Below are 65,430 nucleotides of genomic sequence, written 5' to 3' on the forward strand. Positions count from 1 at the left end.
GCACGTTGGATGGTGAGGGGGGTGCAAGAAGGAGTGAAGAGTCTGCCAAGCGCTGGGCTTGATGAACACGCCGACGAGTTTATTCCACTCGTATCCAGAACCGCTGGTTTGGTGTGAACTCCCCAATCTTTCGGATAAGGAGGAAACTGCATGTTGCCCTCGTGGTACCACTTATTTTGGCTGGTATAAGTCCAGTTATAATTTGTTCTTCGCACATCACGACTTGCCCCGGTGTCTAAGTTGTTACGGCGTTGTGCTGCTGAGCCCGTGGGTGTGGGTTTGATCTCGGCAGCGGTGGCTGCCTTTCCAATGGAGGCGAAATGCGAAAATTCCCGTGTGGGAAGTTGTTGGCGCATGTTATAGATCATTATTATCCGATTATTGCTGCCGAGGACCAGCATCAATAATCGGAGAAGGCTGTCGGAGACCCGCCTGCGACACGTAGGACTGCCATTGTCTCTTCCAGGGCTTTCGTTGTCTTTTGAGGGTACAAAGAAGCTGGGCCACTGTCATAAGGGTGTGTTTCACAAGGCCCACTCATTCGTCCCCTCATACTCCTTTATATTTTTCACTCTCTTGAGCTTACTGACTGAATCATTTCGCATGCTTCCCTATTCTGTCTTGCCTAATTGGATTGCACGACTAAACCAAGTTCTTCTTCGCCAATCCCCCTACGTGGGTATGCGTCATTTCACTTGTGTGACGCTTAACAATATTGGACGGATGACATCCCGGGCCACTAAAGTGCACCGCACTTAAGCATACCCTAAATCCCCGCAACTTAAGAATCCCGCAATTAGTTTATTTCGTTTAAAGACCATGCAAAACGATGCTCTGACCGAACGCTAAGAATACCAGTGGAAAAGGTACAACGGTACATGTAGACGCGGCGTTACGGGATCACTTTACATGTGCTCAATGACACTACAAGGTAACTCGTTATGTACAGCATGAGACGTTAACAGCATTTTTTTCTTTCTTTTCGCTTAAAACTGCCATGAAGATGAGCTCGTGTCCCCCTAGAAAAACTCTGAAAATGTGTTAGCCCCTGCACTTTCACTGGTAAAAAAGGCGTTCGACTGCGACTTTCGCGCCGTCCAGTCAGAGTCGCCCTTTTCCAAATTTTCTTTGGCGCCCAATGCCTTTACACTGAACGGTGTTGGTTTTTCGTCACTCATGACTGTGTCCCCGAAGGCACGGTCCACCGTCTGGCGATGAGGGAAGTCGGACGACTCGGCTTCCGAGAAGGAGTCGAGCAAGCCACGGTGCATCTCACCCAATGAGTCGGACCCGGAAGACGCCTCGGTACCACCGCTCGAGCAGACGTCGTTCCACGAAGACTGCACAGATGTCCTCTGCTCGGGCACGGTGAGATCCCGGATGGCGTCCCGGTTGGTGTCCGGCTGTGGTGGCTGGTGCAGTTCACGACTCTGCGGTGCCAGGGACGTGGACTGCGTGGCGGGCGTTTTGCTCTTTTTGCTCCGTGTCTTGTGGTTCTGAGCAGACATGCACTCCGTGAACTCCTTGTTGATGGCGCTCAGAGTGCGCGAGCAAGCGCGCCGCAGGCTGCTGAAGACCGGGCCTAGCGAGAACTTGTTTTTGTCTGGGCAAGGCGCCTGCGAAGACGGTACTTTCGGCTTCGAGGTACGGTTCTGGTGGTCGTTAGCCTTGCCAGTCGCCTTGTGGAAAGCAGACTTTAGGTTCCAGGAGCCAGAACCCGAGCCAGTCCCCGACTTGGAGGGTCCGCTGCTAGACTTGCTTGATTCATCGAAGCCGTTTACGTCGTCGTCGTCACTCGAATCGTCCAGCTCGTCCAGGGATACGGCCGACGACGAGCTGGACCTGTTGAGCCTGCAGGCGTACTGGTCTTCAACGACAGCGCTGATGCTGCAAGGAACACGTTTTGTTGCTGGCTGGACTTGCGGTCGGATCGGCAGGGACGCCAAGCTCTCCGTCTCCGTCACAACACCGCCGGGTGATTCTGGGTGGGAGCTACTGCTGTAACCTTCCGAAGTGCTCGCACTAACGGTTGGCGCAACGGAGGCCCCGTCGCTAGTGTTGACCTCAGCAACTTCCGGAGGCTCACTTTGTTCTTGGCTTGACTCCGGCCCCTCCTCCTCTGCTTCCTCCTCCACCTCGTCACCCTGTTGAGATGGCTGCGGTTCGGGCGCGGAAGCAATCTTGGACATCACCGTTACGCGGATGGTTCGCAACGCGAGCGGAAGTGTCGCGGGGCCTCTTTCCTTCATGTCGTTATACCAAGACTTCCAGTGCACGGTGATGCGGCGGAAGAGTTCTTTCACGAACATCCCTAAGGCGACAAGCATGAGAAACACACAGTGACACATTACGCAGTAAAACTGCGCCACAGCAGTGATGACTTGGATCCATGAGATGCTTTGCGAACGTGGCGCGATCAGAGAGGGAGGCCATGGGTCCCCAGCGCTGTCGAGTGAAACGTCGCCGCTCATCGTGGGTTTACCTGAAACACGTGCGCCAGCAGATTGTACCACGTTAGAACCTTATAGCTCACACAAAAATGGTGAGAAAATACTGTCACAGCTTGGTTAAAAATTGACAAGTACTTGGGATGTTGCTTCCTGCGAGTTGAGGCGATTTCATGTCTGCACTCCAAGGCAAAAGGGAGCAAAATAGGGATTAGCTGTTAGTCTTCGCGGGCAACCGTTCATCTTCAAGGGAAGTAACTGTGGCAGAGTGCGTGCCGTGTGCACAAATGTGGACTAAATGTTCGTCCCCGCCGATTCATAAGCAGTAACGGGAAGCCGAAACGCATGCATTTAGTCTGTTTGCTCAGTCATTAATCCCCTTTAATAGCGCCGTCGTTGAAATTTCGCGCATATGTCTGTGGGCAGTTTTAGATTTCCGAAACAGAAGTCATTTCAGTCAGTGGGTCCGTTACATAGTGCCACGGGAAAAAATATGAACTATCGACTCGCTCGTGATTGTTGCACAAACCGTCAAACACATCCCAGTGAATCGGACTTGCTAAAACACAGAATTTCAGATAAATTCGATGTCGGCAAACAGATTGGTAACCGTCATGGCCCAATGTGATCGCAACTCCTCTCCTCACGAGTTTGAACCTTTCGAAGCCGGAGGCTGCAGCAGTGGTCCTTATGACATCTACGTTACAGTGTCATGCATAAGTGAATTGTTTATTTTTTGCATTTCAAGTGTGATCCCGAAACGGCTCTGTAGATTTTCATATATATCCGTACATTTTATCCAAGGTAGCCCGGGTGTCGATAAATTAAATTACAATCATGCGCCCCTGCTTGATAAGGTGTAGCGTCTCTGATGCGTCTCTGCCAGCTGCTCGGGGCTCACGCACGGTAACTGCCTCAGCAATAACAAAAAACACGGGGTGACCGCACTGTCGGCCTTCAGGCTTTTGTTGCAGGACTGTTGGTTATTCATGAGGATGCTCGCCTGCCGGTACAAAAAAGCGACGCTCCTTTTTGAAACGAATATATACTCACTCGCTGTGAACCTAGCTCATGGCGGGAGCCCGTCTCTGAGTGCCCCGACGTTCATGCCTCCCGCCGTTGTGTGAACGAATCCCGACTCGCTGGGACATCGCAGAGGTGGTATGGCGCCCTCTGGACGAGCACTGGACTCGGGTTTCGCGACCTCCGCCCCAACCAGGGGCCTCCGAAAAATCTTGGCAGCTGGTCAAAGACGGCAGCACGCGGCTGCCGCTGCTGCTGATGATAGTGGTGATGGTGGTGCCAGTCAGATGGCTCTTACCCACTTACGGGGACTGGTAGGAAATGGGTGCTTTACCCGAGAGAAACTATGTCAGTTTTAGGGGGAAATAAATATAAATATTTGGGTATTAGTTTAAGTATAACGGAGAGAGAATGGGGTACAGACGAAGCAGTGAGTATGATTGATGATCTGTCCATCTTGCCCCGCATCCTGAGCATGATGATGATGATGATGACGGGCAACTTGGTCGTGCCCTTAACGACCAGTTGAGGCCGTGGCTAGTGGCTATCACCCTCAAAATTCATTTGTCCATCACAAATAATTTTTGCATGAGCATGGTTGGAGAGTGGCGTTCCCACTTTGCTGCTGAAAGGAGCCATGAAAACAAAATACAAGTTTGTTTTATTCGAAACATTTCGTGTTTTATAGTGCCCCCAGCGCTTGTGCGGATACAAACGAAGCTTTATTCACTGAGAAATCAATCGATTTAGGTTAAAATTTCGATTTTCCAGCTAAATCTTGCGTTTTCGTGGTATGCAATGACATCACAGGAACCGACCGCTCTGCGGCCTAGAGTACCTTCATGCACGCGTCCGCCGTACAGGGTGGAGACATCGTATGCGCTGGCGCCGCCATTTTGGGTCACACGCTCGCCGCCGAAGCAAGTCATTGCATCAAAATCGCGCTAAAATTACCGCCGCAACGCGGTTTACTGGCGAAGTTTGAATCATCTTATCTGCTTCGCGTTGCTGGGTCTCGAGGGAAACGAAACGAACAATGCGTTGAGCACGTTGACCCAATTGCGGCGGCACGGGATCGTTCAAAGGGTACCTCCACCCTGTACGGCGACGCTACCATCGAGGTATCCTACGGCGAGTTCACGCGTTTGTTTACCTTACTGAACCTAGATGGCACCACCATACCGTGGAAAGCCGTTTTCTTCCTTTGGTTTGTTTTTGACAGTATTTAAACCTGGCTTGTTTTTGTTCTGGGAGAAAATAATCGTTTTGTGAAACATAGTGTTCGCTCGACTAATATGGTCACGTCAGACACCGTTGCTTGCTTCAATCGGCATTGTCGTCTGAGACAACCCCGAAGGCCCGCAGTGCTGTGCAGCTAAACCAAGCATAGTGCGCGCAGCACCAACAGCAGTACGCATCAGCACTTCTATGTTTCCATGTGCTTTTGTAACTTCTACTGTTTGTCCCACCATTCTTATTCCTTTAAAAAGAATGAGCCCTAAATTTAAGCACAAATAGCTCGTTCTGCAAGCTTATAGGCTCAGCCTAATTCGGGTTCGCTTTTGCCGGATTCCGCCAATCGCAGAGCAGGCTGGTATGATATCATAGGTTCTGTTGCGCGAAATAAGCAAGTGGGACGCATGGCCATTGGCTTTTTTCCTAACTATGTAGCTTATTTGAGCGAAGTTTACGTTAAAACTGGTGTCAGTATGATTCTAACGAGGCCGTCTTTCGAATGAACCAAACTTGTGTTTTGTCTTCATGGCTCCTTTAAGGTTTAGCTCCAGCCCGTCTCTTTTTGTTTATTTAGTGGATGTTTTGCTTCCGCGGAAAGATATGTTGATGGATCTTTCCTTCTTTGCGAACACGTTTTAGGCCATGCTACAATTACTGCCTGGCGCGCGCGCCACCTGCAGGTTGCTTACTGCGTTGCAAGATCACGTCAATGCGGCATCTTTGTGAAAGTGCACAAGAAACCTGGGGCGGTATTCTCGTGTTTTGACCGTTTTCTGTACGTTTCAAAAGTGTCCGTTTTGAGCAAGCCCTGATTGGCTGAAAGCGAACACCCGGATGTGACGCCATGCACGCACGGCGGAGCTATGAGCCGCGGCTTCTAAGAGCAGACCATTTGGAGCAGAGGATTTTTTGTCGCTTTGTTGTTGGTTTGCCGGCGGAACAATGAACACATAAAAATATAGTTTGCAATACGCTTACAAGAACAGTTCCACAAAAGTCAACCCAAAGCCCCCCTACAACTGGAAGTACGTCACAATAAAGCGGACGCCAAATGGACGTCTTCGAAACGGACAAACACGAAAATACCGCCCCTGGTGCACTGTTCAAGATCCGGTGGTATCAATGACGGCAATGTCACGAGAGCTGACGTCTTCCTTTGCCTTCTTTTCACTAAGGTATATGTGTTTTGGTCGGTAAGCGAGGTAGTTTTGACCTGTCGTCTTCGGCTGAGCCCATGGCATGGGGCTTGCCAGGCTCCGGCTCGACTCCGTCACGTATTGTATACCTCACTGCAACCAGCTGTTGTCACAGAATTGTCTTGAATACGCTTTCCGCGTATATACTGTACATTGCCGAAAGCACGATTTCTTACCCTTGATGAACACTTATTTTTCATGGGACCAGTGACCAGCTCTAAGGCTAGGTACAGAGAGGCTCTCCCTTAAGACTCCCAGATGTCACCTGAAGATCACCGGCGAACACAACATCTCCCACTACAGTTGCTGATGCAGGAACAAAGAGCACCTAGACGTAGGCGAACTCTCGTGGGAAAATCAAGTTTATTCTCTTCCTGGCGGACGTACGGGCCGGCCAGCAGGTGTTGCTCGCGCAAGGCAAGAACTTAAAACAGTCAAAGTCTACTGCCTTTCTTGCACTCAAATTAAAGTTTTGCTTCTCGGAATACATTATGTTTTTATTCCTCGCAGTTGTGGCGCAATTAAAGCTCAACTGCTCTAGTTTTTCTTGTCTGGACGCTTATATCGGAATACCGCTTATAACAAGATTTTTCCCCGTCCAGCTGGCTTCGTTATAACGAGGAACTACTATATATATATATATATATATATATATATATATATATATATATATATATATATATATATATATATATATATATATATATAGAGAGAGAGAGAGAGAGAGAGAGAGAGAGAGAGAGAGAGGCATGGATGTAGGAGGAGACAATTGGGCATAAGAAACACTATTAACCCACTTGGATGGCCACCCTATCTTTCCCATTCAATTGACCCCTTTTATAACAGACAAAGGATTTAGAAGATAGTTCGTTATAAAAGACAAGTTAGCCCTACATTTTGGTCAACAATCTCGCTTCTAATAGGCATTTTTACTTTTGATGTGGTGCCACCAATCACTAACCGCAGTTGTGTCAGTTGTGGCATCAAAGGGGACGACAGACGCGCGCAGTCGCTATTTATTATAACTTCAGCAAACACACAGTAATTCAGTCAGCTATGACACGACGATGAAAAGCCCTGCCAATGAAAATGCAACGTACAGAAGTGGTTAAAGCTTACCGACATGTGAACGGGCGTGACCGCACATGCGGGCTTCTGAGCAATCCAAGAATGCTGAGAGTGTGCAGTGGGCTCTCCCAATCAAGAAGCATCGCAGATGTTGAGTCCTGCAAGCCCGATGAATAGCCAGAGTACACCACGGAAGAAGCTATGCCCTCTGGCTATTCACCAGGCTTGTGAGCTCTACATTTAGGATTCATCTTCCGCAAACAGTGAAAGAAGAGAAAGCTTTAGAAGCTGTTGTAAAAACTGTGAATACAGTCATGAAGCAAACTAATATTCAGAACTATGTCACAAATTCTGGCGAAGAACACAAATTAGAATAATCCTTCTGCAACATGCTGTAGCGTTCTTTTAAGTTTGTTTTAGTCGTACGGTTGTGCCGTGGATCTGCTGTTTGGTGGAATATTCTTCACATTGGGATTTTGTGTGCAGTACCACATTGTGTGAAGTAAATTTGCCGTGTGATCGCAGTGCGGTCATTCTGGAGTGTTGTAGGTATCCGAGTAACACATCTCTAGTGTTGCGGGAACCGGAAGCGTGTTCCTGCGGAGCTGTCGGTGGAACACCGGCCCCATTCTTGTGAGCGAATGGCCGGAAACTTCTTCCTGACAAGCCTCTGCTCGAGCGGTATCTCTCTGCGCGCAACGAAGGGGGTAAAGGCTATCGGCTGGTTCCCGTGCTCGGGGAGTTAAAAGCGGATGTAGACGACCGGTATAAAGAATCGCGGGCAAAGGCGTGCTCGGCGACGTTCCCCCCGGTCTGACCATGATGACCCGGTAACGATACGATCTGTGCCCTTTCAGGTGGATGATTCGCAATTACGTGAAGAGCCTGGCTCCATACCCTGCTTCTGTTAAAATTTCGGCAAGCCTATTTGGAATCGGTCATTATTATCGCGCAAGGATGGGCAGAAATGGCCAGGACGATGGCCAGGACGATGGCCACCTCTACCGCGCGAGTGGGACCAGTGGTTTTGATGGATTCCATTACTATTGAGTTACCGCTGGACGAGCAGGCTGCTGCTGTGGTTGCACTATTGTTGATTGTACCAGGGTGGGAGCCCCACGTTTTGGACAGGTATTGGGCTCGAAGTGTTCTGCGTACTTGACGGCATTCCGTATGCTTGAGTTTGTGGAGGAGACGGACGTAAATGCGTTCTCTTATTTCCTGGGGGACGTCGAACCGACCTGGTACCGCGGTCGGGGGCGTTCGGTCCAGTCTCCGTACAGGATAGAAAGAGGTGTGTCTTCTCATCTCTCTGTCGCCGTCGCGACAGAGGGTTCGCTGTAGTGCGTCAGGTTTTGAAAACCGCTGTATACGGTGACGAAAATGAACTAGCTGCGGGTGCATTGCCGCTTTGAGACTACTAAAGTGCTGGATCATGGATTAAACTCTCGGAAAGGACAAGGTATCAGACGAAAATCGCATCTTCATGACTGCCTGAAAACTTTCCTAAGTTTGACTAAAAACCCCGCCGCGTCAAGTGGAAGACGTCAGGAATACTATTGGCAAAATATGTGTTGCCGCCCCTTCCGGCATATACCGTTAACAAGAAGCAGCAACAATTGCAATTATTAGTATCATCATCATCGTCACAGCCACCACCATCATCATGTTTAACAGCCACTCCATTACGCTGTCCGAATACGTGTTTTGCCACCAAATTTTCTCGCGCCTCCAACTATACGAACATTTGGTCGCTCGACGCCTTACAGAACTCCTAGAAGATACTCGCCGCTTTCCCCACACCATGTTCGGCTTCCGGGCACATCTGTCTGTACAAGACGTACACCTACAATTTAAAGAAACAATCATTGACCACCTCAGCAAAACGAACCCAAGCTGAATCGTAGCCCTGGACATACAAGGGGCTTTCGACAACGTAACCCACACCGCCATCCTACAACAACTCCAAACCACGGGATGTGGAAAGGCAACTTACAACTTTGTCCGCGCCTTTCTCACAAACCGGACGGCTACCTTACACCTCGGACCATACAAGACAGACAAATTCCACATCCCCGCCCGAGGAACGCCCCAAGGATCAGTAATCTCCCCTTTGCTATTCAACATCTCCTTATTAGGCCTTCCGGAACAACTTGTACAGATACCTGACCTACATCACGCTCTATATGCTAATGATCTCATGCTCTGGACTAACACAGGCTCCGCAGGTTACCAGCAAGACAATTTACAGCAAGCAGTCGACGTCATCTCGCATTACCTCCGTACGTGCGGTCTCTCATGTGCCCCATCTAAATCTGCCCTCCTCGTTCTCAGAAACAGGACCCGAGAACGACCACCGAACCCGACACCCGACCCCACAATATACATCGGCAGCCAACTGATCCCCACTGTCAAGAACCTGCGCATTCTGGGGGTTCACTACCACCGCGACGGCTCCGGAGCTGCATTAGAGCACTGCACGGGCCCGGGCCGGCCCGAAAGGCCGGGCCGCCCCAAGTCGATTTTCGGCGGGCCCGGCCCGGGCCCGGGCTCGATGCCGTGGGCCTGCGCCGGGCTCGGGCTCGACGCCATGGGCCCGGGCCGGGCTCGGGCTTGAATTCATAGGCACGGCCGTTAATAGGTCCGACGTGAAGTGTAGCAAAGAGCATCAAAATGAATATTCTTGGTTTATTTTTGCGCGCTTCTTGTTGTTAGTTGTACTCATTGTTTTAAAAACGTGTTTTGCTAGGTCTGATGGCCACTATACTGCAATTTTAATGACATTTCTTGTACTGCATCAAGATTTTATATTTTTGTGTATAACATACCAAAGATACCGTTTACAAGGAATGCCCAAGAGGGGAAGGAATTAATTCAGATATCCTGGAGCTGTGCACCTATGTCTATGTATGTACACGTGTGTTTTAGATGTCGCACCAATCAAAATGCGGTTGCCGTGGCCGGGAATCAAACACGCATGCCAGAGAAACACCAACGCTTAACGACCACTGCAGGTGAAGTATTTCAACGCGCGTACATACTCGTTGATTCAAATGCGGATAAAAACATTTCACCAATACCAACTTCTGGCCGATACAACCACGTGAAGTTGCCAAGAGTCTGGTAATCAAAGGTGATGGTGTCTCTCGTCTAAGAATGCGATCTATTATTACGCCGATGTGGCGTGAACTGCAGACAGTGAAAGCTAAACTACGTGCACTTTTAAACAGTTATTTTTTGCGTTCAGTTCATGACGTGCTTGTACAGACTAGATTCTTCGTCTGATGGCCGAGAATATAATAAACAAACTTACTTCAGCGTCAGAGACCGGGCCTGGTCTCCCACGCGCGGGCCCCCGCAAGGCCAAAAAATAAATCACCGGGCCGGGCCGGGTCGGGCCTGGGCTTGAGATGGCGGGCCCGGGCCGGGCTCGGGCCAGGCTCACTTATGAATGCCCGGGCCCAGACCGGGCTCGGGCTAGGTGTTACGGGCCCGGGTCGGGCTCGGGCTTCGCGAAGCGGGCTCGGGCCGGGCTCGGGCCTTAAAATCAGGCCCGTGCAGTGCTCTAAGCTGCATATCTCCCCAGACTACAAGCTACTGTGTCACAACTAACGCACCTGATTCGACGAACCTGTTCGAGAAGACACGGTCTCAGAGAAGCCGACACCTGCCGCATTCTCCAAGCAATCCTAACCAGTCGGATCACATACGGAGCTCCATACCTTCTCCTCAAACAGCGAGAAAAGGCCAAAATTGACATTCTAATTCGGAAATCCTACAAGACGGCGCTTGGCTTGCCCGTGTACACATCGACCGAACGGCTACTGCAACTCGGTCTCCATAATACTCTCACCGAATTGATGGAGGCCCATATAAACAACCAGTTGCAACGACTGCAGCTCACCCCAACGGGCCGACACCTGCTGCATAAGCTCGGTCGACATGTAGAGCAGACTCCCGATACCCCCCAGCGAATACCCACTGCTCAACGCGTGAACATACAGGTGCTCCCCATCCTACGCCATATGCACCCCACGTACAACATTGGACGACGACAGCATCGGACCCGCCTCCTTCTTCGAAAGTACGGCACTGATTCAACTGCCTTTTACACCGACGCCACTCCCTACCCCCGACAACGAGCACACGTAGCTGCCGTAGTGCGCTCCGACGCCACCACCCTCGTTGCTTCCAGCCTGCATACAGCATCAGCGAGCACGGCAGAAGAAGCCGCTATAGCCCTCGCCATCGCTCACGCTACGACTCCATCTGTCACGGTGCTCACGGACTCTCAAGCTGCCTGCCGCCGCTACGCTCAAGGCAGAGTTTCCACCCTGGCACTCCACATCCTGTCCCAACGCCGCACTCTACCGTTAACCCGCATCGTGTGGACACCGAGCCACACATTCCTCCCTGGGAACGAAGTGTCTCACGCCACGGCCCGCGATCTTCTTACCCTGGCCCTCCCAGACGAGGCCGGCCGCCCCAACCTAGACCATGGTCTCCCTGCTCTGACCCCTCTCCAACAAACCTACACCGACATCCTGTACCACTAAAGGGCCTCCCGACGCACTTATCCCCCTCCTCATCCTTCGCTCTCCGTTCCCGACGCCCGCATCTGGCGAAGACTTCAAACCACGTCGCCTTCCACCGCATCTCCCCCACCTGCTATGCACCCAACTGCTCACGCTGCGACACTCCCAACACGACCCTGCACCTTGTCTGAATGTGCCCACTGAACCCCCAACCACCCGATCCCCCTTCTGTAGAGCGATGGGAGAGCGCGTTGCGCAGTTGCCAGCTCGAGGACCAGGAAGCCCTGATCTCTCGGGCGAAGGCGGCGGCGACCCTGCGCGGCCTACCGGAATAGGATGGCCACCCATCGCTCCTAACTATTTCTCTCCCCCTCCTCTCTCCCTTTTTCTGAATAAACGTTTTCCTCCTCCTCCTCCTCCATCAAGATATCGGTCTTCTAATTCTTGTCCCGTTGGGGGTGGCGCTTACTCCTGCCCGCACGAGTGGATGGGAAGGAGACTACCGGTACACGTGACATGTCCAACCTGCTCTTATGAAACTGCTCCGGCAGACCTTCACAATCTGTTATATACATGCCCTGGAACCACGGACATTCTAAGGAAAATGCCTGATGGAAGCAGGTCTATATTTCCGCCAAGACACGCATCAGCATCGGAGGCTCCATAGTCTTACCTACCGTTCCTTACTAAGCTATATTCGGGAGGGTAGCCTCGCTTCCTAGACCTCGATATAGATCGGACTCGCTTAATATCTACTAAGCCTTGAGGCTATTGACTAAACGAAAGCAACACTCTCACCAGTCGCGCCTATGGGCGTGGGCAGGATTTTGTATTGAGGGGAAAGAGGGAGAAGGAGAGGGGGTGGGGCTATTGTCCTGGGGTGGCTTGGTTGGTGGGGGGGTCAAGTTAAGTTTCTCTTTTGCACCCCCCTGCAGACGCCCATGGCCGCGCTGCTACCCTCGTGGTTCACCAGCCATCAGTTCTTCGCCTGAACATTGCATTACGATACCTTTAGGGCATCCTAACATGACCTATACATTTGGTTTTCGTCGAAGAAAAGACCGAATGTTGCATCCTTTTCCTTTTTTATTGAAGCTGCAAGCGGTTTTGATGCATGGGAGTATGTAATTGCCGACAGCCCTCGGTGAACCGCAACCCGCACGCTCCAAAGACAAAGAATTCTGCGATTGAAGAAAATACGGACTGTCGCAGCGTGCGCCGATCCTTCCTCGAAGGGTTACACTCAATTTTAGCCATGCATGGTCACTATGCAATACGCAATTTCGCAGGCCAGCATCCAGAACCTCACAGTCTGCTCTATGTTTTGAGGTATATAGGACACCCATTACCAACACAAAGACAATTCAGTTAATAGTTTATTAAAGGTCGCAACCATGGGTGGCTACCAGCACCCTTGCACGTCAACATGCTTTTCACACTGCCAAACTGCGGTGGCCATGTTGTCGAACGACTTTTTCAAAGGTTCAAAGCCTCCGACAGGTTGACTTTGAAGCGCCGCTGGGCTTCCATGGCAGCAGCACGACGCATCAAGTCGAGCTACATCGCTCAGCACACGCTGAAGGATAGGACTCCTGGTCGATTGTTAGCACAAGAGGCGCCGTATTTCGGCTAGTCCCGTATACGCACACTTTAATTCAAAAAGAAAATGGGAAAAATAGCAGCAGAAAGGAACCACAGGAGACAAGTTGATGTTACTCCATGTCTGCGTTTCCCCGTCGGTTGGGGAACTTGATATCCCTTCCGATGTCGCCCTGCGCAAAAGATGTTTACGGCCTCTCAATACCTGCCGGTAAAAATTGACCCAGTACGCTGGATATGTCAAGCCTATTGAACTGGAATACACTATCGCAAAGCACCCACACAGAACACCCACGTGAAATGTCCGTTCGCGCAAATCAGAAGGGTAATTTAACGTGGCCATTGGCTGCGCCCCAAACCTAAAGCGGTCTAAAACATACCAAATCCCTATTATAAAAAAAAAAAAAAAACGCGTAGACGTGAGTGTAAAAAAAAATGAAATTTAGAAAAATAGTAACGAAAAAAAAATCACGCCATATCCACGGAATGAATGATGACAAGTGGGGCGAAGCTCGAGAGGGGGAGATCATCGGTAACCGTAACTCTCCCGTGAAAGTTCGCCCATTACATCATTAAGAAAGACGTAAGACTGTGTGCGTACATTGTACAAATCAACTTTTATTTTCGGAGTCAATGCTCCCAGGCCCAGACCTGGTGAAAGACCCCGCGCCATCGAGGACTACCCCGCACCTCCACCACAATTTGTCACGTAGGATGGGACACAACGGTAAAGAAAGAACTTTTATTTATGGCGAACTTGTGCCCGAACAAGACGAGAGGAAACGAGCAAAGGTCCTTGCGTCTCGTTCGATCTCCGAGAACGACTGCCTGCGTTCGTGGCGTGATCTCTTGCGATCTCCCCCTCGCAGTGCACGTGCGCTCGCGCCTCCGTTGGCGAACACAGACAAGCTCGCGCTCCCGGTGCCGAGTTTGCGCTGCCGGTTGCAGCCGGTTCTTGCGCGTGCAACGCGGCCCACTTTGCGACATCTCCGAAAGCATGCGGCGGTCACGTACCACGAGACACAAGGGATGGACAGACCCATGGCTTTAGGAGCTTCGCCCCTAAAAAGAACTATACCTGCTGGGGCTCGAACCCAAGCAGTCAGCGCCAGTACTCAGTACCCTACATCAAGGCCACAAGCCCGAACGGTGGGCTCGTGTTCGCAGGCGCTCAAAAGGATATCGCGCGCAGGGACATCACACATGTCACGTGGGTACTCCGTGCAGCGAAGCGTTTGGAAACACGCTGCCCGGTACGCTGGAATCGTTACTGCTCTTGCGCAAAAAAAGGAAAAAAACGACAACCTGCTTGCGTCACAGCCTGCCGCACGTCAGGATAAACGGCGCAAGGGCAACAAGAGGAATCAGGTAGCAAATGTATCAGAGAGACAATGGGCCGCCGTTTCAGGTGCAGTCGATTGGTTGGAGTTCGTATGGGCTAAATCTCTGGTACGTCACTAATCTTAACAAAGTGTACTGTTGGGCGAGTTGGTAGTTCATTTTCAAAAATAGCTATGGTGCGAATAGAAACAAGGACACAGAAAGGCGACGGGACGAGAGCTGACTTCCAACTGAATTTAATAAGAGAAATCTTGCACCTTTTATACGCCCATTTCGTGTGAACACCAGTAAAATATAAAAAATAACAACAACAACAGAAAATACACAATCTCTGATAGCACACCATCATATCAACGCGCGTTCACACACTTGGCACAAGGCTTTGCCTCGGCGCAATTTGGTGTCTGTATAGATTATACGTGTATTTTCAGTTGTTCTTGTTCTATTTTTTTTATATTTTACTGGTGCTAACATGAAGGGTGCATATCAAAGGTACAAGGTTTCTCTTATTAAATTCAGTTGGAAATCAGCGCTCGTCCCATTGTCTTTCTGTGTCATTGTTTCTTCTCGCGCTGCATCTATTTTTGAAAACGTCACTGATGTCGTTGGTGACTTCGCACGAGTTCATGGTATTGAACATTTCACGTGAATTAAAACCGCTGCCTTCGTAAATTCGACTATTGAGGTATTTAGAACTAAAGCTGAAGCTCTATATCTCTAAAAAGTTAAAAACATTAACATTCCCCCATATTTAAAGGAGCCATGAAGACAAAATACAAGTTGGGTCTATTAGAAACACTGCTTAGTCCCGATAACAATGATACCAATATCATCACAATCTTCGAACAAATAACGGAGATATTAAAGAAAACGTGTGAAGCCGTGGCGACCCCCTAGCCAATTTCCCGCAACTTTTCTATGACGTCACGGAACCTTGTTTGTGCGATTGACGGCCGCCTAACTGACCTGTCGCGACGACACATGACTGTACGTCTGTAATGGGGCCTCTAGTTCCATTTGACCGCATCACTTGAATGCTAACGTGCAGTTAACGCACTGAAAATTATGTTTTATTGTTGGCCCGTATGACGTCATTCTTGCTCCTAACACGTCACTGCGGCGCTAAATTTGAAAGTTTTTAAATACTTCTTGCTTTTTTTCGGTATAAAACCATCTTTTGAGGCTCTAATGGAGCTGAGTGAGATACTGAATCCTAGTTCTTTTAAATTAAGCGAAGTTGTATTTTCTCTTCATGGCTCCTTTAAAGCGATCTATTCGAAAATAGATTTGAATTGAAGCATCACCTCGTTTTACGTGTGGGCTTCTACCCCTGTTATTTTACTCCTTAGCCAAGGATATATTCAAGGAGCGCTGGCCAATAAAATGACGAAGATTTATTGGTCGCTCTATGCATAGCCATCTCTCAATGCCTGTCTATCGAGATATTGCCCCGCGACAGTCTCTTTCTCGCAGTCATGATTCATTGAAGGAACACTGGTGCTGAGAGCCTGATAAAGAACTGCTTGAACTCGACACGAGCAAACGTCACGTCCGTGGTCTCTATATCGCCAAACATGATTGCAGAATCTTAATAATTCAATACTGATTTGCGTAGAGTACAGATATAATTGGTTCTACCCCGGATGCTCAAACGATTGCCTTATTGTTTCCGCCTCGATTACATCCGTAAGCTGCATACCTCGTAGTGCGGTTATTTTCTCTTTGAAATTAACGGGAAGAAGTTACAAAAGTAGTCAATTCGCACCGAAGTATAGTTGCTTCCCTCTGGGGTCGTGGTAAATGTCTTACCGATTTAAAAGCTCCCGTGGCCACACAGAGTAGTACCACTGAAACTAAACACCGACCAAAATTCTGGTGTAACGCCGTTGTCGTACGTTACATTTCACCGCCAATCATATGTCATACGGGCTCACACAGACTAGTCAAGCTTTGTGGAGACATCATGAATGCGCTACGTATAGAATAGTTCATTTCCCAAGTTTCGTGTACTAAAGTGAATGCTACATTGTACATTGCTCTCAACAATCCGCCCACTGAGCACTCTAACACAGCGTGACATTTTTCGGTAGTCGTCTGAACAGAAGCGACAATGGGCGTTGAGGCTTTGAAAATGCATTAGCGTTCCCCCGCTGGGAAGGTTCGCTGAAGTTCGCTTAATTCGTTCTCCATTTCGAGAGAGGCATGAGAGAGAGTGCACGTCGCGCACGGTCGGCATCCTTACCCGGCGACTGGCCTCCATTTCGGCGAGTCGCTCCTCCTCCGTCGGGACCCGGCGGAGCCAGTCGAATTCGAGGGGCAATTTGTAGTGCTTGTTCGAAATTATTACTATCACCGGCCGCGGCCTCGATTGGAAATCGCCCTACGAAAGAGAGAAAAAAAAGAATCGAACCGCTGTTTCGCAAGTCACGACGTAAACGTATTTATCGCACACGCCGGATGCTTACAGGTGCCGTCATAATTAAATGGAACAAGGGTTTGTGAATATTACAAAATAGTTCTCTTACTGGCCTAACGATAGCCATTAACAGTTTACAGAACGCTTTTTCTATTACCGAGGACTGCTTCAAACGCACAACAATGCAGCCAGGCTGTTTCCGGAAGAATAAATTTATCTAAATTTACGAGATAATGTTTCAATTACTTCTGACGGCCCTTGTACATCTGTTTTCCTCTAGACGTTGCCCAAATACCGTAATAATCATGACCTGTTCCTTTCTCTGGGACCCTTCCTAATGTAAGGTGCGGGGTGATGAGGAAGAGCGTGATCCCTCTCCCATACCGTGAGAGACAGAGCCCTATGAGTAGCAATGTGAAATCACCCGACAATATCTCTTGGAGGATGGATCTACCTCTTGGTAGACGGCGATACGTCAGGCATAGCCTTCTCCGTAGTGAAGAGAAAAAATGTAGTGGGACGTTCTGCTCACGCTGGTGAGGACAGAGCTGAGGACTATAGCCCGTGTGTGCCTCGTGTGCATCAATCATCTTATTCGCCGACATTCCGAGGGGGAATTAACAATGAATTCTGTTTTTGAAATTGCCGCGCTGAAAGCTGCACTGAGATCATTTAGATTCTTAGAACGTCGTGTAGCTAGACATTTTCGTAATAACGTGGCGCATAATTGGAGCCAAATGAACTGACAGAGTAGTTTACATGCCTTCGTAGTGTAGCAGTGGCCCGGTAAATTCTGACAACGCGTACTACCCGATAATGCCCTTAGTTTCATATTGCCTTATCAGTGAAAAGCGAGTGGGCTAAATTTCAGGCCTAAAATGCTTAGATATGATCAAAGTGCATTACCGGCGTTGTTTTGGTTCGGACCCGGTACTACTTCCATGATTAAGAGCTGAAGAATAAATAAATAGCGTTATCCTTTGTTTGACGTTTACATTTAAGTCTAAATGCATCGCCTAAATTTTCCTGGGCAACACTGGGCGGCTTGAAGCACGCCACGCCCACTTTAAGGAGCTTGAAAGCCTAAAGGACGTATGGTATAGGCAACACTGTGGATACTGCAGTGATTTCCTCAACACTGATCCATACTATGCATACTCGACATTAAGGCTCCGGGGAATTCCTTAACGAACTTGCAAAAAAATTGCTTCAAAAAGTCAATATTTCTCTTACCTTGAATGCTAAATTAATGAACATAAAAACCCTTAAAACTCTCAATCACTTTTGTCGACTCGCCATCAAACTTTCTTGCCCGTAGAGTTCCACACGAAAGCTTCTATTCATCTGGAGCCTGGTACGAAAATATCAAATGTTGCACTGAAAATCAAGGAAGGTTTTACTTCAACTCGAGATAATGCTAGAGCATTCAGTGGTGATAGCAAACCCTTCCCCAGAATATTCCGCAAAGACCACCCAGCAGTTTCTCAAGCACTTCACTAGTGCCCAAAAAAATCACGTTTACTTACGGGGAAGATGAACCTCTTGATGTGACGCGGAATGTAGTAGGGCGCGACGTAGAGCACCCCGGAGTTCACGTCAAGCAGTGTTCCCTGGACGAGCAGTACGTCCTCGATGTCCGGACTCACCAGGAAATCGTGAGCGCTCGCTAGGTCCGGCAGCAGGAACGAACTGAGGCGCAGCTTTATCTTCTCCACTGGCCAAGTCTGCGACGTGAGCGAGTCGCGTGGCGTGAAGCAGTTGAAGTTACAGGCCCTGGTAAACTGTTGCGGGGTGAACTGAACGCGTGGTAAGAGGTATAACAAAACTACGCCAGTTCACGAAATAAATTAGCTTTGTTACTGACAACATAAGTTGTGTTTAATAAACGAGATTTTTGAAAGAAAAAAAATCTTTAGAAATCCACATGGATTATCGTGGCTGTTACGCAGATTTGAGGACAAGTCCTTTATGTACTGAATATTCAATACTTCGAGCTGACCAAATCTATTACATGAAGGTTCTGCACACCATTTATAAGCAAAAGACCCACAATCAAGTTAACAATAAATCTTCTGGCTACCATCTCAGGCATACAATACGGCACACTCCAAAAGTAAGAACGAACTATGGTGAGCAATCTTTCCTGTACCAGTCAACTGAAATATTAAATAAATTAGGATAAAAATTAAACTTCGACGCCAGTGAACCTACCTTCTAAAAACCGGTCAAAGAAGTGTTACTTAAGCAAAACGCTCGCAATACTGATATATAATTAAGGGTTCGAAGTATATGTCTGCATGTTCCCCTAAAGGTAGAAATTAGAAACAATACAAACAAAAATATATTAATACGTAATTGGGACATAGTACTGTAACAGATGAAAGTTCATGCGTACGAATTACTGCGTTTATGTGTACATTGTGATCCCTTTGTGAATTTGAGACCTATGCTTTGTATAATAGATAAGTGTAGTAATGGCTTTGCTTTGTGCTATTTCTCTATTACGATTGTGCTATCATGCTTAAATTTGTGAACAGACGTGTTGTTATGTACGCTGTAAATCGGGTGGCTGAGGCCTCTGTCCGGCCACCTTCGCCTTCAGTCTCAGCCTCCCCTTGGTTTTTGCCAAGAAATAAAAATCAAACCAAAAATCAAATCTTTGGTATACCAGACACGCTATTCAAGCAAGGAAACCGGCAGCAGGAAACCGAAGCACAGAAACTAAAAGGTTTACCGCCATGCCGGAGAAAACCTGAGGGACAACTAGGTATAACAGAACTTCATTCGCCTATTTAATAGTTAATGACGTCTTCTGCCAGCACCGTTAGGAATTCTGGCTGCGGCTATTTCACGATACACCAGTGCCTTCGCTTTATATGGAAGAAAGCCTCACCGGGTACGAATATAGCGTATACAGCATACAGCTCACGACAGATGGTTCGTGAAACCTTCGCCCCCTTTTTGTTGTGCGCGGTTTGGAGTTTGGCTCGGTTAACCCACACAAAAAAAAATTGCCCTATTTTTGTTAAACGCTATATATATATATATGTATGTATACACATCATTCCACCGGCCGGTTGTGAACTTCGCAATTTAGGGTAGAAATAAGTATTTCGACCGCACAAAATCAATGCTCTCAAAATATTGATTACCACTTTTTTCCAAATGTCAGGCACTAATGATCCTCAGGAGAAAAGTGCCTTATGTTTTAATTACAGAAAAAGACGATAAAAAAGTGGGTTGTCCCGTACTCTCAGCAATGTGATAACACGGCGAGATGAAATGTACAAATTTCTTCGTAGTGTTGAGACGGTCAGACAGAGCGGGCATGGCAGCAGCGCGTATAGTGTTTCCTTGCAGGATACCCGCGACTTCAAAGCTCACCTGGTATTTGGGTTGAGTCTGCAAAATGAGGATGCCGAAAATGTTGGCGATGTAGTACCATATCTGGTACAGGAAACTGGGAGGCCTGGTGAAAATCAGTATGGCCTCCGTGACTCGCTCCCGGGGGATCACGTACGCCTGGGGCAACCGCAGCCGCCGGAATGGTTGATCAGGCCATTAAGACAAAATACGTTTAGTTCTAATTAAGAAGACTTCTTCGTCGTAATAGCAAGAATACCAATTTTATCACAAACTTCAAACAAATAATGGAGATATTAAAACGCCATATCAAGCTGGCGACTCCCCAACCACTTTCCAGCCTTTTTATATGACATCCCAAGAATTCTGTACCAAGGCCGCCGCCAAGAGCCATGACAGGAAAATTTTAGTGGGTCGTCAAGTTCCGCTTCATCGTATCACTTGAGTGCGGACGTGCCGTTAAAACATTGATAAAAATAATTTATTGCTGGCCCATATTACGTCATTTCCGCCACATCACTTACGGTATCGCGAAATTTGAGAGGATTGCAATATTTCTTGCATTTTTGTGTTCTTCCAGCAAAATTGTTGTAAACCACTCCAAATGGTGACGGAGGAAGGTGTGAAATTCTTCTCGTCGTCTCGGCGGGCTTATCGCTTGCGCTCGGCTAGCATAAGATAAAGGTACAGCGTATCGGCACTCTTTTCTCTTATTGTTCCGTGCCGCCGCCATGATCATTGGTCAGTTCGCATTACGTGACATTTGTTTACACTGCGCCTCATGGGCGCCGCCGTTTTGTTGTGTATGCGTTTTAGTCCGTCAGCTCTGGTAGGCTTAGCTTGTCCTCCTTGCTTTGCGGCTGCGCGCGACTGATGTCGTTCCGAATGCGAATCAAGGATAACTCGTGCAAAAGCTAAAATATTTCAGCCGCAGAAGTTGATTCAAAGATGCCGTTTTGCCGCATCTTCGGTAGTCTTCTTAACAAACGACTCGGTCAAAGTTAACGGCGAGGCCGTAGATGCGGCAATCTCGCAACACTGATAAACGCCCAAATGCCCGCTGTTGCTGACTTGCGTACTTCAGTGGCGGTACTCTAACACCTTATCTACGGAAAGTACGCTCGGCTTCTCCGGCGGCAAATGCTGAGTGCTGCCTAGCGCATGCGCTCGGCGTCTTGGGCAAGCACTCCTCTATGTAGTGACACTAGGCCTACCTAACCGTCAAAGATAATCTGCAAACATAATCTTTACCAGGAACACATTGGGGGAAGAAGGGGGGGGGGGGCAGAGATAGACAGCTTTGCTGTGAAACGTATTTTCTGACTGCAATAGAGCTAAGCTATCAAAGGCTAGTTCTCTCAATATGAACAAAGTTGTATTCTGTCTTTGTAAAGGGCCTCAGGAATGCTTCCAGAAATGACAGAAACACATTAGTGTTTCCTCTCATACGTTTCGCAATCAAACGATGTTTTGAATCCTAAATACTCGGTACTAGCCCAGCGCCTTCGCCTAGACGTTCCGTCCGGCTTACATTAACGGCCGTCACGGCGGTGACCCTCGTGACAGTGGGCTCGTCGGTGATGAGTCCAAGTGCGCCCAACGTGACGGGCGCGCCCAGGTAGTCCTCGAAGCGCTCATCGCCGAAGAAAAACAGGGACGACGAAGAGTTGGGAAGTGCGCCGTCCTCGCGGTAGTCCACGGCGCCCTCGATCTACGCCGCGCGTAGCGAGGGAAAAAAATATAAAGACGATGGTCTTTCTTGGGCAACTTAAACCCAGAAATTTTGGTCTGTCTGTCTGCCTGTGACTCGATTCAGCCACCTGGCCCAAAGTAAAATGAATACTGCGCAATAGTCATATATTCACAACCAAATGTAAATGTCTAAGCCCGGTTTATATATGTTCATACTTGTCGACTTAGTTGAACAAGAACAAGACATTACGCAAATATAAGACAGGAAATTAGTACACAAGGGATATTTACAGTGTTCCTTTATTAAAACATTCATGGATGCTTGGTGTTTAGACAGCAAATGTGTTATACATCTACTGCAAAAAACCGCCGCCTGCTGTTGCCCGCGCCACCTCCTGGCGGCATATGAGAAATCACGCGGCAACAGCAATGAAAGGTTCCACTAGCTATGTCTCACGTTTTGCTTGGAACGCACGTGGGGCACAGCAACGCGGTTCTATAAACCTTGAAGTCGGCCACCTCGATTCACGCGTGTCTCCGCCGTACTACAGCGCTGGCATAGAGGAACCCGGCCTGTAGCAGTGGAACGCGGTAAATTCAAATCGCCTTGAGCAAACCTTTAGTGGGTTTAACTTGGGATGAGCGCGACGGAACATGGAACAGCATGAGAGGTGAGCGGGAAAGCAAAGGTGGGCATTTCCTTGGGACTATCGTCCTTTGACGACATTTGCAACGAAAGGAGCAGAGACGCGGCCAATTTTTTACAGGGAACATTCAGTTCTGCAAGGGCATGAAGAACCAACAGTGTTTCGGTAGGACTTCGGGCTCAGGCTCTATAGCCCCAATAACCGAGCACGTGAAATTCCAGCCAGCTTAGACGGCGGCAAGTTCTACCACGCCGTTTTTTTTTTCGTCGTTATTCTATGCTCCTGCAGAATACACTGCAGGTTTCCCCATAAGCTTCCCATCATTCCTATCGAACGATGTACGAACTCGACTTTACCACTAAATTTTCTTATCGGTAGATCGCCTCAACCGACTTCCCCTACTTCTAATTTCGCCTTCAGGTATTCATTCTGTTATTCTTGTGGTTCACTAGTTGTCATTTCTCCCTATTACACGCCCGGCCCTGTATGTAAAATAAGTTCGAGATATTGAGTCATGGCGTGTTTAGGCCTGAGCCGCGTTTTAGTTCATTCGTTTCTATCACTTGACGTCCTGAAAGAATTCAGGAGAAGCTGTTTTGGTAAAGCGACATCACACCAGTTGGGTAGTAACAACTAACATATTTCAACAATGTGACCTTCGTGCGCTGCCGCAATTTTGTCCTATATACACCAACACGATTACTGACGAACAGTGAGCACAGGTTACCGTCAGTGCAGTGTTTACTAACGGTAGCTGCGCATCACGAGTGCGCTCTTCACATGTCACAGAAGCAAACAGCCGCAAAAATTTGATCCTACTTAGGTAACAATAAGTGTGAGGGACAAGTCAACGTCGAATTCTCGCAAACGCTTGAGTTGTTAGATAACCGCGTGTGAACAATAAATAACAGTTCATGTACACAGCATGACGGGGGAGTACAAAGGTCACCTGCACAGCGCTGTGCCGAAAAAATAATCGCAATACATCGGCCACTGAACATTCGGTAAAATTCACGCTAATCTCAACAGTTATTTTACTACCCACCTACCCACCTATTTATCCACCTACGCAGAAAGCGCAGCTCTGCAGAAAGCGTCTCCGGAGAGCTGGCCACCACCGTCGTTCGACCCCTGCCGGCCGGAAGGCAAGCAAAAACTGATGGAGGCAATCGACATCGTTAACTAGAGGGGCAGTGCTAACCTTTCGGTTCTCTCTCATTAGGTGGCTAAGTCCGCCGGCGCAGCGGCCAGACGTGTACGCGCTCACGGATATCACGACGCGTCCGGACATCACGACGCCCGGAAACTGGACCAAGGATAGCGTGAGTCCCGGAAGCTCACCGAAGCCCACCGGCCCCTTCGAGATGGCAGTGGAAGGCCACGTTCCCTTCACCACAACGTGTGACTCCGACTACCGCAATGAGCTCTTCTTGTCCTTACCGGAACGCGATAAGGCTGTCGGGTCCAGTGCTTCCAACTACTCACCCGCCAACGTCTGTCAAGTATCTGCTAAAGAATAAGCCATCGTCTAAGCTCAACCTGATGGAGCTGAACGCAAAGGCATGCCAGGGAAAGTCAACAACCAGTTAGCGTCAAACGTCCAGACGACGGAAGATCTAAAGAACACAAGGATGCTCGTGTCGCTGAGAAGAATGTTTCAGCGACTGTGGTCGAAGAAGAACGACAAGGTCAACCAATGCGAAAAGACCGGTATAACGACAACCGACAGCAAAGACAGCATCCCGCTCGTCTTCGGTGCGCAAGACAACCTTTCCTGAAGTGGCCATGATTATCTTGTCAACAGAACGCGTGGTCCTGGCGCAAACCAGAAATTAGTATTTGTACAGAGCCACGGTAAATGCCCACTGCCAGAAAATTTACAACTGGTTCTACAGCTGTTCGTGGGCCAACCAACAAGCCAGAGCCAGGGGCCCACCACGCAAACAGCTCGGTGGCGCGCCTTTTCGCAATGTGGCCGAGTGTAAAGGCGTGCAACATTGCGAAGCAAAAACTGAGAGCAAGGTCACCGGTCAATCCACAACCAAACCGACGGCCGCAGACTGGAAGCGAAGGAAGAAGAAGAGCGGAAATATTAAATAGGCCGTCTACTTTCAACACTGGTAGAGGGGTAGTCCACTGGCCGAGGCACTACATCGATGTTTTTTTTTTTTTTAACATGCAATACACGCTATTTTTTTGTGGTATCGCGAGTTGGCTTTCTTTTAAAATTACACATGCATGAAATAGACCGGAAAATTGTATACGCCGAAGCGTTGCAAGCTGCGTGAGTTAGGATGACATTACTCAGCGGAACCAGCGCTTCAACTCAGTAACTTGTATGCCTAATTCGGGAATATACAAATTAAGATAAAGAAACGTGATTTCCGCTATACTATAAGGGGGGCCATTGGTACTTAACAAACCGCAAGACAGGCAGCGTAAGCGGTTAACTCACCTTCACAATGCCCGAGTACGTAATTATAACAGGGCTTTCAAAGCCTCGTTCGACGATGGTATCGCCGGCCGCAAAAGCCATGGGCCTGAGTTGCATCTGGATCGAGAAAGAGACAGTTGGTCAGTTTATTCTTTCATCACATTTCAAAAATCCTGCAAAAATCCCAAGTGGGATTGCAAGTATGTTAAAATAAATAATAAATAAAATGTCACCCAATGATTCTTTACCGAAATTTCGACAAGCTTGTACCTTACATGGTACTTTGTACTTTTTAATGTATTTCAGTGCAATATAAAGGCACCTGCCGCCAACAGCGCCGCCGTCAGGATATCCTTTCAACAGTGCCCATCAACCCGAACCCAGTGCCTTCTGGGCTTCCCCGCGCAGCACATGTCTTCCTTAACCGTGCGCGCTCAGGATACGCTTTAACTCATGACGTCATGGCCATGTGGAGGCACACCTCAACTAGAACAATGAGGCGCGCCTATTCTATGGCAACAGCTTCCGAAGACTTTTCATCTGTGGCGGTACGCACATCCGACCCTTCGTACGCCTGCTGCGCATGTGGGCAGTCGCTGAAGCCAACCATCTATCACCTTGTATGGGTCTGCATAGGTCTGGTATGCCCACGTGAGACATCGGCCTGCCTGGGTACTCTCTTACGAGGACTGGATCCGTCCGAAGGGCCTCATCAAACAGACTTTATCCGCACTGTGGCGGTTCGTTCTTGACTCCTCTATGTGGGGACACTATTGAGGTCTTCATCTCCCCTCCCTCCCCTTCCCCATGCGGCCACTGAGCCATGCCTTTCAATAAATGTTTGTTTGTGGTTGTTGTAGACACCTGCCACCGCCATGACGGCGCTCACCTTCACTCACCATACCATATTTATTAAACAGCCCTGGCGTTATCGCCTTGCAACATTGCCAACAGTCTCGCGTTGCTCGCACTGGCATTCTGATTCCCAGTCATGCTGCCATGACGCAACTAGCAAGTGGGCATGTTGATCGGCAGCTAATCTTGTCATGGTTCCATGCGGGTGTCGTCGAGGTGCCTACCGACAATAAATGTGAGACACCTCAGACTAGTTCCCAGAGGGCACCTCTGTGGGGACCAGAGATGGCCAGATGCAGAGCAGCGGGAGATGTGTGCATGCGGCTGACGAAGCTGAGGAAGGTGGGATTCATCATCATGATGACAAGCGCCTTACAAAACAGGCCCACAAACACGAAATAAAACTGAAACAGTATGCGCACGGGTCCGACGGGTAAATGCAGCTGACAAGACTGGGTACAGACGATGTGCAGCCAAAGGCAATGAAAAAGAACTCTGACCAATCATCAAGTGATTTATCGGTTCGTTGCATTAAATAAGACCACTGCTTATGCACATCCACATAGCGCCTTAACAGCGGAAATGCGCTGACCCTACTCACGTGCAGCGATGAATAACCCCTGAACGTTCTGCTACTGAGGACCCCCTTCTCTGCCACACCAAGGGAGAACGAGCATCAACATCACCAGTATCATATGTTAAACACAGAACCGGTTTCGAACTCATCACAGAATATCCACTTCGAACTATCACGCAAAACACACACCGGATTGCTTTTCTGACACCGGCTAGCCTGCTCCTTTCTTTTCAGTCCTGTCACTTGCTGGGTACCCGAATCCCCGGAACCCCTTATTTAAAGACCAATTCGTGCAACTACAAGTTGTCGAATCAGTTGAAACAATTTCCGAAGTCAAGAGATCAGGCTTCTGTTGAGGCCGAATAATAAACTATGCCGGCCAGATGCTGTTCTAATCAGAAAAAAATCAAATTTTTAGCGTGCCGAGCACTGTATCCAACTGGGGTGCAACTATTTTGACCACCGACGCTGATCAACATTCCTCCGCACGCTTTGACTTCCTGGCACCCGCCGGCCGTTCGATTTGTAATGGAACGGAGATAACCGATAACTATCTTACCCTCGAGTGATGCGGCTTTTTGAGCCATTTTGAGCCACGAGGCTTTTTGGGCCATTTTGCAATGCAGCTACAACAAAACAATTATCAAGCAAACAAGTTGAAGTTTGTGTATGCGGCACCTACTGCAGCGACTTCGGTTTTATATAAAAACAAATCTCTTGTAAAGCAGCGTTTTTTTTTTTTTTTGCTCTCCCGCATAACCACACACAATGTACGCCCTTGCGTTGAGTGACACCTGTACTTCTTTCAGATATATAACGGGAGAATTACAGGCAGAATTCACCTTCGATGAGCATCTTTATATCCGCAGCATTTTTTGGCTTGGGAGAATTACTCGGTATCCACTGAGAGGCATAGATAATGATACCTGGACCTTTCCTGTGAAGATCTGCGGGAGTGCGTGCTTTCGGTGCTAAGCTAAAGGCGGCCGCTTTTTATGACGAGTTTGAGCGCACTTGTGATAACAGGCCAGAAAGCCAGAAACAGTCACGCCTCTGAAACCGGGATTATAGCAGTCAAAGTGTGCTCCAGATTAAAAATAAACGCCGTTCCACTCAATCTGAAAGCTGTCAGAAGTATAGAGCAGTTATTCGCCATACTGGGCTGCAGCTCCGTTATCTGCTCACTGCTACCACCCAATGCAATTCAAATTTCCCGCCTTTCGCACTGCTCGCGCGCCCCCTGCCTTAACTGCGCCAGCGGGAGTTCTGCGCTTTTTGTGCTTGCTTATCCTCCCGCACATGCCGGCGTTGCACTGCCACTTTTTTTCGCCTAAAAAACTATTCCAACGAGCCTTCCTAACTAAATGAACGCGGGCGCTGCCGGTTAATTAGGTATATTTTGCCTCAAATGCACCTACAGTTTTCTTTGCGCTAAACAACGGGGAGATGTATGACAAGCGCCAGCGATTCACGAGTTTCGAACGCTTATGGTTATATAAACCGCTTGGCTTTAGAAACCTCTGGCGCTGCAACGGCGAAAGGAAAGCCAGCGCCCCTCGCATCCCGGCCCCCGCGGGGGTCGAGCGGACGGCGACGGCGCGGGCGATCCGAGTAACCCGCGCGGCCGGCCGGACACGACGCCTCGGGCTCCGCCCGCTACCTAGCGCAGGTAGTTAGACGAGGTGCGGCGAAGCCCTGCGACCCGCACCTTTCTCGCAGGACGAATCAATAAAGGTCATTTCTCTCTCTCTCTCTCTCTCTGGATTACGCCGCGACGACAGCGGCTACGACGGAACGCCGGCTCTACTTGCGTCCACCGGGCGAGCTACGACGACAAGGCGCGGCCATAGAGCGCTCCGCATTACGAATCGGCTAGAGTACCTGTATAGCGCAAGAATTGCGCGTCTGATTGCCACATGCCGCGGGTTCCAGTTCGACAGGAAAGCCCGCTTTCAGTGCTGCTCACAAGACACCGTATTCAGTCAGTTCTGCTCAACTGGGCATCGGCGGTTGTGGAAGCGGTGGCAGCGGCGGCGGCTCAGCTGATAAGCAGCCGAGTATCATGCGCCAGTTTCTAAATGCGGAGCATTTCTTGGGCTCTCCTGGTCCTCCGTCGTTGATGGCGGCGCCGTCCACACTCACACTGCGCATGCGCAACTCTCCTCCTTACACCCACAGCTTCGCGATACTACACTATATAAAAAAGAAATAGCTAGCGGCGCCCGGTTTCGATCCCACGACTCTCTGGCCGCAACGGGAGGTACGCGGTGCTCTTCCCACTACGCTACAAATCCGGGACAGGAGCAAGTGCTACGAACGAGCCTTATGTCCTTGACTCATTCAAACTACGTCAAGAAGCTACTGATACAACGAAGGCACGCGAAGCTGAACGTCAACGGAAACGACGAACTGAAAACTTTAGAGGGGGATGCTGAATTTCCCGTGGGAAAGCTGTGGCGGGAAGCGCCACGCGCCTTGCAGCTCAACCAGCCCCGTCCGCAGCGCCTCTGATGCTGATTGTGGCAGGATGCCCCTAGGGATTGGCCAACCAAAGAATCCATCACGAGATAGGTTCGCGTTCAACCACCGTCGTCATCTTCCCGTAGGGGAACCGCCGAAGAAAAAGAAGAACGAGAAGACAAAGCTGCGAAGAGGAGGGCGTGTACATTGCTCTCAGCCGGTGCACCAATGTCAACAACCTTTACCTCACCAAAGCTGACGGAGACTACCGATTCTACCACAGAGACAACATCGACAAGAACATGATGGACGAGTTTCGGCGCCTCGAGAACCACCGCCTACTCACCGTAACACAACAGCACTTGCGTGCCTTTGCCACCGGTGTGGACCCGGAAGCGGAATTCCCTCTGGCGCTAGTAAAAACCAGGTCACTGAACATAACGGCAACACAATGGAACCACACGGAACCGCCACGATGCTCCGCATCCTCATCAGGGTTCCCCACGGGAAGATTATGTAATTTTTGCCCGGCCGCTCCTCGCCACTCCTCCTCGCCGCTGCCGCTGCCGCGGCGACCCACATACGAGAAGGGTGGCTTTCCCGCACGACCTGGAACTCAATACGGCGGATGGACGCGCAACTCTGCTCCCCTAGGGGAGCTGTATACAGGAACTCTAGAATCGGCGCACTCGCAGCGCCACACACCGCGAGGAACTGGCGCACGCTGTCGGAGCCAATCCACGGGATGACCCGGAGCACGGCGATGGGCTTGTAGCTGGCCGGCAGGCTGTTGGGCGCGCAGATGATGCCCATCATCTGGTCCTTGAGCATCTGGAAAAGCTCGCGGTGCTGCTCCTCGGTAAAGAAGCCGTCGCGCTGCATCTCTGCCAGGTGCGCGGAAACGTCGTTCAGGATGGTCTGGCCCGCCTGACGGCTCTTGAAGGCCACCGCGATGCCCGGGAACCGAGACTGGATCTCCACCAGGTTCTTCAGCACGATCAGCCGGTTGTTGGTGGCCCGGTTGCGCGTCTCGAGGGCCAGCCTGGAGTTGAGCACGTACCTGGATGCGTTCTGCTGCACCTCCTCCTCGCCGGTGATGATCGCCAGGGAGGTCTCGTAGGCCGCGTAAATGGTCTTGTCCAGGTACCGGTGCAAGATGTCCAGCACCCAGTTCTCCACCAGCTGCAGGCATCACGCAAGGCAGGTTTCTTGTCCGTTCGGGGAGCAAATGAGAGCAAGAAACGTTAGAATTAAAGATAGCTGGGCAAGTTGCAGAGAAGGAGTCATTTTCTTTAAATGTTACCGCTGACCTCTGGGAAAACGTACGTGGGCCAAGTCGGGTGCTGCTGCAAAACCCTTTCTGTTCCGAATGATTAAATGCACTGCCGAAAAATTTCATAGCCGCAGGTTTTGCAGTTTTAGGTGTATAGAGATAAGACACAAAGTTGTCGTGTCTCTGTCCCTCAATTCAGCTGCCCCGCCAAAAGTTCAAGGAAAGCTTAAACTGGCGTCTATATACACAAAACATTTCCAAACTATAAATCTGGCGGCAGAGTTCATACTTCTCAACACTGTCTGTCGAGCAAAGAAAACATTAGGCGTGTCTGAGACACGACATAAATAGATAAGTGACATTTGCAGTGCTATTCTTATTAAAAATAAATGGCTGCTTGATTATTCTGATAGCAAATGAAAAAGATGTTTAGACTCAAAAATAAAACAAGCGCTAGTGCGCGACACTAGCCCTCAATGTGGCATTCCAAGAAGTCCAGCAGTAAGGAAAGGTTCTAGTAGATGGGGCGCGAGCAGTAGAACACGCTAGAATTGAATTGAGCTGAGTAAATCTCCGCCGTGTTTATTGAGGCAGGAGCGAGACGGGAGCGTAAGAGAGTGAGAGCGGTAAAGAGAAGAGAGTCATTTACGTACGGGGCCCGGACGGCATACTAACAGCAAATACGCGCCATTTTTTTTTTCTGCGGCCATACCTGGATGTACTTGACGGCGTGAACAATCCGTATTGACATGGCGAGGATGAAGATGGCCGCGGTGATGGTCTGGTACGGTTTCGGTTCGGGCAGAAAAAAGTAGACGCTGAACTGTACGACGAACAGAGAGATGCACATCGCCACCAGAACCAGGTCCAACTTGTTGTAGTTGTCCAGCCTCACGAACCGGTGCCCGTAAGCGGTGATCTGCGCAGCGCCGTAACATAAGGACCGTCCCTTAAGCGCCCTATGGAAAGCAATCGCGAAATGGCCGATTTACACAGTATGACTTCATGGGTGTGAAGGAAACATTTAAGAGAATTCGGCACGCCACCTTCAAAACGGTGTAAGCAACCTGGTTCAATACAACGACTAACAAGCACAAATTCTTCATAAAGTCGGGACACGGTGCGCTCCATGCGTGCTTCATATTGTCACGAAGCCAAAGATGACGCAGTTCTCTTGAAGGAAAAACAAGTTTATCGGAACGAACTTATGCTCCCCTAACAACTCAAAAAATACACAAGTGGCGAAGCAGCAGTCAACAAAGTGACATGCGCAGGCGAAATGCGGTGAATCAAATACCGCGGCGTCTACTCTGTGGTAGTTTATCCCTCGGCGCGCGTGTTTCTCGAACCGTCGAATTACATCCTGAGAACACTACAGATCAAAGAAGATTATTTTGGGTTGGTGACTTTAATTCGAAACGCTCTCCCTATAAAAGGGGATAACACGTGCGGCATGAAAAATAAAGAATGGAACACGTGCTTCCATTGGCCCACGGATAACACAGATAACACAGCAAAGCGTAGCCGGTCGGCAAAACAAAACATAAACAAAACCAACGCATGGTTCGCGGCAATATGCGCTCTATATAGACCATATAAGCATTTACAAAAACGTCTAGAGCGCTTTATCAATAATCCCTTTATATAATCTTGATTAGAATACTCTAGAGCCTTGTCTTGTCGATATGTAGTTGAACATACATTGGAGGGAGTCATACGTCAGCTTCCAATGCAAACATACTCAGAGGTTATGCGCGGAGATAAATCCCTGGAACGAATGCTTGCGCACAATGAAACTTTCCACTCTGGCATTTCCACCTTTTGCCGTTTCGTTTGCTACAAGGATCACGTGATCTTATTTTAATGCGATATCGTTATTAGGTTTATTTTTCAACTTTGCCGTGGCCTGTCAGCCTTGCGCTACCTCCCGTGCTCATCAAGCGTCCACGGAAGTTCGTCATCGGTGCTAACAGGAGCTGTAGCTGAGGTGGCCAGATATGAGGGCTTACTGTGAGTACCAGCAGTTGCAGATTGGGGAAAGAAGTACAATGGTACTACGGCAGCGACCAAAAAAAATATACGTGATTTCAGCAAGCTCCGCGCCTGCGCAGTGATGTCCTTTCTCATTTCCACCGCGCAGAGTGTAGTGTCATGTTCGCCAGACATTGACGCCAGCCGTGCTCACAACATACGCCACCACCAAGCGCCTCCACCGGTGACCGAAACGGAGGCCGGCGCTAACATTGTGTCACCTAGCTAAAAAGGGGGCCGCAAGAATAACGCCACGCTCTAAGAAACCAAGAAAAGCCTGTCTTATATCCAGAAACAAACCAAGTATGTTCCAATACGAAATAAAACCGAGCATATGGCGTCTAATTTTACGTATTTTAAAGTCGCTTTTCTAATTTTTCGCGGCCCTGTCACCGGAGCAAGCTTAGTCTGGCAAACTAGGAATGGCGCCACGCGGCGAATTAAAAAAAAACTTAAAAATAGGTCAACATGTGATCTCAGAGAATTATTGGCATGACCCTACAGAGAAGCGGGAGAGCCGATATCACAATCGCTAAAATACCGGAAACATTTGGCAATACGGACCCCATTCTAAACCACCTGTACATGGGAAGAGCGGGAAAGAAAGAAAGGACTAAATTTGTGCAGGCACTGAATATTACCCAGGTATCGTGCAGCCTGCCGTACCTGAAGCCTATACGCGCTGAAGAAGGCGGCACACCAGAACAGCATATAGGGCAGCAGCTCTAAAACCTCTCAATGTTCACATAAGTCTTTAGATTGTCTCTTATCTTACTTTTGTAGAAATCACAGAGTTCCTCTCCTAACGCGAAAAGAACGTCTGATCTTTGAAAAAGCAATGTTACTACCAGTAATCATATGTAATATATCATGTGGAATCATATGGATTACATTAGGGAAAAAAAACATATTGGCGCCATGGTGGATATATCGCCGATCAAGCGCCTTTCCACAAAAGCCCTCCCCCTAGCGCAAAACACAGATTCGAAATTATGCAGTGACAGGATACCAGCCAGTATTAAATTACTTAGAGGAAAGTTGCAAAACGATAAAAACACAATATACGCCGAAGCTGTGATGTTCGAAAGTACGAAGACAACAACTGCCGTAGTGGACTACTGTGACAACCGCGGTGACGTCATTACCCTCCTACGCCAAGAAACGAAAAAAAGAGGAAAACTGACCCATCCTTGTGGCGATCCGCCTAGCGGAAGAGTCGAACAGATGCTTTACCATCATTACACACGCTCAAAAGTTCATTAGTGTTTTGGCTGCTAACAGAGTGCCTAAACGTCTGAGAAATATTCCCCAAACCCCAATGATGAAAGATAAGATCACATTACACCAGAACATAAGGGTCTGGAAAAGCAAGACAGCTGGCCACGCGGACTCGCATACCGTACTCCGTGTTGACCAAGACTACCAGCAGTTCTCTCCGGGATAAAAAATTGGATCATCTCCTGATTCTACGCCTACATTAACACCATCCTTCCCCGTGCCATAAGGGGATGTCAACGTCTAAGAAGCGGAAACTCTGTGCAGGATACAAGCCAACACATATATCCACAAATCAATATAACCGAAGCTCTTTGGTGGAAAACGTCTGACATTAACTTAAAACTGCGGTAGATTCGGCAGAACACCCACTCCTTCCTACGCAATGGCGTCATATCTAATGATATGCTCACGAGTGAACAAAGAAAACATCACATACTCCAGTTACATGGATCCATGGCAGGCTGCAGCCCTGTCCAGCATGTCGCCTCAAGATCAGCGAGATCTAATTCTGGGGTCTTCGGGTTTAACACTTCCATTTTCCAGACTTTCACTAAATCGCACTCAAAAAAATTCTGGAGAAACTCAGAGAATTATCTACTAATGCGTAGCATGCTTCTGCCGCCAGTTTTGAGTGTGAGTTTTTTTTCAGCGAATTTTTAGGTTTTTTTCTAGATCCTGTCCGACCAATTATCTCCAACTACGCTGTTATAACAATCACGGATGAAACATTAGCGAAATCTTCAATATTGTGGAAATGCCATGCGCTATAAGTTTTGCCATTTTTTGTACTTTTTTAATATTCTTTTCTTATCTTTTAGTTTTTAAAAATATTGCTCCACCAATTATCTCCATTTACGTTATTCTAACGATTACATTTCGAACTTTTGCGAAATCTGCATAATTGTGGAAATGCAGGGCGTTACACGGTTCGTCATTTACCGTAATTCTTTTATATTTTTCCTATTTCTTAGTTTTTTTTTCAAAATTTCGTTCAACCAGAATGATTACATGTGAAACTTTCGAGAAATATACATTATTGTGGAAATGCCATGCGGTGTACGTTTTGAGATTTTCCATAATCTTGTCTCAATTTTGCTGCTTTTAGTTTTTAAAAATTTTGTTTGACCGATTTCGTTTTATTATTTACAATACTGCCAGTCTCCACAGAGACCATAGCAGGTGGGAACTACAATATACAGTCACAAAGAACACTTAACACTTTAAGGATCGTAAATAGGTAAATTGGTAAATAATAGGTAATATTAAAATCACCAAATTTGAAGTTAACAAACAGCAGCAATTATGCACACCATAGACAAAGTGCTACAAGTACATGCTAATTTTCATGAAAACAATAACAATGGTAATTTAACATTATGCACTATTTGTGCAACTATCTACACTAAGTACAAGTGCATGCTGGTTTGCATGTCACAGAAAAGCAACGACATATCAAGACGCTACGGGACGTCAGTTTCAATTCTTGATACAAAATCTCACAGTGACTCGGCATTAGGAGTGAAAGGCGTTAACAAATTCCATTCGTGGATGGCAACTGAAAAAAATGAGTATTTAAACGCACCATTGTTACATTTATGTTCTAATGCAGTATTTGTATGTTTGCCGAGTAGCTCTTGTTTGCGAATCTTCAACGTACTTCGAAACGTCTATTTTGTAATAATTTTGTAAGAGTTGATAAAGAAATTTTAAACGCGCCTTCTTCGCCCGTGTTTCGAGCGTGGGAAGCCCGGAAACAGCTAGAAAGGTAGTCGGTGAATCTGCAAGATTAAATTTGTTGTGTATGTATCTTAGGGCCTTCCTTTGTATCTTTTCTATTTTATTTATGTTAGCCACGGCGTTAGCAAACCATACAGCATTTCCATATTCAAGTATCGGCCAAATGATTGCTTTGTAGGCTAGTAGTTTTGTTGATGTGGGTGCCAGATGGAGCGATATGCGAAGAAAAAATAGTTTTTGCATGGCAGAAGAAGTAACATTATCAATATGCGCGTCCCACCTTAGATCTGATGTTATTGTTAACCCTAGATATTTATGTCTCTGTACATTGGTGAAAGCAGCGCCATTTATGTTGCAGCGAAAGTTAGAGGGTTATTTTTTCCGCGTTATCATCATGCATGCAGATTTTTTTTTACGTTGATTGTCATCTGCCAATGAGAGCACCATTCTCCAATGGTGTTAAAAGACTTGTTAAGAAAGTGGTGATCTTGTTCATCGTTAATTTCTTTATAAATAATACAGTCATTTTCAATTAACTTTATTTTACAATCTGTATTAGTAGTTATTAATATTGTAGTGGGGTTTATTTAGACAGCCAAGGAACCGAGGGGATCAAGCGACGGAGGCCGAAGGAGCTCGAGCAGCCGAAGAAGCAGGGGCAGCCAGAACTGAACTCGATCACGCTGCGCATGCTGCGCACTTGATGCGTGGGGATTGTCCGTGGGGATTGCCCTGCTTCAGCTTGAGTTTCGGCCTGAGCTTTAATCCCTTGACCCGGACCTGTCTTCTTCGTTACAATATATATACATGAGAAATAACAAGGGTCCAAGCACGGAGTCGTGGGACACTCCTGGTGTCACTGGTAGTGTGTCTGATGCAAAATGTTAGAAAATAACAAACTGGGATTTATTAAACAAAAAATCTCGAACCCAAGTAATAATTTCTCCGTCTCCGATAAGGCTTCTTAATTTAGTTATTAGCTTTGTATGACAAATACAATCAAATGCTTTGGATAGGTCGAGTAGGATTATGTCGGTTTGGCGGTGATTGTTGATGCCTTGCGCGAGGTCGTGTATTACTTCGGCTAACTGTGTTATGGTGGATAAACCCCGGCTAAAACCGTGCTGGCTATTGGACAGAATGCCGTCTTGTTCAAGAAAAATGTTTAAATGTTTCAGAATGATATGTTCGAGCAGTGTACATGCCGTGCTGGTTAGCAATATTGGACGAAAATTTGATTCAATGGATTTATCGCCTGATTTGTAAATCGGAATAATTTTAGCTATTTTTTAATCTTCGGGTAATTTGGATGTTGAGAGGGATTTACAAAAAATAAGGCCCAGGTATCTGCTGCACCACTGTGCGTATCTTTAAAAAATGATTTGGTGTATTGTCCGGACCACACGCTTTTTTTAGTGTCTAGGCCAAGCAGAAGATTAATAACACCGGCGTCTGTGATAACGAGTGGCTCGATGGTGGAACCACGTCGCGGATGTAAGTCCGGCATGACACCATTATCTTTAGTAAAGACAGAACGGAAGAATTGGTTGTATCTATTTTTTTAACTGGACGAAAGCTTAGTTGTGAGTGTGTTTTTTATGGCGGAAGTGGTTCCAAAATCTATGTGGGTTGTTTTTTAAGAAGCTGGGGAGTACAGTGTTGAAATAATGACTTTTCGCTTCTCTAGATTTCTGTTTAAAATTATCTCCATTTACGTTATTCTAACGATTACATTTGGAACTTTCGCGAAATCTGCATTATTTTGGATATGCAGGAACTTACACGCTCGCGGCTGGGGGAGTACTCGGCAAAGAATGCTGCCCATTAAAAGTTTTTTTCCCTCTGTGTCTCATAAAAAACCAAAACGTTCAGTCAGGCCACGACGCTTCAGAATAAACACTTTTAAACACTTTTAAACACTGGCTCCGTCGCCTCCTCGCTCAAATTGACCAATAACCCGCAGCCTGAACTTTTAACGCCCACATCTTGAACCACACAAGCGCAGATAGCCTATGTCTCTCCTGTGCCGTCGGGGTTAAAGACGGTCGCGTCTAGCTTAGCACTCGTCACAGAACGTCAGTGCTTAGAAAGCATAAATGCGAAATGTAGCAACTCCATTCCCAGACGCTTCTCGATTGCGAAGCAACGCTATCGCGTCATCCATTTTAAGAGAGACGTAGATGCAGTCTTCTTGGTTTGACATGAAAGAAAAGGGTTTAAAATCTTTAAAAAACGCGTACACGAGAAAAAACGAATGAGAAGGCGCCTTGTCGGTCTTGTTTGTTGTTTCTCATCTCCATCCAACAAAATTTCCTCATTCTGCCTGGAGGAACTACTGAAAAGGTAAGACCTCAAATTGTTTAAGTCTAAAAAGGTACAATCAATCGGGCCCATCCGAGAAGCCATGGCATGCATTAGGCAGAGGACGGCACTGCTGTTTCGTATCCTTCGCACCATGGTGGTGATCTCGGCGGCGAAGAGCGTGATGTAGATTCCCTCGATGACGAGTATCGCGTCCGACTGCAGTCTGGCCTGCATGGGCGTATAGAGCACCATTCCCAGCAGGCAGGTGAGGAAGGTGAGCGTGGTGCTGGTGATGACCAGCTCGTAGAACTCGTGCTCGAACAGGTCGATCACGCGCTCCTGCAGGTTACGCTCTACCTGGCTCTGGAAGGACTCCGTGTCGTCCATCAGGTCCTCGCCGAAGCTCGAGACCGACAGGCGCTCCTTCTGCACGCACGCATGGGGCGGAGAGGCCTTCATAAATATTTTAAAGCAAAGTCTTACTACCCTCATCGAGCGGTTTCGCTGTCACGGTCAATTTCACCTTCATTTGACCGCTGCTGCGCCTCATCCTTGGAAACACATCACGTGACTCGACGGGCCGAGTACCGCCGACGGCCGCGTTCGCAGCCGCGCTTTCCGCGACTGGTTCGCGCCTGACCACGTGACTCGCCGCGTGCATGCGAGCTCGGGCACGAATGAGCGAGAGGCCGGTCAGTCTTCTCTCAGCGTTGCATGGGAGCTGGGGGCTTTGAGCCGCCGTCGGCAAGCGGCGCCTAACCACCCCGCGGATATCATCCGGCGAGCCGTTCGGTTAGGAAAACGCCGGAAGCTGGTCCACAACTATATATCACAAAGACAGGCTTTGGGCGAATAGTGTCTCTGACGAAATAGTGACGAACATTGCCGACAGTTGCCTTACGGGTTGACTTCTCAAGGCGAAGCAAAATGTTAGGCACGTCCCACTGTACCTAGTTGTGGCTTGAATCATCATAAAATTACGCAACAAAATTCATAGTGTTGATTAACAGAACCGTACAGTGAATGTCCGTTTCTGATCACCTATATACAGTTAGGATAAGAGGTTGAGCCAGTTGGTCACATTACTATTTCTTAAACAAAAAAAAACGATTACTAATTTATGGACCGAGCATACCAAGTATGCGACAATCGGGAGCGTGACTTTGAAAAGAATTGTGTGGAGAGAGCATTCCTATGCCTGACTCACTTGTAATTTTCAACATTTAGTCACTTCTTACCGTCCACTTGATCCATTCCGGAATGTCGGTGAGCGATTCGATGGTGTCCGCACCCATATAGCTGCGCAAAGGACAGTCGAACATGTCACACGTCGAACACGTCTGCAGCTCAATAAAACACGTTCTTGGGTTAGTGGGCTCCTGCTTACAAATAGTGTCTCTCAAACTTGAAAAAGTGGCGGCACAGGTGTTCCCTCTGCCCCAGAAGGTTACGGTATAGCATCTCTCCCAACACTTGGTCTGGCTTTTTCGTTTTCTGCTACATTTGCTTATACCTCTGAAGCGTTGGGGTCTACCTTTATTGCCTGTGTTCAAGGCTCTTATCAGAATCCTACGTATACATGATCATGTTCTCTGCTACCAGTAAGCCAGTACCGTTACTCTTTTAACTCAATTACATTCACGTGAAAAAAACCACCCAAACATCAACGTGAACCCAAACACCCAAACACGTGGACCCAACGGTAGGCTTGAGGACAACACGGCATCATAAGACAGGATTATGGGTATATGGAACGAACATGACGGAAAGGAGATTTGACAAATGGGCTGATACTTTTGCCTTTAAAAAATCGGTTTTATTTGTCAGCCATTTTGTGTTACAAAATGCGCTGGCGTACTTAACTAGGCGGCTGTAACACAAAACGCTGACTACCCGCCATTCTGTACGCACTAAGCAGACGTCCGAAGGCCGAGACCACTTGGCAGAGGCGGCGACACTTCGGACGCACCACTGAGCGCCTGTCGACTTTCTCTGGTGCAAGTTAGTTACGTTTACGACAGTAATTTTTTGGACAATGTTTGTCACCGCGACTGCCAGGTTCCATTGTATCGGTTTCGGTCTTTTGATGAACATCGTCAACCTGCAACATGTCGGAAAAGTCAGCTAAGCTCAGAGAAGAAATGAAAGCGGAACTTCTGAAATTCCAAGATGAGCTGAACCAAACACTAAAAACATTTAAGGAAACCCTCGAACATGACCTCAGAAGTGAAATACGAGAATTGCGACCGGAGCAACAAGCTCTGAAAGAAAGCATTGAGTATGCTCATGAGGAAATTGGTGACCTAAAAAAGCGACTTGAGACTGAACAGTCAATAACAAAGCGAGGAACGCAAGAGAGGCAGGAACTGCAGGCAAAATGTCTTGAAAAGAAAGCGTTTGACCTCGATGGACGACTCAGGGCAGAATTCGCTTTGCACTAATCTTGAGATACAGGGTGTCCCCAAGAGCGAAAATGAATCCGTTCTCGAGATCGTATCCAAGATAGGGACGGCAATTAGTGAGAATATAACTGCGTCTAACGTTGAGGTTCGTCACAGGGCGCCCCCTTGCGATCCTTTGAAATCTAACATCATTGTTCAGTTCAAATCACGGACAAAACGTGACACTGTTCTAAAAAAGGCAAAGAAAACGAGGGTCAACCACAAGGACATTGGTCTAGAGATACCTCCGCCCTGTGTACGTGAACGAACATCTATGTCAGGCTTTGAAAACGCTTCTCCGAATATCTGTGAAAAGGGACCCTGGAAATAGATTTGGAGCTAAACTGGGAAAATCTTTTCAAAGCAAAGGGACAACTCTGACCCTGTACACATATCCGATGAACGTGATCTTGCCAAGATGACCCCTAGCTTGCCTACTACTATGTCAATGGAAGAAAACGCTGTCCCTGAATAAACTACCAGTTCACCTTGCCTGAATCCGTTCCGACCTCGACAGAGTCCCATAATGCCATAGTGCATGTAAACGCTCTTTCAGCCAAATTTCTTTTCGTTTCAATATAATTATGCTCACCGAAACATGGTATAGTAACGAAAAAGTATGCTCCAATGAGGCGCCTATAGAAATATTTTATAACAGATCTGGCAGACAGGGAGGTGGTGTTGTTATCTACGTACACTCTTCTAGATCTCACGACTTAGTTCCCGAGTTCACAACAGTAAGTGAGGATTATAAAGTGTTGACTTTAACATCTAATACAGAAATTACATGGGCAATATACCTTCCACCAAACGGGAACATACCATGTTTCCTGCAGGTTTTTTTAAGTTTTGGACTACGTCTGTAAAAACGATTTTTCCTTAATCTGTGGAGGCGATATGAACGTAGATATACTAGATGACGGTGTCATGGGTGGTCGTTTAGTGATAACATCACAGTCCACTGCTTACGTAAATTTGATTAATACTCCAACACGCGTCACCCAGGCCACTTCGTCACGATTACATCAAATATAAGTGATCATTGTCCAATATTTATGTTTTATCATAGTAAAAATCAAACCAGAAACTATCAACGTAAACCATTACTTACATAAGACATCTGCCAAAACGCTTATAAATCCTTTAAGTCAGATATTGTCGCTTAGAAGTCTCCGCTCTTCGAAATAACAGATCCGAATCTTGCGTATTCGTTCTTGCAGCATTCGTTTAAGTGTATACAGCCCAATTTCCTTTTTGTGACTCTTTCGCGTAAAAAAAAAACAAAGAAACCGTGGATTACGACAGAGCTTCTACAAAGAATTAATAAGAAACAATGAACTCTATCATCTCTTTCTTAAAATACTTTCTGTAGATACACTGGAAGCTTCCAAAAAGCAGGAAACGAACTAAATAATCAGCTAAGACAAGCTAAAAAACGTGTCACCAGCAGTTGTTTGAAGACATATGCTCAAAACAACTAGACGTTGTCTGGAAACTAATAAATGACTCTCTAGGCCCCGGTAAAATAAACACCTACCGAAATATTCCATAATGGTCACAAACTGCCTGGAAAATTTCATGCGGATCAGGTACTTTACAATCATTCATGTACCAGCTCGGGAAACTGCTTCCCTCCGAATACCTGTTAGAGGTCCTACTGGAAACGGTTTTTTTTTAGCCTACTGATGATTTCGAAGTATGCAGAACTTTTATGGGCGTAAAGTATAGCAAAGCATTAGATATAGACAACATTCAAGTAAAACCTGTTAAGTATGTTGTAGAAATTATTAGGAAGCGAGCAAGTGTAAGGGTAATGTTTAAGCACGGAGACAAATTATCCTCAATATTACAGGCCTATATCTGTCATACCAGTCTTCTCCAATTGTTTAGAAAAATTTATATTTTCGCGTATGTCTAGTTATCTTGAAGAAAAAATATCATTACGGACGCATAATTTGGTTTTCGGAAAGAAACGTCTACTCAAAACCTTGCTAATTGTGAATGGAGCACACATTGTCAAATACAGAAAACAATAAGTTTACTTTAACCTTTTTTATTGATTTCAGTAAAGACTTCGACTGTCTCAACTATAGTATTCTAGTTAAAAAGTTATCGCATTGGAGAATTCGTGGGAAGCCCCTAACACTAATGAAATCGGGCCTATAAAACAGACCGCAGTCAGTGCATATTTCTGGCGAACATTCTGCCTTTCTACCGGTGTTCCTCAGTGCAGCGTGCTAGGTCCCTGCTTTTTAATTTATAAACATTTGCAATATATGCCGATGACAGTACTATACTTCTTTCTGGTCCTGGCGAAAATGGTCTAATGTTCTAATGTAACGCAATTTTGAGTAATTCCTTACATTTGTCAAGTTCAAACCGAATATGAATCAATTCAAATAAAACGAAAGCAATTCTTTTCCGAGCAAAAACACAAGAGTTGAGCTGAAATACACGTTAAAATAAGCCAATCATGATACAGAATTAGTAAATGGTCACATATCCTCGGTGTTACGTTCACATCCAAGCTTCGTTGGGTAAACATGTTCATAACACCTCTAAGAAACTCTCTTCTGCAGCTGGTGCGCTGGCGCGCACACGACGCTTCTTCCCAGAAAAGGTTAAACTGAACATTTGCAATGCCCTTTTTTGTTTCGTACATAAATTACTGCAGCTTAAAGGGGCACTGACACAAAAATTTTGCATCTTGTTTTTTTTGTTGCGATAAGTAGCTAGTGACCTACTTATAACCTGTAGAAACCTCATTTGCTTCAGCGTGCGACGGTTGTTTAATTAGAGGCATTTTCAATGCGGCCAGTCGCAGTTTCGGTTTCAGCGAGTGCCGCGAAACGATGGATTTTGTGGATTTTGTGTGAACAAAGCTGACCACGTGATCGTCGGAGGGATATCACAGAGCAGAGCCGCCGTAGCACTGTCGAATCCGCATCGATGGCAGTTTCTGCGAATGCCCCCACGTACTGATCTCGTGAGGCGCTTAATTAAAAAGCGACCGTGGATGTGACGGAGGCGCTGCGAGTGCAAATGCTACCGCGGCTAAAGAACGACGCGCGACGCTCGAGACGGTGGGTGGCAAGGCGCGCGCTGGGAGCAGCCGGCCGGTCTGCCTACAGGTCCGCCTACAGATGTGTTCGGCTTAGCACTGCGGCGGATATTCGAGTGCCGCTCTCGTAAGCGGCGCAAATGACAATTTTTAATGCAACCCGCCATCGCATCATTAACTCCTTTTTCATGTAAGCCACCATGGTCGGGACTTGGGGACAATTTCGTGCAGCGGTAACAAGCTATCACTCGAGCTACCTGCGCCAGCCTGGGCCACTACGCGGCCGTGGCCGCCGCCTGCAGAGCGACCGTGCGGCTAGCTAAGTGGGCTTTTCGCACCTCCGGCGCGTTTTCGCATCCAATGGTAATAAACAGTAATAGAAACAGTTTTCGCATCCAATGGTAATAAACAGTAATAGAAACAGAGTGCCTGGAATCGCTGTAGAACTTTGGTCGCGGCCAGCTGCCCAATGAGCTGACGAAATCACGGCGCCTCCGCCGTCAACGATCGGGTCGTTCGTTCTCGAGAGCAGAAGCTCCGCCCTCCGGCCCTCCGATTGGAGCGGCGGTGCCGGCAGTGCGGAAGCGGCAAGCACGAACTCGTGACGTGTTTGAATGTTGTTTATTTACTCAATATCCTCGGGATGTCGATTGCGCGTGGTCCTCTACTGGCTGTTCGGTTGCGTTTCGCACACTTAAATATTGATTTTAAATATGTTCTAGGCTGTATTCGCCGTTGATATTTTGCAGATGATGTAAATGTGTTCCCACCAATCTATCTCCGAAGTTATCTCGCCTTCAAAATTTTGTGTCAGTGCCCCTTTAATGTGTACAACTAGACAAAAATCAATAAAATACTCATCTTACAAAATAAAGCCGTTCACCATATCGAAAACCTCGATTTTTCTTCCACGAGGACTTCCTCCCCACAATCAAGGCAAATTACATGCACGACTTCCGAATTTTTCGCTGCTTCCACTTCTCTTCGTTAGCAACTAAAAACCTTCTCATACATTCGGCATCACTCCAGGCCAGAACTTACCCTATAAATATCCGCAACACCGACAACTAGCAACAGCGAAAATTCCGCAATAACTACAAGGTGCAATCACTAGAACACAACTTGCCATTTATTCTGAATAGATACGATTTTGCAGCAAATTTTTTGTTAGCACAGCTAAAAGTGTTTTTGCCAGTAAATAGTAAACTGGAAACCACCAATTGTTGATTTAATAACGTAAATCATTATTACCCTTTGAAGCGCAAATGGTTTTTCTGATACCCTATTTTTTTCGTTATTTTTTTACACATACCTTTATGTGATATGGGTGATGCTCTTTTGGTACTTCAGAGCCTGATAAAGTTGAAAATTTGGAAATTGTTTGTATTTGCGAAATTGTATGTTTGCGAAATGATATACTGAAATTTACCTCATTTGTATTACACGGTGTAAAAGCTAGTTCGCTACATTATGTTCTATTTAAAATCTTAGAGTAAAATTTCCCTGCGTCATACTGTTAAGTCTGCCTTTAGACAATGGGCCCCTCCAGATTCTGGGAAATAAACGAGTTGATTGATTGATTGATTGATTGATTGATTGATTGATTGATTGATTGATTGATTGATTGATTGATTGATTGATTGATTGATTGATTGATTGATTGATTGATTGATTGATACCTAACTTTTAGGAGCGAAGCCCGGCTGCTGGCGTCTCCTGTCGTCGTCGTCATCGTAATCGTCGCCTCATGCAGTCACGGTACTAAAACACCGGGAAACTATTTACCCCTTGCGGTAGAACATAATGCGTACTAAAAAAACACCGGGACGCTCGTTTACGCCTCGCGCTGGAGCGCTTCATAACGCGTGGTAGTGGTGGCGGTAAAACGTTCATTGAGCTTCAAGGGAAGGGTAGAAGGGTGTGGTTAGCCTCCAAAGTGCAGGAGTCCTCTTATCCGGGCTGCCTCCAGGGCGCGCTGCATCAGGGCGACCTGCATCTCTGGTGCGGAGCTGGTCAGCTCGGACTCCCACTGCTCAGGGTACGGGGAGGGGTGTGAGTGTTGGGGGCAGGAGAAGACGAGGTGGTAAGTGTTGAGATCGATGTGACAATGTAGGCAGTCGGGTGGGAAGAGGGAAGGGGGAATGTGGGATGGGATTATGTGGTTGTAGTAATTTCGGTTTGTAGTCGGCGGAGGATGTAGGCTTGTTTAATGGTGAGGGAGGAGGGAGGGGGAGGGTATCGCCGTCGGGAGTAGGTGTAGTGGGAGAGGAATGGAGTTGTACGTGGGGTCGAAAGGTTTCAGGGCTGCTGGGTCGGGGGGTGGTGGAGTTGCTTGGTCGAGGCGAGGCGAGGGAAGTGCCCAGGTAAAGAACATTGGGACACACTTTTACGCCTTGCGCTAGAGAGTTTCGAGCTTCAAAGACAGACTTTTACAGCAAAGCTGTTAAACCGGCTTCATCTCCGTTGTCAAAAACGCCAAGACGCCAGGAATACACTTATACACTGCACGCAGCGTATATGTTGCCGCCTGATCTTTACCTTAAAAGCTTAGAAGCTTTACCTTGAAAAGCAATTTATACGCCAGGTTTTGTAGGAAGAATTGTTAAAATCCGCGTGTAGGCACAGGCCACTTGTGATATTACATTTGGGAATGACACAGGAACAGCGTATTTTTCCAGACCAAGGACGTTACAACTCTGTATTAACCGCCTCCGTGGCACAAGCCTGCAGTATAGTGCTGAGAAACGAGCAATGTACTCACACTTTCTTGTCGAACGGGTACTGCAGGGCAGCCAGGAGCATCATCATGGTGCTCTTCTGGATCATCCCTTCGCGGTACTGCCTGGAGTAGCTCACCTGCGCCGCAGCCAGGCCACTGGTACCGCTTTGTACGCACACTTCACGGTTGCAAGCAAATAGCGGCAAACTATAACCAGTCTAAAATCACAACAGGAATACCGCAAAAACCTAACAAGAATCTGACGTACGATAAAAAGCTTTGTTGTGGCAACAGAAGTCCTGCTGTTGCGACAAAGTCATCTGTTGTTGCGACAAACATTTCTGTCGTAGCGACAAAGTCAACTTTTCTCAATGACAAACATTCCTGTAGTCATAACAGAAATTCCATTTACGCTACTCTTCATAATAGGCAGTAACATTCAAACCATGTGCAACTACTGATGGAGCGTCAGGATCACGACAAGACAGGAATTCGGCACGACGGAACATTAAAACGAGGACCTGAACATGACACACGACAGAACATCAGAATACCGACACGACAAGAATACGACGACAGTACGACCCATGAAAATACGACAAACTACAGAAATTTTTCTTGTCGTCATTTTCAACTGTGTTGGCTTCTCTTTCCGCGCTATACGTTGGCGTGAGCGAAATTTAGCATTCCATTGTCCTGGCTGCTGTAAACCAAGCTGAAAAATAGCATGGTTTACAAGAAATTACAAGTGCACCCACCTGTTCGATCCTTAGCACGTTTTCGACCGCAAAGTGCTCCGCTCTAATCTGCACTTCTTGTTCGGTAGGCCTCCTCTTCACGGAAATCGTGAACTGCAAGCGACACGCCGTCACAGTGAGCTTTTGTCTCCGAGGCAAGTCACTCCGCGCGATAAACTGATATTACTTGAAGCATTTCAAAGATGATGTCAGTTATATTACTCTAGACGATTTCATCTCACCAAAGACGGGACACTTACTCTCTAAATTAATGCGCCAATGATCCGAGAAGACAAGAAGGGGAATCAATTGCAAAAAATGATCAATTAAAACAAGCCCGAAGTGAATGTATTTCGTTGCCTTTTCATCCTAGCTCGCAATGAACCTTTACCACGAACTTTATCTGCGCATGCGCTTGTAGGCGCAGCCATTACGTATGGTGGCTCGCTCTTATCGCAGTTTCCGCTTTTTACGGTTGCCGTGGGCGCACCTGAACGAACTTCAAACAGATCAGTATTGGCATTCGGTGGCCCCTGAGAAAGCGCCAAGTCATTGCACGGCCAATTGTTGGCATTGGGAAACATGCTCAACTTCCTCAAGTGCGAAAGAAGAAGTCTGCGCAAGAAGTTCAAAAAGCGAAGCGCAATGTGAGTGCAAAGAGAGCGTCTTAGCTATCACTACACGGGCGCAGCCTGCGATTAGCAATATTGGACAAGAGCCTTCTCGGCAATCGTGGCCAAAAAAGCCCCCAATTGTGATTTCCATCATCGCCGCTACTAGAGCTGTTCCTGCAGTTGAAAGGTTGATTCCAGTAAAAGAAAGGGGCAGATGGCAGTTCCAGGCCCCCACGAAGCACATGCCGCCAATGTAAGCGTTGCTGTGAAGGGACCCAACAGATGGTCGGGGACCCAACATATAGACCTTTTCCTTCTTTAAGCTTGATAACGGTATGCGCAGGCCGTCGTGCCGGTGCGCCAATTTAAAAGCACTCTTCGTCACTTCCGATGAACGCTTTTCCTCTTTTCTTCGCGTCTGGAAGCGCTGTGGAAGCTATCGTTATTGCGAGCAATAGATGAACCGTGGGATCTGTTCGCCGCAGCAGATACGCCTTCCGTTTCTGCTTCGCTTTTGTTGCTTTATTTTTACGGCGGCTATCGAATGCGTTCATTGCTGCAACTGAAAGTAAGCCTACCAATGGCCGCTGTGTAACGACGTCATTCGAGCGCTAGAAAAACGCCAAGATCTGATAGGCATAGCATAGAGTTTCTTAGTAAGTATACTAGAGAGGAAACTACGCCTCGTAAGCCATGTCGTCATGGGGGTTCATGGGAAGATACCCCTTTTTGACTTGGGCTTGGCATGACAATTGGATTCTTTAGCGGTTTTGGGGATTTGCTTTCTTCACTATGCATTAACACATTTACGAGCTTCTGTGGTAGCCGTGTTCAGTGAAACAACAGGCAATGCGTGATCGCACATGACGTTGCTCATGCCGCAGTCGAAGGACGCATGACTGAGCGGGTAATATGCCGCCGCGAAATTTGTAGCCGACGAAAAGAAGAAACAAAACATACTTCGACGAAGACAAGATGCGACAGATATGGGCGCTTGTGTACGTCCTATCTTGTAATCGTCCACGACTGTTTAACGCCACGTTTTCTTTTTTCTTGCTGAACTAGCTGGCGGTCGTGGTGCAACGGTTCACCACGAAGGCAACGTTTTCATAGGCGCGCTCAAAAAACTTTCGAAACTCTTGAAACAACTTATTATTTTAAATAATGGTAAAATTAATAAAATCACAGTCTCTAATGAGTTACCCCACAAATATTAACATTGTTCGTAACTGCAACCTTGGCCTGCGGAATATCAGGCACAACCGTTCCGGCAAAAATACGCTTTACTTCCCTTTTCCTTAGTTTTACAACAGCCTGTTTTTATTTTCCACTTACATAATTACACACTATTCTTCGCGTTTTTGTGGCACTTTGTTTAAATTTGCGGTCACTAAAACATTTCAATCCAAGCCAATGATGAAACTAAAGCGAGCGCGATGTATAATGGCGGCCCATGACAACACAGACGACCTTCATGTGAGCCGCATAGACGTTAGCGCCAGAATCCTCTCTAGTGTATACTGTAAGAAACTCTATGGGGCATAGAGCAGCAAATTTTTTGTGACGTAGTTTGTGTCCCCTGTTACGATTCAGCGTGCCGCTGCCCTCAGCGCGCGCGCTGCAAGTTTCATGTAGTGCACCAGTGCCTTGCGGAAAGTCCCCCTTCCTCGAAAACGGTTGAGACAGGACCCGCCAGCAATGACTCGAGCCGCGGCAGTTTGCCGAGACTTGAACCTGCCAGCGGAGGCCACTCGCCAAGATCTCCTCTCCCCGTCTCTCAAGATCAACGTACGCCGCTTCTGCCTGCCCTCAATATCTCTGGAAAGAAGGTGTGTGTATCCGTAGTATTTTCGTACCGCGTGCTAAAACACCCGAACTGTTCGACCGTTAGCGCTTCGGGGATACATGCGCGGTTCCTCCAAACGCAGCCCGCATTCTTTTGGCAGCATCGGGCCACGCTGTCACTCTGCTCGAGCCTTGGTGTGAGCTTGCCCAGAAGGGTGATGCTCCTGTATAGTTGCTGGTCATCTCCCGCTACGCAGTAGGCAAGTTAAGTTTTGCCTTCGGATTTTATCGCCATCGCCAAGGCAGAAACCTTTGCTAGTTGCTCGTCCCTACACTACCTAAACATAACGGAGGCGACGGATCCCGGTTCGGGGACGCTTCCCGAATGTCACACCCGCTATTCTAAGTACTGGATTCTTTTTTGTTGAGTACTGAAAGTATTCTGAAAGTGTATACTGAAAGCACTGAGTTCTGGAAGCATTCAAGGTTTAGATAAAAGTTGAAGAAAGGGTTGCAGGGTCTCTTTAATGGTGCTAGCACAGCACAATAATAATAAAATAGCTGCCCCCAGGACGAAGAAGCTGAAGAGGTCTACCCTCGGCCTTGCCGTACTTTAGGGGAAACTTTATTTCGCATGGCCTTGTGCGTCACGTCCAGGGAATTCGTCTAGCTGTAGTTTGCTCACCCAAGCTTTGGGCGCCGAAGCGAACGGGTTCTCGATGATCGTGTGGCGGAACACCCACTTCCAGTCAACCGGCAGGAAGTTCGGGTCGGTCTGCTGCTGTCGGCTGGCCACCGCCACGTGGTCGCGCAGGTAGGTCACGGCGCTCGACATGGTGCGCTGCTCGATCTCGGACACTTCCAGGATGCCTGGGAAGTTGCCGACAGGAAGATATAGATTCCGATCATCATCATCATCATCATCCAGCTTTGTCCAAGCCTCCTTGTTTTACCCATTCGCAATAATTAGGCACCACTATTTTCACGTTTTCACTGCGGCTTAATCATCTTTGTCTAAAGGTAATCTCGCACACAGATTAGATTGCAGTAACTGACACGCTTTGCAGGCTCCTAAGGTAATCTCGCACACAGATTAGATAGCAGTAACTAACATGATTTGCAGGCTCCTGGTCGACTTTGAGTGCGTTTATAATAATCGAGAGCTGTTTTTTTATTTGAAAAGCTTTTTAGTGAGACCAATGGCGTCAAAAGACTAATGCATTTCCCCGTATACCGGTTGGTCGACCGAAAAGTTCTGATAAGATCTCTGGACACACAGCGCATGCATGGAACCGGGATTCCTTTGCGTCAAAACGGTTTTAGTAAGACAATATACGCATCGATCTAGAAGGAGTGCAATAGTGTGAGGGTTCCGGCTAGTTGGTAATCCATGAGCTTCGCGCTTGTTTGCAGTCTCTCTTCTTGTTGTCCCTGGTCTGTTTTTGCGCTGTGAAGCTCACGGAGTCCAGGAGTGTACCTCCATCTCAAACTACGTATCGGCATACATTCAGAACGTTTGTAGATGCGCTCACTTAGTGCGCAAAAGATCGTCGCATGGGTTTGTTCTTCATTTCCGATCTTCGAACGTTTTACGGTCGATTGGATGCACCTTCAGCGAAGGCTGGACGCACGCTTACTGAAGGTTTTGGCGCACTTTTGACGCCGTTTTGATGTTAGAAGGCTTTACGAAGCGGTGGTAATTTTTTTTTTATTTCGCTGCACATGATCAGAAGTGAATGATGTCGTATTGGTGGTGGGACAAACGACATCTTACCGAAAACTTTGAACACAAACTCCAGGAACGTGACGTTGATCAGCTGGCCCAGTACTATGTCGGAAACGATGTGCGAGAAGGTCTGTGAACAAATGGCCATGCCACAGAGAACCAGATTTTAACCAGGTATACAAGCGCAACTCCTCCAATATCTCACTACAGCAATAATTACAGCCGCACTGGTGTTTGAGCTTATAGAATATGAATAAACCTCTACGGTGCGCTACGGGATTCTAACATTTCTCATTTAATGCCTCTCTTAATAATAATGTTTCTGGAATTAGACAAGGCGTGTTTTGGAAACAGCGCTGAGCGGTAAGTGCAGTCGCTTGTTGACGACGTTGTGTGGATCTTCTCCATTCTACGCGAGAACGAACACAAGCAATCTTGCACTTCATCAAGCTGAAACATCAAGCTGAAACAGAAGTGAACGAAGTGAGACAAAGTGAAGGAAATATCGAACTCGGCAACACGATCTCTGCTTCTCTACCATCCTCCGCACTGATTTTTCAGACACAGCGTCCTTTGTAATCACCTTTCCGTTGTGGCTCAAGTGGTTTTACGTGATAAGCTTATCTTAAACAAAAAAATATTTTCCAAATAGGTCAAGTGAGGAATCAAGCAAGCAAAAAGGTCATCAATATAGCAGTATAGTAATGAATCTATCAAACAATGCAGCTATCCAGCAATTATTCAATCGATGGATCAAGCATGCTTCCGGCAAATAATTGCGCATGCACGCATATGGAGGAGATACCTTTCCCACGTATTCGACGTTGATGGTAGACTGGTAGTGGTAAAGGTACGTGACCACGGTGATGTTCAGCGGGCCCTTGAGGCCCATCCATACCGTCACCACCGCCTGGCGCCAGGACACCGGGTAGCCAAACTGCTCGATGATGGGGAACAGAGCGACCACCGAGAACAGCCGGGCCAGGGTTCGAACTCCGTAGGCAACCATGTACTGAAAAAACAATTGACGTGTGAAACCATGGAGATAAGCATGGTGGCTGGCCGGAAGGAAGACTTCGCCTGCAGCGCCAGCCGCCGAAAATACTGCGGAAATGTCGCGCCTCACCCATCCTTAGTGCCGTTTATATCTACCGTTTGAAGTGCACAAAGAACGCCCCCTCAATGTGCGAGGAAGAAGGTTTCACTGCCCCTCAATAGGCTCCTCATAATTAGTGTTCTTGGGCTGGGCTGATATTCCCCTCAGTGAAAAGTTGAGGGATTTTGCTTTCTCTTAGGATCTATTACCCAAATGCTTGAAATTTTTCTTTGATCGAGAACAGTGTACTTCTTGTTTTGTATCATGTTCCGGTCTTATTTGCTTTTTTTTTTTTTAAGAAACGTGTGTTCTTCGGATGATGCTGCCTCTCTAAAAATACTAGAACAAGATATATCGTGGCAATAAACATTAGCACAAGCCATAAAACGTTAGCCATCTCTCAGGCAAACGTACTGCAAGTCACATGAAAACTGGAGCACTACTCCACAATGCAAGCTTTCTACGCTACGGGTATTTTCCGTAACCATTTTGACACGACATGGTGTAAGGACGCCATTTTCTCTGCATTGAGGCTGGTTACGAACATATTTGGTGGCTACCTCAAGTTCCAATACTCTATGGTTAATAACACAGGTTTGCCTTTAATACCGTAGCGTAGGGACGCTGATGACTTAACTGTCATTGCCACCGCCATTGCAAAGACTGCATAGATAATTGCCTGTTGATTGATTTACTGTCAGGGTTAACGCTCCGAAACAACACTTGAGCTATGGGGCGCACGTTACTGGAGGGGTCCGGATTAATTTTGACTATTTGTGGATATTTCACATGCGCCAAAACATAGACACAAGGGCGTTCTCTCTTTTCACCTCCATAAGATAAGCTGCCAAAGCGCCCGCTGTCGAACCCGCGTTCTGGGGCCCAGCAGCACCACACCTTACCCACTGAGCCGCGGCGGTGGATGATTATTGTACTTGTTAGCTCTTCCATTGTAGGGTTTAACGCGCCGCCGCAACGCAGGTGATGAGGCGCGCCGGAGTGTAGGGCTCCGGATTAATTTTGACCACATGGAGATCTTTAACGACTTGTTAGCTGTTAGCAAACAGCGCGCATTTGCAATCACTATAAACTACTATTGCTAATTCTCTTACAGTTTAAATACTCTTGTTGTTCTTATGCCTAATTACCCATAGTTTAGCTTAGGTAATTACTACTAATCATCCCCTACTAGCTAGTAAATGCCGTTAGTATGTTAATTTTCTTCAAACATTGTTTAACGTATAAATGTACGAGATTAACTAATCAATTTCGAATCACATCTAAGCAGCCCTACGTCTGTAGGGAACATTTAGGTTCCCAAGCTGATCGACCCGCGGTAGAAAGCTACCCAGTTCAAAACTTAGCACGGCGATAACTCTTACTCGATCTCGTTCATATACTTTTACCTCGACAGGTTGAAATTACATGAATTTCGTTCAAGAATCATATCACATTTTATATCAACTTGGCTTTCGCGCTTCGATCACCTCGTATTTTTGGTAGCTGCACACAAAGCTCCACCGGGACTACAAACGTATAATAACAAGCGGTATAACAACGGGACAATCACCGAGACGTGGAGGGACCTGCGCCTCAAGAACCCTCAAAAGATGTTCATGAGCCTAGCTTAACGTTGCAGTTCGGGAATGTCCAAAGGCTGAATGGCTCGAAGTGCCGAAGCAACTCCGCTCTAAGCCGCGATAAAAAGAATTCATGCACCCCTCCGTCTAAGTACGACGATGGTTGAACGCGAAGCTTTCTCGTGGATTCTTTAACCAATCCCACACTGCGAGTATGTGTACTCTGGAGGTACGCATCGCTTTTCTAGAATACCCACACCAACTCTCGGGTGTGCACTCCGTAGTCCTAAAGTTTGGGTTTGGGGCGTACGACGAAATTTGGTACCTGCTGCTTGGCGTTCAGTGAGCAATTTTTTGAGTGGGTGAGTGGGTGCCGGTTTCAGGTGTTACACCCGAAGATGTGACGTTAGGCCTAACGTCCTAAACCTCAAAATGGGAAGTTAGGCTTAACTTCTTGTAAATAACAGCTTTACAAAACAGAGTAACGCCATTATCATCCTGCGTGGTCCTATGGGTAACGGCTGCCGATTTTAAACCTCCAAACATGACGTTACGCCTATGTACGTCACGCTGTCACACGCTTGCGTCATTTCCTACCTCTGCTGCACATCACCCTTTGGCAAAGGGGGCATAATGGAGCTGTCGCCAAGCTTAACAGGGAAGTTTTTTTAATTTTACTGCACTTCGCCCACAATCATCACCATCGTCAGAAAAAGTTGGCTTTCCTGCAGGGCGTCTGTATTCGCATCACAGACGCCATCAATGAGAACACTAACGCTTCGCTTTAACAAAAGAATCAACAAATCAATCTGAGGCACCACTTGGTGTAAAGAAAAAAAGTAGAAGGAGTATAAAGAATTGCTCTAACCACGGACGCTCAGAAAGAGGAAGGCACAGCACATAGCGCAGGCCCCACAAACTCGGACATCACGCTGCGCTCTGTGGTGCGCGCTTGTCTTTTAGTCTGTACAGCCGTTTGTCCAATCCTTTCAAGGCTCTGTCTTGAGTGCCATCCTACGGTAGTATAGGCACTCCGCTAAAGCGGCTTCCATCGGCATTTAGATGACAAAATGCCGCGTTTGGCACTCCTTCGCCTTCATTAGGGCAACGTAACGTAAATTAACCTAACATAACCAAATGAAGTGACAAAAAATCATTTTAGCTCCAAAAACTAATCTAGGTCATGTAAAAGAAATCTAAGGTAGCGCGAGCCGTGCTCAAACCACGGACTTCTGTAACAGAATCCTAAGACGGAACCTCTACACCACAACCGCAGACGCTGTGGCCTGTAATAGCCCAGTCTTAAATATTCTGATGTCAGAGGGCACACTAGCCAAAATATTCAAATGTTGCCAGACGGCACACTAGCCATGCCTGGGGCGCTGAGCCGGAGTGCCGTCGGACGGCGCTCTAGACAATGTGTTCTTTCGAAGCAACAAGAGTGTTTCTGTGAAAAAAAAAAGGAAAGCACTTGTCTCATACTTTTCCTGCTTTCTCTTGTCGGCGCGTTTTGCAGCGAACCAAGACGCGTATGTTTGTCAAAGAGACGATCTAGTAGTAAGTGGACGTACGTTCGAGACGACCTGGTTGCGGAGGAAGATGAAGAGCAGCTCGCCCGTGTAGAGCGAGGACATGAAGAGGGAGAGGAAGCCGGACACGTCGTAGATGGCGGACCAGTACTTGTTCAGCAGGCCCTCGAGCTCGGTGCAGGCGACCAGACGGTGCGAGGTGGTGACCAGGGTGAAGGCGACGACGCCGTCGACGCCCGAGAAGTTCATCACCTCGAGCAGGCAGAAGGTCATGTACGTGAGCACGATGTGCATGAACGTGTTGCTGCTCTGGCTCTGCGGCGCCAGGCGCAGCGACCAGATGGCCACCGCACCCATCACCACGCCCCCGAGCACTCCGAACACGTGCGACTCCAGAAGGTGCTTCAACGTCAGCGCCACGCCCGGGGACTCCTGGGGAACGCGCAGTGCGTACGCTTCGTCAAGACTGCCATGTCGCGCTGCTAGCTCCCTCTGCGAAATCCTAAGGCGAAGGCATTGTTCAAAGAGAGGCGAAACACGATGGCGTGAGGCACCTGTGGTTGTCACGGTTCTGTTCGCGATGTAAGGTGGAAGATGGCAACGAGAGTATGTTTTCACGAAGCATTTTTTGCTGCTAAGGCGGAGGAATCGGCGGCCTCTCTGCAGAGCTAGGTCCTGTTCACTAACAACAATTCACTCACTCACTCACTCACTCACTCACTCACTCACTCACTCACTCACTCACTCACTCACTCACTCACTCACTCACTCACTCACTCACGCGCACACACACACACACACACACACACACACACACACACACACACACACACACACACACACACACACACACTGACGAAGCATTGCAGACCCCCTTTTTTCATTCAAATCAAACATCCACACCTCGTACGGGACCTGTATTAGTTGAAGAACTGGTAGCTTTGTGTCCCTCCATTCACGCGCATCAATTGTATTTTAACTGCAGGAGGCATCACTTAAATTTAGAGATAATCTTCTTAAGTATCTCAAAAAAAATTCATGGCGTAGTTGGGCAGCATTACGCTCCGCTTTCAAGGTCTAGAATCGAGAAGTGTTATCCCTTACTTTCGCAACTCATCTGTGGCAAAGCGGTGGACTGATGATCGGTTTTTACAGATATCAAGGGATTTCTTCGCCTTGGGGAAGCTGGCAGAAGGCGTAACGTACTTGGTACATGGCGGAAAGCAGTGTTAACGCATGATGGTGGATATTTATGAATCTATACATTTTATTGAAACAAAAACATTAAAAGCAGCCACATCACCGACACCGAAAGCTGCCAAAAGCAGCCACGCAAGAAGAGAAGGGTGAAAGCATTTATCGGCTGTGATGGAGGGGACGTTGAACATTTTCCGTTAACATTTTCTCTCGTGGGGTGCACTGCTAAGGGCACATAGATAATGTCAGCTCAGGTGACGGCGAAAACCAGATTTGTATTCAATTCCATGGTTTCCTAAAATGCTCCCCACTGGACGGATTAAGGGGAAGGAAGGATTCACGAGTGTATCCGATCTCGCACCCGGCTTACGGTATACATCCAACACTTCCGCTATTTCAGTCGCCTAGCTCCGGCAGAACCCGCCAACCCGGCCCGTGCGTCCTCATGCGCTTACTCCAAGGAGGCATTGACATGAGTTGAGGCTCGCGGATAGAGTGGACATAAACTTGTACTGATCATATGAGACTTTGCCAAGCCAGACAAAATATCCCTCGTGGCCGGTATGTCTATTCGATCGAATATATATGCTCGGCATCACCAGAGCCGCCCTCGAAGAGATCTATTTCCTTGTTCGTGACTAAAACGGTAAGCTCGGCGAGTTTAGATTTACAAACAACGCGAAACGGCACCAAATCACACTGTGCACGGCAGAGCGCTATCTAGCTTCTTTTGTGTTCTCCGTCGTCTTTTCCCATTGTTATCGAAGATCAACTTGGTGACCGGGCTTGGCATAGGCGCTTCCTTCCGCTCCAATTACCGACGTTTCGGCAGAAGACGACATCCATACGTGAAGGAGTGATGTCCGAAAATTTGACTCGAGTGAGGCATTTTCTTAAGATTTCGTAATAACCATCGCCCTACCATGCCCCAAAAATGAGATCTCAAAAGCAGCCAAGCAATCTCCTTTTGGGGGAGCGTACGGCGTCCGGCGAAGTTGCGCTCGGAGAAGGGCGTTCATACGCACGCGAGTCTCCACGATGTCGAGGACGGACCAGACGAAGAGGTTGTTCAGGATGGACTCGGCCTGCAGCATGGTGGTGAGGATCGGGTAGCGACCCTCCTCAAAGAGCGCGTCGGCGATGGGCAGCCGCTCATTGGAGCAGAGCAGGATGCCAAAAAGCAGGCTGTAGTTGATCTCGGTCGTGTCCAAGAAGGTGTACGCGTATAGCGCCGACACCCCCGTGCTGATGAACAGGGTGAACACGGAAAAGACCACGATCTCCCGGTGGCATCTGGGAAGGGAAGTAGGCGCTCGCTTAGAGAGGCTTTGGACCTTACACCGATGCACCTGTGCATTAAAAAAATGCCTATGCGGTGCTCCTCTACAAACACCTCCCCGATTGTCGAAATTATTATATGCACCATGTTGTGCACTTCCGGCTCCCATGACCCTGATAACCTAGTACCGGTGGCTCAGGAGTAGAGACAAGTGGGTATGAGCTCATACTCTCATCCTCCTGCGTTACGCTTAATCCCGCTTAAAGCTGGATTGCAGAGCCTGCCCTGCTTCCCTTAATTTCCTTTTCTCCGATCTATCAATTCCTCTCACGCCATGCCTCCAAGTTTCCAATATACCAACCTCGTAGTTCATGATGGAGAACTCCTAGCTGGGTTCCGCGAAAGCAGTGAGCCCGCCGATATGCCGAAGAATACCATAGCGCTTGGCAGCGCGCTTTCATATCGCCAAACAGAGCCGCCAATCTTTATTAATAATGGCATAACTTAAACAAGTGCGCTGTGCACTCGACGATTCGCCCGCACCAACCCGCCGCGGTGGCTCAGTGGCTAAGGCGTTGTGCTGCTGAGCACGAGGTCGCGGGTTCGATTCCCGGCCGCGGCGGCCGCTTTTCTGATGGAGGCGAAAAGCAAAAACGCCTGTGTGTACGAGATTTCGGCGCACGTTAAAGATCCGAAGGTGGTCAAAATTAATCCGGAGCCCTCCACTACGGCGCACCTCATCGCCTGCGCTGCGTCGGTGCGTTAAACCCTACAATCAATCAACGATACGCTCGCACCTTCGGACGATGAAGTGGTTGATGCCCTGCGTGGTGTACACGGTGGCTGCTGGCACGAACACCATGAGCATGTGGAACTTGACGTTCCGTAACCACGAGGACACCGAGGCGTGGCCCGCGTTGTCCACGTCTTGGTACGACAGGCCGATGCCGGCGATGAACATGAACACGGTGTACGGTAAGTGGATCCTGCGCTGGGCCTTCTTCAGGACGACTGCAGTAAACGGGTTCACACGTCATCCGCAGGTCGTAGCGAGGCTGCAGAACCTAGTCTAGCGCGAAAGCGCTATTACTCCAGGTACAAACCCAGAAAACGGCTCGTCCCTGGTAGCGTCTGTCTGACCTTCAAGATCAGCCAAGGTCAACCCAGCACCTCTTGAGGTTGCGGAGTGAAAGCGTCTAAGCGATCGCTCGTTCCAAGCGGTGGGGTGCGCAGTGGGGCATGGGGGAGCGGGTCAGGGCGCGTGCCATCGAGACATTATACAAGGAGGCCTTGGTTTCATCCAAGATCACTGCGTGTTTGTGCCTGTAGCTGCGACTCAACCGACCAGCGCCTGTGTTTTGTACTGCGATGCAATACTGTGCGCGTTCACTGCGCGCTCTCAGCGCAAAATCCGAGCTATCGCTCGACAAACTTGGTTTCGCCGCGTTCAACCCCGGCATTTTTTTTCGTTCCGCATACTTCATGCTGCGCAAGCTACGTGGGCGAAACTTGAGCGGCTCTGCAAGTATTTAACAAATGTAGCGCGAAATGCTCAATAGGCTCTACGACCAGTAAATCAAAATCGATGTTTCGCACGATCCAGTAGCGCACTAAGGTGTACACCCTGGCCTCTAGACAATGTAAGCTTCTGTTGTTAGAAATATCTGCATTGCCGTATACTGTCCTCCACCACAAGCAAAGCAGTGTGTCTGTCCACAGATTGAATAAACATTCGCATTACTATTTCGTACGAAAGGTGCGAAAAAGTCATGATTTGTGTTAGTCGCCGATATCTTTCTCCTCGCGATAAACATCCAAATCAGGTCATCGCAGATTTAATGCATTGTGCTTGTATAAGAATGGGCCTACGCATCCGACTGATGTACCTACAGCGTTTCAAGATTGTCACCAACCTGCGGTGATTATCACGGCGCAGACAATGAGGTAGTCAGTGCCCGCGCCTTTGTCGTCCCTGCAAAAAAAAAAAAAAAAGAAAAAAAGAAAATGTGGAGCTTTCATCAGCTGTGTTTTTTTCGCTCTGGAACGCTCACAGTGTAGCGCATTCTGGCGAAGAACAACTAAACGTGCGGTCACCAATAACGGCTGTAATTGCAGTGCTCACTGCATTATCTGACGTTAAAGGTGTACTTGCGATGGCAAAAAAAAAACGATAATAGGCAGCCGTTCACAGCGGGACACAGGGCGTTTAGCCCACACATTAAACTTAAGATCTCAATTGGAGTCCACTCACTTGAGGTAACCGACGACATCTATCGTGGAGTTGATTCCGTCGGCGCCAGTGTATCTCGATGGACCGAGACTGCTGGAAGCACTGGCGGGGCTGCAAGGCCAAAATGGGTCAGAGTTAACACCTGTAAAACTAGTTATTACGAGCAAAAGGCCTGTGTGGCTTTTTTTGTTTTGTTTTTTCAAAGACTATGGACACAGAGTTTCATAAAATCAAGGCTTCAGGGTGATTGGATTAAGCCTGACGCTTCCGCTGAAACACACGCACAGACGGCCCAGCCGCCGCGCCATTCAGGGGGAGTGAGCGACCAAGCGCCAGCGAAGCAGCTGTTACTAGTATCGTGCCTGCGACTGAGAAACCCTCGCTTAGTCACGTGTTACCGCAGTAGCCAGTTTCCGAGCGGGCGCAGCTGCGACGCCTCTCCGCAGCGGATCACGACGTGTGGTGTTCCGTCACACCTGTCACAATTGCGCTGCGGCAGCTAAGGTCATTACGACGCTATGAATGACCTTGCGAGTAGTGGCGTTTCGCTCTACAAGAACCCGACCGCACGACAATGTTGAGATAAAGTGCGGCTATGCTAATAAAAAGCCGATGACATCGGGCAGGGCACCCTAGAGCAGAGTGGGCCATTCGAATGGGCGGGGCGCGGTGGCCCTACTCACTAAGAGGTGCGCAGCCAAAACCGACGGTAACGAAACGCTGGAGTGGCCCGCGTACCTGAGGGTGGTCATGTTGCCAAGAAAGCGGCGTCAAGAAAGCGCAGGGCTTTCTGATTGTCCAACGGGTTGCGCGAGAGGGGGGCGGGATAGCTGTGTCCGGCGATTACTACGTTCTCCACGAGCGCTCACGCGAGACTGAGATCGCGTGCACTCGCGAGAAATGATAGACGATGATGATTGGGACGACAATGGCGGTGAAGGCCCTGTTTCTGAAGCAGAAGAGAGATGTTGTATGCCAGCAAGTAGGCGACAAGACTCGACCGTACAAGAATGAGCCTCTTGCAACCTCTGTTAGCCTAAATATTCGTGATGGCTACAGTTTTGAACTCTTGCCCAAGAGGTATAGTATCCACCTGCCACTCCTTCTTAGTTGAGTCTGGATGCCAGTTTCATGCTAAATCTTGGCTGCTAGCTTGGTATTTTAACTGCGAAAAAATTCCCTTTTCGTCTCTTCATCCTTCTCCTCCTTTCCCACGTACTTTTGATTCCGTTTTCTTGCTTCTCTTATTTATTTCTCCCGCTTATAAAAAACACTCCCTTTCCTACGAATATTCGTTGTTACAGGAAAGAAAAAGAAGACAAGACCGCAAGAGCATGCCAAACACGAGGGAATCACTATCATCATCATCTATAGAAAGAGGCTGGCACCATCACTAACAACAGGAAGAGTACGTGCGAATAGGAAGTAAACGCCTCTCAAAGTAGTACAGAGAACGAGCCTCCCTTACTCTTTCTGCTCGGGCAGTTGTTCCTTTATCACCGTAGCGATCGGGCGACCGGGTCTTCCCCTCCGTTGCTTCGGCATCATTCATCACTTTTATCTTCTCGGCCAATTTTCTGCACCAGCTAATCCCGCAAGAAGCGGAAAATGTGTAGGGGCACGTGAGGGCACAGCGCATCGAGCTTTGACCCGGTGGGCAACCGTTCGATCGCACGTACAGGGCACGCTGTTGGGGCCAAGCGCATCGCAACAGGCAGGACTGACAAATTTGTTGGCAGGGTAGTCGAAAAGGCGACATACGTTGCCCATCACAGAGACCATGCGACGTATTTGTTCAGACATTCCGTCATATCTTTCCTGGTTTAGGCGAAAAACCAGAACCCGCTTGTTCACGAGATCTCGACACACCTTCGGTGTCCGATTAATTCACAGCCCTTAACTACCGCGCGCTTAACGGCATGTGCTGGAACTTGGGCGCATAAAACTAGTTTTATCTTTGTAATCTAGTAGACGTTAAGTGTAGAGGTGTATTTCCGAAAGCTTGAAACAGATTGCTGGCAAGCCCCTTTTGATTAGTATTTAGCTCTTCTTAATGTCTACCCGTGCCGTAGCTACAGTCTTGCTATATTCACCTCCCTCGTCTCCACCGACTCTCCATCTCAACATGTTTGTTCTTGCGAAGTGGTTCGCACCTTTTCGAGCTGTGCTTTTCCCTTTCGCGTGCAAACGCTATTTTGGATGCAGTGAATTTTACGAAGTTTTAAACCTTCAAGCCGCTTTCATTCTTGCGGGGCTGCAACAAATTGCTTTCAATGCAGAGCTGTCCCGCTAGTCGCGAGAGGAGGGATCACTCGTACTTCCAGCTCTACAACGGCAGCTCGGCGTGACCTCCCCTGTCTGCGGCCGACTTCAACAAAAAATTAAAGCCGTTCCGCTCAATGTGAAAGCTGTCGGAAGGGCAGAGCAGTGATTCGCCATAATGGGCTGCAGCGCCACTATCCGCTCACTGCTGCATTTCAAATTTCCCGCCTACGCAGGGCTCGCGCGCCCCCTGCCTGAAACTGCGCCAGTGGGAGTTTTGTTTGCTTTAATTTAGTATGCTGGAGCAGTTTTGCGCCATTTCAAACGCGTCATTTTTTTTCTTGCGTGGCTGGGGCCTTTTTTGCGTCATTTCGAACGCGCCATTTTTCTAAGGCGCGGCCGCTTTTTTCGCCTACTATCGTAAAAACCAACCCAACAAGCGTTCCTAACTAAAGGAACGCGGGGGCTGCCGATTATATACACAGATTTTGCCTGAAATGTACCTGCAGATTTCTTTGCGCTAAATAACGGGAAGATGTATGACAGTTAAGCGCCAGCGGTTCACGAGGTTTTAGCGGTTATGACTATTTAAGTCGCAGGTTTTCGAAGCCTCAGCATCCTCAGCGTGACTCCCTGATGCCGGTACAGAAGGGTCTACTTGGGTCCGTTATCTCACTGCGCCTCCTGATTCCGGCAGTCGCATCGACCGTTAGCGAGCTAAGACGACAAGGTGAGACCATAAAGTGCTCTGCACTTAAAAGGGGAGTCCTTTGCATTTGGCCTTCGCGGAAGTAGTAAACATGGCTCGCCCTCGTAAAAGCTGCTGATATCAAAGCGGAACTGTACAGTAAGTGAGTTCGCTTACTGGCACTGGCGGGAGCCTCACACCGCTTATGCTTCGTCAACGTTCCAATGGCAATTTCACTGTTTTCGCAAATATTTATTCAGTTAGCTAAACATCTCAAAGTGGTAAAGCATCTCGAAAACGTTTACCGAACAGTCTCCTACTTAACCACATCAGATTTTCTGAAGTACAGCTGCCGAATTTTTAAATGCAGAGCATTTCTTAGCCTCGCCTCTTCCTGTTCCGGACGGCGTCAACAGCTCCGCGTCCGCAGCAGGTGCGCCTCTCCTTCCCTCCTCTCTCTCAACAGCAGCTGGCGCGCGCATGCGTCGTAGTCAGCCCGTTCGCTCCGTCGCGGTCTCGGCCACGGCCTCCGCGATCGGCTGCCGGCGGCGCGCCGGCAGCCGATCGCGGAGGCCGTGTCTCGGCGTAACACGTGCGTGATAGCAGCGCGGTGGGGCGTGGAAGGGCGCGCGCTGCTTGCGCATGCGCGCTCTCCCCCCCGTACTGCTCTCCCTCCACTGCGCGCGCTGCAAAAAAAAATTCCCCACGCATTTCCCCGAGGGGGAGCATGTGAAAGTGCGAATGCACGAGTTGATTCAACACCGACTAGATACGAGGCCGTATGTCACGTGTTCACAATGGCACCTACGTCACGGGGTGGAGGCCCTCTTCATAGGAGGCCAGACTGAGAGCGAAGGGGTCAGCGGGGCTGGAGTCGGTGTTGGCTGGAGTGACTTTGAGCGGCCGCGCAGCGCATTCCTGACGCCGGATTACCGCGGATTACCGCGGCCGGCGGGGCGACCGTTTGAGGGAAGCTTCAAAGAGCATCTCTCGCGCAGTAACTTGTGTCACGAACTTTTTTTTTAATTAAAAAAAAACAACGTGTTATGGTTGAGTTATGTAACGTGTTGACTTATGTAAAGAAACTGCAACAAAGTTTACAAGTGGTGCACAACGTCACTCGTGCAAGAAATTTTTTAAACTATGTAGCGGGCTACTTCTATACGCGGAGACGTCACCCGGTGCTGGTCCGTTCGTGCAAGAGTTGCCAATTCGTCCGGCGCCGGGCTGTGGTTGCTGCTGCGATAGTTTTACGTTCCGATCCACGCAGTTCGTTCCCTGGTTGCTTTGGCCACTGTTTAGTTACGAAGTCAGCATGCTGAGCGTGGATATGTGCATCAGCGCGTGTGCGACACTGTGACTTTGTTGCGCATTTGTGCATAGAGCCTTTCTTCCTTGACTATGTGTGTGTGTGTGAACACGTGAGCGCGTCATGCCGAACAAGTGTTGTGTACCTCGTTGTCGCGGGAGCTACAAGAACGGTTCCAAAGTACGGATATTCCGATAGACGAAGGATGAAGAGTTGCGTCAAAAATGGATTCGCGCTATACCGCGGGAAAACTTCCTACCAACGAGAACACGAGGGTGAGTAGTTCTTCAGTTTTTTTTTTTGCATATTCCATTCAGGAAAAGATTCGCTGCAGTTATTAGAGAGGCATTACCAATTTTTGAATATTTATTTGCTAGGCACAAGCTCAACAGTACTGCTAACGATTAAAATTTAAAGCAGAGGCGTAAAGCACTAGCCACAAAACGTGTTTACTTACTTACGCGAAGACTATGTTTTTCTTCAGGTCTGTGAGCTTCACTTCCACCCGGAAGACATCACAACCGAAACATCGTATACAGACGACTCGACTGGGCGAACAGTCACTGCCCCCTTGCCGCATGCGCGCCTACTCCCAGGGGCGATTCCGTCGATATTCTCCGACTGCCCCAAGTATCTGACCTCACAGCGCAGCGCGCGAGAAGCTCCTGAGGCAAAACGATTGCGCCTGGAGTCAAGCGCACTGCAAAAAGCTCTTCAGCAATCGGCCGAGACATTCCAATATGAAGTTGAAGAGGACAGAATTCAGTCGCTCAAAGACCTGGCGGACTACGTGAGGTGCAATTCGTCGGCTTTCTGGCACGCAATAGAAGCGAACGAACGCCTCATCCTGCTGCACATCGTTGACGAGGATGCCCCGAGAATTAAATATTCCTTCACGATCGAGCAGGATTTGAGCATAGTCTTTCATTATTTGAAGGCCCGGACTCAGAAGCTCGGACGTAACATCTTCTGCTCCAGAATGAATGATGACATTCGTGACGCCAGTGAAAAATCGAAGAAAAGGAAGCTTCAAACACTGAGCAAAAAGTAGAATGGGTGTGGTTTTCTCCCCGGAATAAATCGTACTTGATGATCAAGATGTTGAAATCATTCGTCTGATTCTCTCCATCGCAGTGGCGGTAAAACTAGAACATCAAAACTTTCACAAGCCGGATGCAGTACTTTGTTACTCCGTGGAGCAATGCTAGGATGCTCAGTAAGATTTTTTCCACAAATCCTTTATTCGGTCTAATTTAGCCGCAGCAACTGCGAACGCGGGAGCGTTGGTTCTGCTAAAACGTGCACGAAACACTGGCTTTCCGCCGCATCCGCCGGCGTAAATGGGCCCCCACCCTCTGACGTCACCGCGGCAGCCCTACGGCCTTGAAATCTAGTCGGTGTTGGTTGATTACGCAGGGGCGGTAAACGGGTGGAGTGGAGAGGGTACGCGTGGAGAGGGAGAGGGGACGCGCCCTCACGCGGCGCAACCCGTTACTACACCCGCGCAGCAGCGAGCGCCCGCGCCCAACCCGCCGGGAGCGCCGATGAACGCGCCCTCACGCGGCGCAACCCGTTACTACGCCCGCGCAGCCGCGCGCGCCCGCGCCCAACCCGCCGGAGCGCCGTCGATGCGCGCGCCCTCACGCGGCGCCGCTCCGTTGCTAC

General features: G+C 48.1%; 2 protein-coding genes across 2 annotated transcripts; both read right to left on the reverse strand.

The window, feature by feature from the left end:
* Nucleotides 1-12,874: 12,874 nt before the first annotated feature.
* Nucleotides 12,875-51,502, reverse strand: LOC144178537 (sperm-specific sodium:proton exchanger-like). The gene is made up of 15 exons (XM_077706469.1): nucleotides 51,401-51,502; nucleotides 50,644-50,725; nucleotides 49,555-49,739; nucleotides 46,492-46,584; nucleotides 45,776-45,870; nucleotides 38,751-38,811; nucleotides 37,663-37,938; nucleotides 30,875-31,081; nucleotides 29,595-30,071; nucleotides 25,019-25,114; nucleotides 21,756-21,935; nucleotides 20,246-20,383; nucleotides 18,388-18,585; nucleotides 16,688-16,825; nucleotides 12,875-13,277 (listed from the first exon to the last, which is right to left on the reverse strand). The coding sequence occupies exons 1-15, from the start codon at nucleotides 51,485-51,487 to the stop codon at nucleotides 13,218-13,220; spliced, it is 2,373 nt and encodes a 790-aa protein (XP_077562595.1). The 5' UTR covers nucleotides 51,488-51,502; the 3' UTR covers nucleotides 12,875-13,217.
* Nucleotides 51,503-53,864: 2,362 nt separating this feature from the next.
* LOC144179724 (uncharacterized) lies at nucleotides 53,865-60,258 on the reverse strand. The gene is made up of 7 exons (XM_077708167.1): nucleotides 60,245-60,258; nucleotides 59,528-59,617; nucleotides 59,190-59,248; nucleotides 58,074-58,287; nucleotides 57,023-57,290; nucleotides 54,843-55,232; nucleotides 53,865-53,885 (listed from the first exon to the last, which is right to left on the reverse strand). Exons 1-7 carry the CDS (start codon nucleotides 60,256-60,258, stop codon nucleotides 53,865-53,867), a joined length of 1,056 nt encoding a protein of 351 aa, XP_077564293.1.
* Between the last annotated feature and the right edge of the window lie 5,172 nt (nucleotides 60,259-65,430).

The sequence above is a fragment of the Haemaphysalis longicornis genome, unplaced genomic scaffold (genome assembly GCF_048455015.1).
Source record: "Haemaphysalis longicornis isolate Haplotype H1 unplaced genomic scaffold, Haemaphysalis longicornis Haplotype H1 scaffold_4, whole genome shotgun sequence".
Classification (NCBI taxonomy): Eukaryota; Metazoa; Arthropoda; class Arachnida; order Ixodida; family Ixodidae; genus Haemaphysalis; species Haemaphysalis longicornis.

Coding starts and splice junctions, on each gene's coding strand:
- LOC144178537 (XM_077706469.1), bottom strand. CDS start 51,487: ATGGGCCTCAAGGGCCCGCTGAACATCACCGTGGTCACGTACCTTTAC. Junction 50,726..51,400: donor ACGTCGAATACGTGGGAAAG/GTATCTCCTCCA, acceptor ATTTGTTCACAG/ACCTTCTCGCACATCGTTTC. Junction 13,278..16,687: donor AAATGGAGGCCAGTCGCCGG/GTAAGGATGCCG, acceptor TCTTTTGCGCAG/GGCGACATCGGAAGGGATAT.
- LOC144179724 (XM_077708167.1), bottom strand. Junction 59,249..59,527: donor GATGTCGTCGGTTACCTCAA/GTGAGTGGACTC, acceptor TTTTTTTTGCAG/GGACGACAAAGGCGCGGGCA. Junction 55,233..57,022: donor TCGACATCGTGGAGACTCGC/GTGCGTATGAAC, acceptor CGCGTTCCCCAG/GAGTCCCCGGGCGTGGCGCT.